This window comes from Trachypithecus francoisi, unplaced genomic scaffold (assembly GCF_009764315.1).
Source record: "Trachypithecus francoisi isolate TF-2019V2 unplaced genomic scaffold, Tfra_2.0 Lachesis_group11, whole genome shotgun sequence".
Lineage (NCBI taxonomy): Eukaryota > Metazoa > Chordata > Mammalia > Primates > Cercopithecidae > Trachypithecus > Trachypithecus francoisi.
Window position 1 is genome coordinate 127,100,741 of NW_022681456.1, and position 72,089 is coordinate 127,172,829.

General features: G+C 46.3%; 1 protein-coding gene across 1 annotated transcript; it reads right to left on the reverse strand.

Annotated features, from left to right (window-relative positions):
* Positions 1–16,466: 16,466 nt before the first annotated feature.
* Positions 16,467–57,811, reverse strand: KCNA6 (potassium voltage-gated channel subfamily A member 6). Its single transcript, XM_033223128.1, has 2 exons — positions 52,189–57,811; positions 16,467–16,826 (listed from the first exon to the last, which is right to left on the reverse strand). The coding sequence occupies exon 1, from the start codon at positions 56,950–56,952 to the stop codon at positions 55,360–55,362; it is 1,593 nt and encodes a 530-aa protein (XP_033079019.1). The 5' UTR covers positions 56,953–57,811; the 3' UTR covers positions 16,467–16,826; positions 52,189–55,359.
* Positions 57,812–72,089: the final 14,278 nt, after the last annotated feature.

Sequence of the window (72,089 nt, forward strand, 5' to 3'; positions counted from 1 at the left end):
GGAACAAAGTGGTTTTTAGGGACTGAAACGCAAGTCCCTGCCAGATCACTTGTTAGAGATTAAGCTGTTTCCAAAGCTGTGGTTCGGGGAAAGAGGCCTTAATGAGAGAGGACAAGGCAAGGACGCCACGAACAGGTTAGGTGGCAGGTTCCCGCTCAGCGAATGCCGTGGCTGCTATGCTGCCCTCTGTGGCGGTCAGAATAGGCATGTCCCCAGAAGACAGCAGCTGACAGGGTGTGCGGCAGCACTCACAAGAGTTCATGATCCGGCCGGGCGCGGTGGCTCAAGCCTGTAATCCCAGCACTTTGGGAGGCCGAGACGGGCGGATCACAAGGTCAGGAGATCGAGACCATCCTGGCTAACACGGTGAAACCCCGTCTCTACTAAAAAATATAAAAAAAATTAGCCGGGCGAGGTGGCGGGCGCCTGTAGTCCCAGCTACTCGGGAGGCTGAGGCAGGAGAATGGCGTGAACCCGGGAGGCGGAGCTTGCAGTGAGCTGAGATCCAGCCACAGCACTCTAGCCTGGGCGACAGAGCAAGACTCCGTCTCAAAAAAAAAAAAAAAAAAGAGTTCATGATCCATACTTGTTTGCAAGTTCAGGGCAGCTAAAATACCCTCTCAGTCATTTTGTCTTCTTAGCCTCAAAATCTGCTTTCCTGTATTTTTCTCCCTTAGGAATTCCTCTGCCTTCCCCACCGCAAGGGAGCTCATCCTGACCTATGCCACAACATTCAGGGTTGACAGCAACCTGCAAGCTGGCCAGTCCAAACCCCAGGCCTGCCTCCCCTTCCCTCCATGACACTCCTGGGCAGGGAATATCTAGGTCCCGCCAGCTCAGCCCTCCCTTCCTGGCATCTTGCCGAGCTCCTTTTCCTCTCTCCTGAGCTTACTCTATCTGCAAAGCCAGGATAGCGACCTGTGTTTCTTCTCATACCACTGTGGGTCACCGTCACATGAAGGGCTTAATGTGGATGTGCTTTAAGGAAAGGGAGGAAAACCAAGCAACTTAGAAAATAAGCCAGCCCCCCTCCCTGCCAAGCCTTGGTTCTCGACGGTGTCTGTGCACATCAAGATTGCAGCGATGTGCGGGGGCCTCGGGCACGCAGTGTTGCAGTATTTTCTGAAAGGCTTTGCTCACTCTCTTCAGTACTTTTCCTCTTCTCACACCCTGCAGCCTGTAGAGAAATAGCCCTGGTTCCCCCTAGTGGCAGAAGCTCATAGCGCCAACCTGGGACGCTTCCCACAATCGTGGTAATTAGCCAGTAGTTTAGTTACAACCACACTCTCATTAACTAACAGCGGGAGAAGAGACTGTCCCTGTTTCCTTGGAGACCTAGCAGTGCGTGCTTCTATTGCATTGACTGTTCCCTATAAGCTCAAGAGCCCCCAGGTTGTTATCTGCATAGTGTTTACCGCACTGGATGGAGACCAAGACCTGGTAACACTGTGTTCCAGGCTGGTGCTACTCAAAGTGTGGTCCTTGACCTACGCAACGGCATCACCTGGGAGCTTGATAGAAATGCAAATTCTCAGAGCCTACCGAGTCAGTAACTCGGGGGTTCAGAGCCCAGGAATTTTGACAAGTTCTCCAGCTGATTCTGATCCACAGTGAAGAATGAGGACTGACCTAGACCAAGCATGCCCTGGTATCTTGTTCCTATTAATAACCAGAAATGGTTGGGCATGGTGGGTCACGTCTGTTATCCCAGCCATTTGGGAGGCTGAGGCGGGCGGATCTCCTGAGGTGAGAGTTCGAGACCAGCCTGACCAACATGGAGAAACCCCATTTATACTAAAACTACAAAATTAGCTGGGCGTGGTGGCACATGCCTGTAATCCCAGCTACTCAGGAGGCTGAGGCAGGAGGATTGCTTGAACCCGGGAGGCGGAGGTTGTGGTGAGCCGAGATTGCGCCATTGTACTCCAGCCTGGGCAACAAGAGACTCCTTTAACAAAAAAAAAAAAAAAAAGAGAGAGGGAGAGACTTTTCCTGTTAAAGGACTAAACAAAAAGAAATGGAAAGAGACTTCTTCCTTGTTCCAAGCAATATGTATCCAATATAATTCCAATCAATAACATTTATGTATTGATTAGAATGAAAAATGCCTTCTTCCAGGTTTGTCTCTAAGGAGATTCCCCTATTCCTCCCATTGTCATCCACTTTGTCATCTAAACCCACCTTGGAAGGGAGTCACTGAAGCATCTCCAAGAGATGAAGCAGGACTTGGAAATTAAGAGCAGCGAGGACTCTGTCACCAGCAGGGGAGGTGGCCTCACAGAGCCCCATGAGCTGGCACTGGCCAGCACAAAGTAAGCAGCACCAAAAACGAAAAAAAGAAACCAGACAGCAGGCAAGTGACTGTTGACACAGGAAATGTAAACCTTAGCCCTGTGCTTGCACTTTTCCAGCCTAGTGCTGTGAAATGCATCAATTACTATCAACACTAATTGAGCTCAGAAGGGCTCAGCACCATTTTGATGAACTGACTGATTCTAAGAGGCCAATCTCATTTTATTTTAACAGGCTTTTTTTTTTTTAAAGCTGCTTGCTTACGTGGGAGATGGGGGCCACTCTTAATACGCTTCAAACTGCGGAAAGAAGCAAGTTGGTGACAAATGACCCATAACACAGCAGGAAAAACTGAACATACCGCTGTCCATTGCAGGAGGAAACTTGGAGATCACCTAAATCAGCTTCCCGCTTGCCAGAGGGGGAAACCGAGGTGTCTGGAGCTGTGAGGTTTGGAAATTGCTGCAGCCTCTGTTGCTTAAACTCCACATTATAAAGACAAGGCGGCGCACTTCCTGGTTCTTCATCATCAACCCTTCCCGCGCGCGAACTTTTCCCGCCCGCGGGTAGATTACCTCCCGCGTCCACCGAGCATGCGTCCAGTGACGTCTCTCATTATTCCCCTCCCCTCCTGCTCTGAGCCCTCCCTCTTACCTGGCAGCATATATAAGGCATTACACCGCCGCCATTAAACGAGACTTGATCAGAATACTGTCTTGTCTCCATTTCTTGTGTCTCTTGTCTCTCATAATTCCCACCCCCTCCTTCAAGGTCTGTGTTAATGATCCCGCTGGACGGGACATGTGGCGCCCAAACGCGGGGCTTGGATGCGAGGGAACTGCGTGAGGAAGAGGGCGCATAGAAAGGCCGGCGACTAAAGTGAAAGAAAAGTTCTGATCGTCGTGGGAGCCTGCTGCGTCGGGATAGAGGGTAAGTTACGCGCCCGAAATGGGACAAGAATTAAGCCAACATCAAATCTACGTAGGACAATTAAAAGAGGCTTTAAAGACACGGGGAGTAAAGGTTAAAAGTGGTGACTTATTTAGATTTTTTGATTTCGTGAAAGATACCTGCCCTTGGTTCCCACAGGAAGGAACCATTGATATAAAAAGATGGCGGAGGGTGGGAGACGCCTTTCAAGATTATTATAATACCTTTGGGCCGGAAAAAGTTCCTGTAACCGCCTTTTCTTACTGGCATTTAATCAAAGATCTTATAGACATAAAGGGGGCCGATCCACAAGTAATGGCTGCAGTCGCCCAGACTGAGGAGATTTTAAAGGTCAGCTCTCAGACTGACCTTGGGAGCCCCCCACCAGACAAAGAAGTAGATCTTATTTCCCTTGAAAGTGATGACGAGGGGGCCAAGGCTCCTTCTGTAAAAGACAAAGTGATGCTAGACGAGAAAAGGCCCAAAAAATACCCAATTTTGCAAACCGCACAAAAAGACAAAAGTAACGACAATCCTGACATTTCAGATGTAAATTGGGACGAATTAGAGGAAGAGGCAACTAGTATCATAATCCTAACTGGCCTCCCTTTTTCTCTCGCGCCCACCTCCCTATAATGGGACACGTGGCTTCTGCGCCCACGTAATGGCAGTAGTTAATCCAAAAGAGGAACTCAAAGAAAATCGCTCAGCTAGAAGAACAAATTAAGCTAGAAGAGTTACATCAGTCATTAATTACTAGGTTACAAAAATTAAAAACAGGAAATGAGAGCGTAACCAATACAGAGAATATGGGAGGCTTCCCTCGCCCACCTCAGCGGCCCGGACAACATGTCCCAAAAGGAAGATTTTCTACTAGCCGAGATAGAGAAGAATCCTCCCCTAAAGATATCTTCCCGGTAACTGAAACAATAGATGGACAGGGTCAGGCCTGGAGACATCATAATGGATTTGATTTCACTGTCATAAAAGAATTAAAAACTGCTGTTTCTCAATATGGAGCTACTGCTCCATACACTCTTGCTATAGTAGAATCTGTGGCCGATAATTGGCTCACTCCAACAGATTGGAACACACTAGTCAGAGCCGTCCTCTCAGGAGGAGATCACTTGATATGGAAATCGGAGTTTTTTGAAAATTGCAGAGATACAGCCAAAAGAAATCAACAAGCAGGGAATGGTTGGGACTTTGATATGTTAACTGGCTCGGGTAATTATACCGACACTGACGCTCAGATGCAATACGACCCCGGATTATTTTCACAAATCCAGGCGGCCGCTACAAAAGCCTGGAGGAAACTCCCTGTTAAGGGAGACCCAGGAGCTTCGCTCACTGGAGTCAAGCAGGGACCTGATGAGCCGTTTGCAGATTTTGTACACAGGCTCATAACAACAGCAGGAAGGATTTTTGGTAATGCCGAGGCGGGTGTAGATTATGTTAAACAATTGGCTTATGAAAATGCCAATCCAGCCTGTCAAGCGGCAATTCGACCTTATAGAAAGAAAACAGATTTAACTGGATATATCCGTCTATGCTCAGACATTGGGCCCTCTTATCAACAGGGTTTAGCAATGGCCGCAGCTTTCAGTGGACAAACTGTAAAAGACTTCCTTAACAATAAGAACAAAGAAAAAGGGCGGTGTTTTAAGTGTGGCAGAAGGGGACATTTCGCAAAAGATTGCCGCGGAGATTCAAATAAATACCCCGAAGTAAAGGTCCCAGGCCTTTGCCCAAGGTGCAAAAGAGGAAAACACTGGGCTAATGAGTGCAAATCTAAAACTGACAGTCAGGGAAATCCTTTACCACCCCCACAGGGAAACGGAATGAGGGGCCAGCCCCAGGCCCCGAAACAAGCTGATGGGGCGATCAGTTTTGTTCCGGCCAGCAGCAACAATCCATTTCAAAGCTTAGTAGAGCAACCCCAGGAAGTGCGGGACTGGACCTCTGTTCCACCTCCCACACAGTATTAACGCCTGAGATGGGGGCACAAGCTTTAAGCACTGGGATATATGGGCTTTGCCTCCTGATACCTTTGGATTAATATTGGGAAGGAGTAGTGTCACTATGAAGGGTCTACAAGTTTTTCCAGGGATAATCGATAACGATTATACTGGAGAAATTAAAATAATGGCCAAGGCTGTTGATAATATTATTACTGTCCCTCAAGGGGATAGAATAGCTCAGTTAGTCCTACTACCTCTAATTAAAACAACTAATAAAGTCCAGCATTTTAACAGAGCAAAGGGAGGTTTTGGATCTTCGAACATATATTGGGTACAGCCAATCACCAATCAAAAGCCCTCCCTGAGCTTGTGGCTAGATGGTAAGCCGTTTACAGGTTTAATAGATATGGGGGCTGATGTAACCATCATCACACAAGAAGACTGGCCCTCTCACTGGCCTACCAGAGACTTCAACTAACTTAAGAGGAATTGGACAAAGCAATAATTCCAGACAAAGCTCCAAGTACCTTACTTGGAAAGACAAAGAAAATAATCAGGCCTCATTAAACCGTTTGTTATCCCCAAATTACCTGTTAATCTTTGGGGCCGAGACCTACTCTCCAGATGAAAATCATAATGTGCAGCCCTAACGATATAGTTACTGCACAAATGCTAGCCCAGGGTATAGCCCCGAAAAAGACTAGGAAAAAGAGAAAATGGTATTCTACAGCCTATTCCAACTTTAGGACAATCTGACACAAAGGGTTTTGGAAATTTTTAGCGTTGGCCACTGACATGCCTGCACCCCAAAGGTGCGCTGACCCCATAACATGGAAGTCAGATGAGCCCATTTGGGTTGATCAGTGGCCATTAACCCATGAGAAACTTGCTGCCGCCCAGCAGTTAGTGCAGGAACAATTAGAGGCAGGGCACATTACAGAAAGTAACTCTCCCTGGAACACACCCACATTTGTCATAAAAAAGAAGTCCGGAAGATGGAGACTCTTACAAGATTTAAGAGCTGTAAATGCTACTATGGTCCTTATGGGAGCTTTACAGCCCGGACTACCCTCCCCGGTAGCAATCCCTCAAGGATATTTTAAAATTATCATAGATCTTAAAGATTGCTTTTTTATAATTCCCCTTCATCCTGCCGACCAAAAACGATTTGCCTTTAGCTTGCCATCTATAAATTTTAAAGAACCAATGAAGCGATATCAATGGAAGGTGTTACCTCAAGGCATGGCCAACAGCCCTACCTTGTGCCAAAAATATGTAGCTACAGCCCTACACTTAGTCAGAAAGACATGGAACAAATATATATTATACATTATATGGATGACATCCTCATAGCAGGAAAGATAGGAAAGCAAGTATTACAGTGTTATGCTCAACTCAAACAAGAACTAAATACGGCAGGGTTACAAATAGCTCCAGAAAAGGTACAACTACAAGACCCCTATACATATTTGGGTTTCCAAATGTACGGCCCAAGAATTAATAATCAAGGGCAGTTATCCGTAAAGATAAATTACAAACCCTTAATGATTTTCAAAAACTCCTCGGGGACATAAATTGGCTTAGACCATACTTAAAACTTACCACGGGAGACTTAAAACCTTTATTTGACACCCTAAGGGGAGACCCAAACCCTAATTCTCTTAGGATTTTATCGAAAGAAGCTCTTTTATCACTTAATAAGGTAGAGACAGCCATTGCAGAACAATTTGTTACTTGCATAGACTATTCACAGCCATTAACCTTTTTAATATTTAACACAACACTGACACCTACTGGCTTGTTTTGGCAAAATGACCCTATTATGTGGGTCCACTTGCCTTCATCTCCCAAAAAGGTATTGCTACCCTATTATGATGCCATAGCCAATCTAATTATCTTGGGTAGAGACAATAGCAAAAAATATTTTGGAATTGAACCTTTCACAATCATACAACCTTATTCTAAGCCACAAATCCATTGGTTAATGCAAAATACGGAAACATGGCCGATTGCTTGTGCCTCTTATGCTGGTAGTTTAGATAACCATTACCCGCCAAATAAGCTTATTCAATTTTGTAAACTACATGCTTTTATCTTTCCTCGTGTTATTAGTAAAACACCTTTAGATAATGCCTTATTAATATTTACTGATGGGTCATCCACAGGAACAGCTGCATATACCTTTGCCGATACCACCGTTAAATTCAATACCAACCATACTGCAGCTCAACTAGTAGAATTACAAGCTCTAATTGCAGTACTGTCAAACTTCCTTAATCAGGCTCTTAATATTTACACCGACAGTGCCTACTTAGCTCACTCAATACCCTTGCTTGAGACCGCAGCACAAATCAAACATGTGTCAGACACAGCCAACTTATTTTTACAATGCCAACAATTATATGTAGCAGATCAACCCCTTTCTTTCTTGGACATATTAGAGCTCACTCTGGACTGCCAGGACCCCTATCCCAAGGCACCAAATGGCTGACTTGGCAACCAAAACAGTAGCTGTAACTACAAATACAAACCTAGATCAGGCACTGACTGCTCACGCCCTACACCATCTTAATGCTCGAACTCTAAGATTAATGTTTAAAATAACTAGAGAACAAGCTAGACAAATAGTTAAGCAATGCCAGACATGTATAACCTACCTACCAGTCCCTCACTTAGGAGTAAACCCCAGAGGACTAGTTCCTAATATGATCTGGCAAATGGATGTCACCCATTATTCAGAATTTGGCAATTTAAAATATATTCATGCATGTATAGATACGTTTAGTGGATTTATACTAGCCACCCTACAAACAGGAGAAGCTACCAAACATGTCATAGCTCATCTACTACACTGTTTCTCTATAACTGGAAAGCCTAAACAACTAAAAACAGACAATGGTCCTGGCTATACATCCAAAGCCTTCCAAGACTTTTGTCTTAAATTACTAATGAAACACACTACTGGTATCCCATATAATCCTCAAGGACAAGGAATAGTTGAAAGAGCTCACCTATCCTTAAAAACTACCATTGATAAGATAAAAAAGGGGGAATGGTACCCTACTAAGGGCACCCCTAGAAATATTCTTAATCACTCACTCTTTATTTTGAATTTTTTAAATCTAGACGATTTTAACAAATCAGCAGCTGATCGATTTTGGCATTCTGACTCCAAAAAACAATTTGCCATGGTCAAATGGAGAGACCCATTAGACAACACATGGCATGGTCCTGACCCAGTGTTAATCTGGGGCAGAGGCTCAGTTTGTGTTTTTTCCCAAGCTCATGATGCAGCCAGATGGCTACCGGAACGACTGGTAAGACAGGTACCTAACAATAGTCAATCCAGGGAGTAATTTTCTCCCTGAGAATACTCTTCCTCTATTACAGAGATGAACTCCAACTACAGATTCCTCTGGACCCTAGTGCTGACCTACAAGGCATTCCAGGTTCATGCCGGCTTCGGCGATCCACGTGAAGCCCTCACAATAATACAACAACGGCATGGTAAGCCCTGTGATTGTGCTGGGTGATATTTCGCCAGCCCACCTAATTCTTATATAACAACAGTATCTTGCTCCTCTTACACAGCATACCTACCGCTTAACTCCCTTAAGTGGAGGTGTGTATCTACCCCAAGAATATCTAGTGGAGGGAACAACATAACCTGCCCTTGCACTACATTTATAGATTCTATACACAGCTCCTGCTTCACCGCTTATCAAAAATGTACCTCTGGCGGTAAAACATACTATACGGCTATCTTAACCAGAACTAGAACCCCTGCTATAGGGGCCAGCAATGTCCCTACAGTTTTAGGAAATACCAATAACCTTATATCGGCTGGCTGTACTGGAACTATAGGACAGCCTGTCTGTTGGAATGTTCACCCCCCTCTTCATATCTCTGATGGAGGAGGACCACAAGACAAGGCCCGAGAAATTACGGTACACAAAAAACTTGAGGAGTTACAAAGGTATCTGTACCCGGAAATTCACTACCACCCCTTGGCCCTGCCCAAAACTCGTGGGAAAGAAAAAGTCGATGCCCAGACCTTTGACCTCCTCACTGTTACACATAGTCTACTCAATAATTCCAACTCTGGACTAGCCAGTGATTGCTGGCTATGCTTACCATTAGGGGATCCTGTTCCTCTTGCCATACCCAGTAATGACTCAAGATATATATCCAATACTTCCTGTACAATCATTCCCCCCCTTCGAGTACAGCCCCTCGAATTCTCTAACTCCTCGTGCATCTACTCTCCGTTTCTCAATAATTCCTACGACATTGACGTAGGCATAGCTGAGTTCACTAATTGCTCTATTATCACTAATGTTTTCCACTCGCTGTGTGCCCCAAACAGTTCAGTTTTCATATGTGGCAACAATAGAGCATATACATATTTGCCCACAAATTGGACAGGACTTTGTATCCTAGCCGCCCTTCTGCCAGATATAGACATTATTCCTGGAGATGAGCCTGTACCTATTCCGGCCATAGATCATTTTTTAGGAAGAAACAAGAGGGCAATACAATTTATCCCCCTACTTGTAGGATTGGGCATAACCACTGCTGTAACAATGGGGGCTACTAGTCTAGGGGTTTCTGTTACTCAATACACCAAATTATCTCGCCAATTAATCTCAGATATACAGGCCGTCTCAAGCACTATACAGGATCTACAAGATCAAGTAGACTCCCTGGCCGAAGTAGTACTCCAGAATAGGAGAGGCCTAGATTTATTAACCGCAGAACAGGGAGGTATCTGTTTAGCTTTACAGGAAAAGTGCTGTTTTTACGCCAACAAGTCCGGGATCGTCAGAGACAAAATCAAACGACTACAAGAAGACTTAGAAAAACGATGAAAAGAGATGATTGATAACCCACTCTGGACTGGTTTCCATGGACTCCTCCCTTATATCTTACCATTATTGGGCCCCCTGATTTGTTTGTTACTCTTACTTTCTTTGGGACCTATGATCTTCAATAAGCTCATGACATTTATTAAGCAACAGATCGAGGCTATCCAAGCCAAACCCATCCAGGTCCATTATCATCGCCTAGAACAGGAAGATTACGGTGGTCCACACTTAAGCTTGCTATAAACCACCTTCCCTGTGCGCTGAACTGGACAGCCAATGATGGGTAAGAGAGTGTCATCTCTCACTAACCTAAGACAGGAGGGCCGTCATAGCTATTGCCTAATCCCATGACGGGTACCAGTGAAGAGATGTGTCACTCCAACCTAAGACAGGCGCAGTTCCCGAGGGGCTATCTTCTAGTTACTAATAATATAAAAAAGGAGGACCTGTCCGGTGCTGTGAGGTTTGGAAATTGCTGCAGCCTCTGTTGCTTAAATTCCACATTATAAAGACAAGATGGCGCACTTCCTGGTTCTTCATCATCAACCCTTCCCGCGCCCGCGAACTTTTCCCGCCCGCGGGTAGATTACCTCCCGCGTCCGGATATATCTAAGTCTACCGAGCATGCGTCCAGTGACGTCTCTCATTATTCCCCTCCCCTCCTGCTCTGAGCCCTCCCTCTTACCTGGCAGCATATATAAGGCATTACACCGCCGCCATTAAACAAGACTTGATCAGAATACTGTCTTGTCTCCATTTCTTGTGTCTCTTGTCTCTCATAATTCCCACCCCCTCCTTCAAGGTCTGTGTTAATGATCCCGCTGGACGGGACACCGAGGCCCTGAGTGGAAGACTGACACCAGAGGCAAAAGGGTTGCCTACAAGGTCACCTTTCCATGTCACCCCTCCTCACTCCAGGTCCAGTGATCAGGTAGGTGTTCAAAATAATTCGGCCTGATTCTTAGCCTGGTCAGATTCCAGAAAATCTGTAAGCAAGTGGTACTTAATTTGACCTGGAAAATCATTTTTCCAAAAGACACCTGATCTCTTTGTTGTGTTATATCCTGGTCCCTACAGATAATTTCCCTCCACAGAGCAAACTGAGCTAAAGTTCCCAGGGCATCCAGCCTCTGCGTGGAGTTTCCAGGAACATTTCCTGCTGCTTCCTCTATGACCTCTTCCTGGAAGTTGCAGGCACCCATAAGCAAGGACTCCCTAAGATGCCCACTTGCTTTCACAGGTCAGGAGATCGGGAGCCTTTGAGGCCTCGGCTCCCCTACATCCACTTGGAATCCCCGAGCAGTCACTTCTGCACCCAATACCTCCAAGAGAGTGGGGCAGAAGGGCAGGTGATTGCCCCTTAACTGGCCATCCAGCCACATCTGGACGGCTGGCCGCGCCTCTGCCAAAGGGGAAGAGACTCCGGCAGCCCCAGAGGAAGGCAGTGCTGACTCCCCAGCCCTGAGTAGATTCATACCACAGGCTGCGTTGGTCCTTCCCTGAGAGCTCTTCCAACAAGCATGGCTTACCTAAGGGCGGTACTGAGTGTCTAGGGAGAAATATTAAATACAAGTGGTGATGTCTCCCTCTAATGGACAGTCGTCAGAATGCGAATGTGTCTCGGAATCTTCAAGGAAAGCAGGAAGGGCTGGGCTGGAAGCTCCAGGGCGGATGTGTGCGGCTCAAAGATTCTCATGCATGGACCTCAGGTCACACACACAGCTTCTAGAGGAAGTTGTTTGCTTGCTTGCTTGTTTGTTTCATCATGTCCAGCACGTGGAGGTCTTGGCCATAAAGACAATCGCTCTCCATGTCTGACTGTAGCCTCACCGGCAGCCACAGGCAGGCTTGAAGCCAGAGCTCCCGGAGTGCTGCTCCCCTACCTTGGAAGCCACTTTCAGCCCCGCCTCACCGTGAACCAACCAGTCTCTCTTCCCTGAAGCTTGCTTTCCTCCATTTGCTAGGGGGTGTGGTGTGCAGGTCCACCAGCTGACCTCCCATCTCTAAAACGTTCTGACACACGAGGACTCCATAGAGATGACTGAATGAGTTCATGGCTCCTTGTTCATCTAAGAGGCAGCCAGCAGGACTGTTCATGGCCTTCTACACTTGGAGGGAGCCCGGCAGCCACACACACTTTCATGAACGTCACCACACTTTGCTGTCGCGATGACCATCGGATTCACCTTATCCTCACCTCTCCCACTTCGCCCCAGCCACCGGGTAGGCTTTGTGTTCTGAGATTGAGCTAAGAGAGAGAGGTCCTTCTCTGTAGCCCACAAAGCCAAAGACTCCAGGCCCAGGGTTCAATCAGGGCTGCTGGCTTGGCCTAGGAGCACCATGAAAATGAAGCTGAGGGATTCCAGGCTTCCTCAGCGGAAAGAGAAAGTCTACGTGACCCGTCCCATAATAGTGATGATAATAATGATGATGGTTAACACTTATGCATGCTTCCTGCCGGGCAGGTGACAGGAAGCACTATACTTACAACAACTCATTTAATCATCACAGCAACCCTATGTCACAGGTCATCCCAAAACCTGCCACTCTTGCCTGGACCCAGAATCACTGTAAAAAGAGCCAGAGTCACCTGGCATTTATAACTTCCTGCCACAGAGTACGGATGCTTCATAGGTGTGGAATTTACATGGATCTCCCTAGACAAGAGGACAGGGCTTCCATTTTCCAGCACGGACTTAGAAATCGGTTCACCCTTGGTTATTCTCGTGACAGTTACTAATCTCAGAATTACTAAGTGGGAAGAGACACTGGAGATGATCTGGTCCATTTCCCCATTTCCCAGGTGAGCTAAGTAGGGAATGAAGATGTGCAGTGCTGATGTGAATCCCACGGTGAGATCGTGGCAGGGCTGTGGCTAGCTCCCAAGTCTCTACGCTTCAGCCCAAAGCTTTTCCACTCTCCCAGGCTGTGGCCGCCATGTACTCGAGGGAATGAACAGCCCTGAGGTCTCCCCTTCAATGACCCAGGAAGCCCCATGGTCATCAGTCAGCCCAACTGAGCTCTGGAAGCAGAATCTTTCGAATATCAGCCTACAGCACCCAAGAATGTCCTGGCAAATTGGTTCTCTGTTACCTCACCCTGAAAATAAAGACAAGAGTCACCCCTGGAGCAACGCATTCCAAAGACAAGCAGACAGCAGACAGCAGGGACAGCTGGAGGGCAGCCTGGGCCATCAGCCCTCCTGCTCGCATCATGGTGGGTGGCCATTCTCCATCATATGTCCACTCTGGAAGAGACCACCCTGGCCCCTGCTTAGGAGCTGTGATGGACGTGTTCTCGGCCTCCCACTGGTTTTTCTTCTTTTCTCCAGAATGGTTTCAGGTCCTTCTGCTGAGGCACTCCACACACCCAGCTTTCCCTTCCCCACCACCTCTATCCCAGAGTATCTGGTCTCTTGCTTCCCATTTTGGAGTAGCTTCCAGCAGATGTCACTTGCCAGCTGGAGTCAGTGCCAGTTATATCCCCAACATTCCTAGGAGTGGCTAGGTGGAAGGACCACCTTCCAGATAGTCTGTCTCTATTGCTCTGTCGCCATAGACTTGGTGGCATTTCCCTGGCCCAAGGGCACTTTAGGGTTCTCTAGCTACTTTCTTGTGGGTGCTCTGTCACATGGTCAGCCAAGAAGCAGACCTGGCCTGCTCTAGTGTGAGTGTGGAGAGTGGGAATGTGAAGAAGGTAGTGAATAAAATTGGGGGGTGGGTGTGTGAAGGGCAGGAAGGGTGAGAGACTAAGAATGAATCACAGATGCTCAGATGCCTCCCACCCCGACATGGGGTCAGGAAGACAAGCAGAGAGGGCAAGGACAGTGTCCCCTCTCACTGGTTTCCTCGAGAGAAAGGTGGAAGCTGGGACATGGAGTCCAGCCCCGCTAGACCTGCTCTGAAACGTGGAGGAGCGTCGGCCGGCATCACAGCCTGCTTCACCGGCTAGGGTGGCCCCGCAGACCAGCCTCTGGGAGCTGTGGGAGGGGTGGCAACCAGCCTCAAGCAGCAGCCAGGGAGGGGGGTCCGGCCTCCAGGGCCCAGTTGCTGGTTCAGCTGCCTTTCTCTTCTTCCACTCACCACTCAAGTTCACCACCGCGGAGTCCTCCTGGCCTTCGGTTTCTCTCACGCCCACTCCACATCCAGTTCCTTCTGTTGGCACACTCTGCAAAATGATCCAGATCTGTCCGTGTCTCACCACCTCCACTGCAACAACCTAGTTCAAACCATCCGAAGCTCTCTGCTGGATTATTCAAACGGCCTCCTCACGGGTAACTCTGTTACAATTTACCTCCGGTCATTTCCTGTCTCTGCTCAAAACCCTGGAAGAATGGCTTCCCCTGCACCTCAGAGTACCAGCAAAGTCCTGCAAGGCCCTGGCTGATGGGCCCCACTCTCCACCACTCAGCTGTCCCCGGTCCCACCTCCTGCTCTCCTGGTGGTTCACTGTCCCCCGCATGCCACAGTGCCCTCCTTGCTGTTCCTGGAACACGCCAGCCACACACCCACCTCAGGGCCTTTGCACTTAAACCTCCTCCGAGAACATTTCTAACCCCGGCACCGCACACCTACCTGGCTCCCTTTGGCCTCATTCTGCTCTTTATGCAAACATTACCTTGTAAGTCATACTTCTGTGTCTCCCTGCTTTAAGCTGCTGTCCACCCCCGACCCCGACACACACACACACGCGCGCGCACACTCCTGCTATATTCTCTGCATTCTCTAGCCCCCCTGCTTGATTTTCCTCTGTTGCCTATACTCACCTAGCATACAACATATTTTAGTTATTTATTGTATTGTGCACCTTTCTCCCCAACCAGAACCCAGCCTTCGTAGGGGCATGGGCTCTTGCTGCTTTTATTCATTTCATTCACCTAGAAAAGTGCTCAGTACATAGTAGGCACTCAATGAACGTTTGCTGAATGATGAGCAAATCAATGTTTCATTCACCTGGAAAAGTGCTCAGTACATAGTAGGCACTCAATAAACGCCTGCTGAATGATGAACAAATCAATGTTAGACACAGTTTGGGAAACAGACCTTCACAGGAGGTGTCAGAATCGTTGGGTTTATTTAGTAGGAAATTGGGTAGAGTTCATCTAGTAGAGCTATTGGATTTATTTAGAGAAGCCTGGCAGAGAAAAGGTGTGTGTGTGTGTGTGCGCGCGCGTGCGCATGTGTGTGTGTTTTCAGGGATGTTTGACAACCACCTCCACTTGTAGTAAACAATGTGTGGGTCCCTGATTATTTGTAGGTAAGTGTTTTAACTGTATGTATTAACCAGACTCCTTCACTTATTTCCTCACTCGTTCATTCACCACACATTGTATGAGTGACAATTCTCTATCAGGTTCTCTGCTAGACACATGGCTAAGGCCACGGTCTCTGCTGTCCAGACTTCTGCAGCATGGCCAGGAAGCCCCAGCACCCAGGACAATGTGGGAGGGCGTAGCATTAAAGCAACTTGGAGCCCCAGCAACAACTCGTTAGGAAAGAAAATTCCACGCAAGAAAATCATCCTGATCCTTCATTTTGTCAGGAAGAGGAAGTGAATTTGAATGAGTGACTAGCAGCGGGAATGTCCCCCACCAGAGATCCCGGAAGAGTACAGGACTTGTTTGATTGTTGAGAAGTAACGTTACCTCCCTCCACTGAGGACAGGCCAAGAGAGAACAGCTGTCAGCTACAAGAACAACATGGGTGACTAGGAAGAATGTCCTTACTGCATCTGGGAGACCCCGCACACAGCATCATCTGGCCCCCGGGAAGTCCACGTGAAAAAAATAACTCAGGCCGGGCGCAGTGGCTCAAGCCTGTAATCCCAGCACTTTGGGAGGCCGAGACGGGCGGATCACGAGGTCAGGAGATCGAGACCATCCTGGCTAACACGGTGAAACCCCGTCTCTACTAAAAAATACAAAAAAACTAGCCGGGCGAGGTAGCGGGCGCCTGTAGTTCCAGCTACTCGGGAGGCTGAGGCAGGAGAATGGCGGGAACCCGGGAGGCAGAGCTTGCAGTGAGCTGAGATCCGGCCACTGCACTCCAGCCCGGGCGACAGAGCGAGACTCCGTCTCAAAAAAAAAAAAAAAAGAAAAGAAAAAAATAACTCAACCCTTTTTATTTGCTCAGTCATGTGTATATCAGAGGCAGGTAACTCTAAGATCATGGGTTATGCATCTTACTTTCTCGCAGAATGTCCCGTGTGTGGGCCAGGTCACGGCAGAGGGTGCTCAAGCCCTCTGTGGTCACAGATCTGGTGATCTGTGAGTGGCCATCACATCCTCCTGTGTAGTGAGGATGCCCAGCAAGCTGCAGGTGCTCTGAATTTCGGATCCCTGCCTACTCTTGCGGAGACCACTTGGCTTGTCTGCCTAACTTGGCCGTCGATATTTTCTCACGGCATAATGTACAGCCCCTGAGATTTTGCCATGTTTATTTGCCATATTCTTCCACAGCCACCCTTGTCCTGAGTGGGTCTGCCACATAACCATGCACGTCCCGGAATCCCCTGACCACCCCATAGCTGGTCTCTTTGCCCACCAGCTTTCACCCTGTTCCTACAGCTTCACCCCGACATTCTGGGCCCCATCTCTAGGGACAGCGGGTCTGGTCTCAGCTTTTTCTGGCTTGGTTGCTGCTTGTGGGAGGCCTCCAGAGGGGTATCAGGCCAGATCACCCAGGCAGGGGGTCTCGTCTTCTGAAGAAGTTGAGGGTTCAGCTGCTGTCAGAATTCTATGCGTAGATGTCCTTGCTTGCACCACCTGCCAGCATTTTTCCTGCCAGGGAGGAACCAGAACAAAAGGACGTGTAGTTAGCGATATAAGGGTGTGTCACAGGAGGGATGGAACTGAGAAACGTAGAAACAAGAGTGTGCTTCCTCACCCCGCTAGCATTTGCCTAGTGATCTCCTACCGGGTCCCCAGCCTTAGGCGCTCTGGTCTGTTCAAACTGTACCTCCCACTGCCACCCAGCGAACTCCGGCAACTAATCAGTGACTGTGAGCTTGTGCAACCTGAAGCCATTTCTGCCCGTGTTGTCCTTAATACTGCTGTCATTAATTCTCCACCTTTAATGGTCCCCGAGTCCCTCTAGAGTCCAGTCCAACCCGTGTGCCTGACTTCCAGGCCCCAGAAAGCACAGTCTCATCTGATCTATCCAGCTGCTCTCGCTGCTCCCTGACACCTCCTACCGTCCACATGGTCGAAGGGTCCCCTCTCGGACCCTCAGCCTGGACCAACATCAGGCGTGTTCCTCTCTCCCTGAAAGAGTTCCTGCCACCGCCTGGCTCCTCCTTACCCAACCCCTACACTGCCAGAATGTTCTCGAGTCTCCTTCCCACAATGCTGAGTCCAGTCCCTCTAGGCCCAGCTGAGCTCCTACAGCCAAGAGCCGCTTTGTTTGGGAAGTCCACGTAAAAAAATCACTCCACCCTTGATATTTGCCCACTCATGTGTATATCAGAGGCAGATAACTCCCAGGCAGACCAGTCCCCTGCATGACTGATCTCTCTGCTGCCTTTACCGTCTGGCCCACACTCTATTGCAAAGCCTGTGAGACATGCTGCCACAAGTCCTGTGTTTAACATCCGCCTCTACCGTGGCCTGGGCAAAGTTAAACTCCTCGCTTGTCATCCCTGACACAATGCATGTGTCTCTGTGACTACCGGAAAGTACTCCAAGAGCAAGCCAGAGTCGCCAAACCAGCAACCATTGTCATTTCTTTTTTTTTTTTTCTTTTTCTTTTTTTTTTTTGAGACGGAGTTTCGCTCTGTCGCCCAGGATGGACTGCAGTGGCCGGATCTCAGCTCACTGCAAGCTCCGCCTCCCAGGTTCCCGCCATTCTCCTGCCTCAGCCTCCCGAGTAGCTGGGACCACAGGCGCCCGCCACCTCGCCCGGCTAGTTTTTTGTATTTTTAGTAGAGACGGGGTTTCACCGTGTTAGCCAGGATGGTCTCGATCTCCTGACCTCGTGATCTGCCCCTCTCGGCCTCCCAAAGTGCTGGGATTACAGGCTTGAGCCACCGCGCCCGGCCACCATTGTCATTTCTGTTTCTGCATGTGAAACAGGAGAAACAACAACAAGGTGTTTGTGATCTGCTTTGCAAAAGGTAAATACGGTTTCCATAAACTCCAGTTGGTATCATGATTGCCCCCAGGCAATGGACTTCTGCAGAAGGAAAAGACTTCACATTTGTAATTTAAATCACTTGGGAGCAAGCCCAAAGGTCCATGACATGGAGTAACTTGTAATCTTACTCAAGCACAAATTTAACTATAAAGCCTGGTGTTCAGGACAGCAGTTTGCCTGGTGACTGTCACTGACTCTCTGGCGTCAGACTCACTAGGACATTGTCCAGGGGCTTCCCACTGGTTTCATCAGGGTGCAATAGCTCTTGCAAAGTGGTGAGAAAAAAAAAAAAGAGCAAAAATCTCTGTGTGCAATTCCAGTGGCCATCAGGTGAAAGGTAACCACCTTAGCAAAGGGTCAAAGTTTTCTTCGGTTGTTTCAAAGGGAAATGAACGCACATCTGATGGAGGAAAAGCCTGTACAAGCACTTCTGCATTCATAAATGTGGAGTTGTGTCAGGTGCCTGAACACAAGTTCTAAAGGCTAAGGGTCATTAGACTCAATTCTGCTATGAATGTAAATTAAACAGCAGGAGCGTTCTCCCTGGACTGTTCTATGGCTCCACCTACTGTATGTTCTTAGGGAATGCACCGTAATTTTTATATGAGCCCAAAGAAAACATCACTGGAGAAGTCCATCTGATCTAGAGTTTAAAATGGTTGATTAAAAAGTTGGCATCAGCCCAACCAACAAGGAGAAACCCCGTCTCTACTAAAAATACAAAATTAGCCAGGCGTGGTGGCGCATGCCTGTAATCCCAGCTACTCGGGAGGCTGAGGCAGGAGAATTGCTTGAACCCAGAAGGCGAAGGTCGCGGTGAGCCGAGATCACATCACTGCACTCCAGCCTGGGCAACAAGAGCAGAACTCCGTCTCAAAAAAAAAAGTTGGATTTTTTTTTTTTTTTTTGGCTCCCTCCTGAAACCCTACAAAAATAACAGCAGAGGAAGTTTTTACAGAGAAGAGAGGAGGTAAATTACACAGACAAAGAAATCAGAATAGTGGATGAAAATATTAAAAGCCAATTTGCAGACGATGGAAAGCCCCTGGAGAAATAGCATTTTACTTGGGAGGGGGCAAGATTTAAAGCCTGAGTCCCTGCTGATGCCAATGAAATACAACCTGATTTACCCCCAGGAACCTATAAAGGCTCAGGAGTTGAGGGTGTCAGGTGCCACAGAAGCAGGGTTGAGGGGCAGAGCTAAAAACTGGTTGCAGTTAGACACACCTTTTCAGGTCTCCTTTGCAACCTCACAAAGCCAAGCACCTACTCATCCTACCGCCTTGTCAAAAGATGTGAAATTTATTCTGGAGAAACTATACTGGAAGGGCCTAGACTCAAGGAAAGGTGGCATCGTATAAGGCTTTGGAGGAACCGTACCGAAGGCAAGGAGTTAAGTGTGAGGGGAAATCCCACATGTTGAATGGTGAGACACTTGGCCACTTCCCTTGCTCTGCTCCCAGGGTAATATCAAATGGCCAAGTTGGGGAATATTTTCATGGAAAAACCGAAGGATTCCAAGCAAAAAAAAAAAGGCCTGTAGACACTGGAGGCCCCCAGTGAGACAGCCTGATCCCAGTTTCATCACTCTGCAGTCAGCTCACCACTCCACAAGCTCCAAAGACACAGAGATTCCAGTAAGCTTCTTAGTACTTCACTCGTGAAAATGAACAGAGATCCTCAAATTACAAACATCTGAGGAAAAGCCTCTGAAAGGTCAAAACCAAAGATGGAAACTCAGAGAAAACAGAAAATTCCAGAAGCAAGAAAAAACTTCAGATATATTAAAAATCCTCAGATAAATAAGATGAACTATTTTATCCATGAAATAAGAAGAGGCTGCTATTATAAAAAGGAACCACCCAAAAAGAAGAAAATAATTCTTTGGAAATTAAAAATATGACAGCCAAAATCAAAATTTCAATAGAAGAGCTAGAAAACAAAGTTGAGGAACTCTCCCAGAAAGCAGAATGGAAAAGAATAGAGAAGAAATAAGGAAATTTGAGAACCAGCCCAGGGGATCCAAAGTCTAATAACAGAGTTATAGGAAAAGAGAACAGGCAAAAACAGAGAACATTATTAAAGAAATAGTTTTTTAAATGTTCAAGAATTGAAAACATGCATTGCCAGACTCAGAGTGCCCACTGAATACCCAAGAAAATGGATAAAGATAGACCTACATCGAGGTATAGCATCATGAAATTTGGAAATTAAGATATCAGATTTTACCAGAAACATCATTAGAAACTAGAAGACAATGGAGGTGGTTTTCAACCTGAAATGCCATCCTCATCAAAGCAACTACTTGCAGCACAGAGGCGGAGGGAAATATTTGGACAGTAGTAAAGGGGTGTTCCAGGACAAAGGTGAAGCAACAGGCCTAGGCCATCCTGAAGCAGGGGGACACAGTGGCCCCGGAAGTCAAGATGAAGGTGAGAGAGAGCCTGGTGCATTTGCATGTAAGAGGAGATTTACGTTTCTGGTGGGAAGTTTCCTGAACCCTACTCTCCATTTGGGTATCAGTGATAGGTATATAGAATACCAAAGAAAAAAGAAGATATTCAGTAACTCCAGAAGAAAGCAAAAAGCAGTACAAGAAAGGAAACAGAATGACAACACTGCACATTATGTGGCTCGAGGAGGAATACTATTGACACCATCATAATAAAGGAGGATGAACGCTGTACTAGTAAATATGTTATTTATATTACAGTGGGTTGAGATGGGTGTGTGTCTATATTGTGGAGAGTAACGGTGGGTGGTGTAAGAAAGCTCAATCCTTATCTTCCATAGTTGGAAGTCAATTTTCCTAAGACTTAAAAAATAAAAATTAAAAAGCAATATAAGTGTGTTACAGGTCTAGCATTCCTAATCCCAAACTCCAAAATCCAAAATCCAAAATGCTCCAAAATCTGAAACTTGTTGAGTGCCAACATGAAGGAGTGACACCTTTGCTTTCTGGTAGTTAAATGTACACAAACTTTGTGTCACGCACAAAGTTATTGAAAAATTACCTTCAGGCTATGTATACAAAGTGTATATGAAACATAAATGAATTTTGGTTTAGATTTGGGTACTATCCCCAAGATACCTCATTATGTATATGCAAATATTCCACACACAAAAAAAACTCTAAAATTGGAAACATGTCTGGTCCAGGTACGTGAGATAAAGGATTCGCAACCTGTACCGAGAAATCCAGTGACAAATGTAGAAGAAACAGCTAAAGAATTCCAAGAAATTGTTTCTGAAGGATGCAACATAGGGACAAGGAAGGGTAGGGCAGGGGATTGTTACTGTTGTTATAAGCCTTATTGAAATAGTTTACCTTTTTACCCTTAGGCTAATATTTTAATTTAAAAGAAAAGAAATGACACATGAAAATGGCCCCAAACCGAGTCTCTAGACTGAAGAACCTGAGTTCTGAGGCTGCCAGATTTAGCAAAAACAAGCAAAAAGGACACTAGTTACATTTAAATTTTATATAGTGAGTCATCTTTCAGTACAAGTATGTCCCAAACATTGTAAAAATTACTCCTGGTTTATCTAAAATTCAAATTTAACGGGCATCCTCTGTTTTTTCTAGGAACCCTATGCCTAATATCCAACACATTCACAACAATGCACTTAACCATGATTGCAGAGCATCCATAAAGAGCAAATCTTAACAACCTGCAGAGGGAGACAAGTTCATGTACAAAGAAATCAGAGAAGCCTTGACTTCTTGCAGCAAGGGTGGAGGTTAGGAAGCAGCAGAGCAATGCTTTCAAACTTCTAAGAAATCATGATACCCATTCTGGAATTTCACGTCCATCCAGTTATTAATAAAGTTTAAGAACTGGATAAAGGCATTTTGAGGCATGAAAGCTCAAAACTCTACTTCCCATTTACCCTTTCTTACCCTACTGAAGGGTGTGTCCAATCCAGAGAAGAAATAAACCAAGAAAGAAGAAACATATAGTCCAGAAAAACGAAGACCCAATGTAGAAGGGAAGGAAAAGAATTCCCAGGACACCAGCTGTCCAGGACAGAGAGAAAGCAGGCAAGACAGTGGGGGAGGGAAGGCTCCAGAATGGAAGGCTCCAGGGGGAAAGGAACCAAATGGTCCACAGCCTGATGCATCTGATCCCATGGAAAACCATGTTCAGAGGGCTTTTTCCAACTCCGTTGGCAAATCTGGAAAGAATTATAAACAGAAACACTGAAAATTAAGCAGGTGAAGAAAATGAGGTAATTATTAACAAAATGTTCACAAGACATTAAATTAACATTATAATATACTGCTTCACAATGCAGAAAATAGTCTTTGATAGTGATAGTGACAGACACACTGAACACTGATTTAACCAAAAAATTATGGCGGAGGTAGAGAAAGTGGTAGAGGACATATGGCTTCACGTACAAAGGCAAGAGGTAATGCCCATCACGCAGAGTCACAGTCCTTACGGCAGCCCAAAGGCCATATGCAATCTGTGTCACCCTGGCTTACCCCACCCAAATTACTCTCCTCCTCATTCACCTTCCTGCAGCAGTAAAGGCCCCTTTGCTGTTCTGTTCCTCAGCTACCCTATGTCCTCCCACCTCAGGGCCTTTGCACTTGCTGTTCCCTTTGCTTAACCTGCCTCTTCCCCCATTATCCACAGGGTCCAGTCTTCCCATCCTTCAGGTTCTGTGCTCAGATGCCGTCTTCTCAGTAAGCCTACCCCTTCTCCCACTCTGTTATTTAACACTGTACTTCTTCCCTGACATTCCCTACATTACCTCTGCTGTCGTTTACTTTTCTCCACATTATTTATAATCATCTCTACAAAGGGCACCACCTCATTATAACAAGATGGTTATAGTAATATTTTATGTAAACATTTGTTTATTTTCCCTACTGGAATGAAAGCACCATGAGGACAGGGAATTCTGTTTGCTACATGTATCCATAATTTGTTTGCTGATGCATCCATGGTTAGAACAGAGTGACTGGCACATAGTAGGTGCTTTAGAAATATTTGTTAAATGAAAAAGTAAATCAAGAAAGAGTCACATCTACATTTACTGAGGAAAAATAAAGGTCAATCCCAGAAAACAAACTTAAAATAATTGAAAGTGGTCCCTCTATGGACTGGCTTCATGGTAAGGGAGAGAGAGACATGGGCAAGCTGGTATTCCCTGGAAGCCTTATACTATTGATATGGTTTTGGATCTGTGTCTCTACCCAAACTTTATGTCAAATGTAATCTCCAATATTAGAGGTGGGTCCTGGTGGGAGGTGACTGGGTAATGGGGATGGATTTCTCATGAATGGTTTAGCACCATGCCCTTAGTGCTGTCCTTGAGATAGCGAGTGAGTTCTCATGATACCTTGTTGTTTAAAAGTATATGGCACTGCCCACCTTGCCCTCTTGCTTCTGGTTTCGCCATGTGAACTGCCTGTTCCCACTTTGCCTTCTACCATGAGTAAAAGCTCCCTGAAGCCTCCCCAGAAGCAGATGCCTCCATGCTTCCTGTACAACCTGCAGAACTGTGAGTCAATTAAACCTCTTTTCTTATAAATTATCCACTCTCAGGTATTTCCTGATAGCAACGCGAGAATGGCCTAACATAACTATTGTTTGTCTTTTCAAACTGTGTGCATATATTACTTTAATAAAAAGTAAAGAATCTTTAAAAACATGATTACTGTTTTGCCCTCCACCCAAATCATTTTTCATTCCAATACCAAAATGAAGTGACTATCGAATTATCTACTATTTTGTATTATTAATGCCTGGAAGTCATCCTCTTCCTCCCTTTCTGTCTATCCCACCACCTCCAATTGATTCCCAAGTACCAAAGCTTTCACCTTCCCAAAGTTCTCAAACCCATTCACCTTTTTCCATCTCCATCACTACTGCCCTAGTCCCATCTTCCACCTGGCCATGGACACAAGTTTTATCATTGGTCCACCTGCATCCATCCAGTCCCTCCAATCCATTACACTGTGGCCAGACCCACAAATCCGATCGTATTACCCCATCTGATATGGTTACGCTGCGTCGCCACTCAGATCTCATGTTGAATTGTAATCCTCAATGTTGGGGCAGGACCTGGTGGGAGGTGATTGGATCACAGGGGTGGATTTCCCCCTTGCAGTTCTCATGATAGTGAGTGAGTTCTCATAAGATCTGGTTGTTTGAAAGTGTGGAGCACTGCCCCTTTTGCGCTCTCTCTCTCTCCTGCCGCCACGTGAAGACATGGTTGCTTCTCATTCACCTTCCCACCATGACTGCAAGTTTCCGGAAGCCTCTCTGGTCCTGTTTCCTGTAGAGCCTGTGGAACTGTGAGTCAATTAAACCTCTGTTCTTCGCAAATTACCCAGTCTCAGGTAGCTCTTTATAGCAGAGTGAGAACTACCAAACCATTTCACCACCCCACCACTTGAAACCCACCTGAGGCATTCATCCTGTGGCTCCAAGGCTGAAGACAAAACTCGTAACCTGTGGACCTAGCTCCAAGCTCAGCGTGCTCATACTTACCATGTTCCTCTCATCATGGCGCCTTTGGATATACGATTGTCCCCTCTCCCTGGAATGTGGTTTCTACCTCCTCTGACTATTTAACTCCTGTTATCATTCAAATATCAGCTAAAATGTCATTGAGTTAAATGTCCCTAATTTGGACTTTCATAGCAGTTTTGTGGGTATCAGTTCCCAGTAACATGTGCACAGTTGCAATTTTACATTTGGGCTTAATGGATTAACATCTCCTTCCACTCCTCCTCCTCGTCAGCACACATACACACACACACACACACACACACACACTTAAGCTCCATAAAAAGAAGAAATCTTTTGTTTCATGTATCACTATATCTCCAGTGCCTAGAAGACAGGAGGACCTCAATACATACATGCTGAAAAATTTGTATGATACACTATGCTTTCCTATGGCAACAACCAGTATGTATTGCTTTGGTTTAATTAACATTTATTCATCTGTCTCATCTCTACCCTAAAATTCTACAACTTGAAGATTGCATGTTTTTTCTTTGAATGCCCTGTTTCCCTCTCTCCTCTCTGTATTACCAGTCCCCATTTTTAGATCTAAAATTTAAATTTCTGGAAAGGAAATGTACTGACCGAAAGGGTGCAAAAGATCATGTGTTGCATGGGTTTCTACGCCGACAAGCCAACATGGTACAAAACCCTCCTTCACACTTTAGGCCTTTTAGACATAATCATTGATGGCATATTTGCAGCACTTCATACATGATCTTTAAATACGTTACCTTCCTTTGCACTTCAATACATACTCAATTGGCTGAATTCCACTGAACATCTGATAGAACACTTTAGGCAAATCTAATGATTTTCATCTTGCCTCAAGTCTATTAAGTTTTAACACCTATGCTTTGTGCTGCAGATGTCTCTAGTTTCTTCTCACTCTTATACAATAAGGACAGAAAACTGCCAAAAGTAAGATTAAATAAATCTTATTAAATCTTTATTATTTATCTTATAATCTTAATAAATTGCCAATTTATTGTGCATACAGCATTATTATACAGAAAAGATGGTGATACTGGCTGGCTGATGGGGCCGCCATAAGAATGCTCATCTGTCACCTAATACACACGATTCTAAATTCAGCATAAGATGGGGGCATTAGGGGACTCTAAATTTGAATGTCAAATGTTGAGCATCGCTTGTTTATACTCCTTGTGCAATGAGGTACTGCCTGATAATCCAATATTAATGTCACCCTTTGCTGAGTAAAATGAGTTTAAATTCATTCCTTCTTTTTCTTCCTGCTTATCAGGACTATATGATCAACCAAATATTCTTTAAAGTTCCTTCTAAGGAGTAAGACTACCAGGCTGTCTTCCTTAAATAAGCTCCCCTTCAGACAAAAGCTACAATCAACACGGGCAGTCCTAAATTTTTCTGTTCGCAATAAAATACAATTGAGAATCTTCCTTGTGTGCACTAAAAACACCCAATCCTCTGCCTCCAGTTAGTCTCGGGCAATAGCTAGCTATTGAGGGACACATCCCTAAGTGGGCTGCACTCCCCAGAGCTTGGGCTACGCCACATCAGCAGGGAATTCTGGGACCAGAATCTGAACCATCCTTCTTGCTGACCCAGTGCGTACCACTGACCAATCTCAGTCTTGTTGGAGTTAGGCTCAACAGATGTTTCCCAAGCATTCTGCCATTTCTGTGACTGATGTGGAACATGTCATCCCTTAAAACCTCGAGCTTGGTAAAATTTTCTGCTTCCCTCAGATTTGTCACCAGAGCCCTGTGCATTCATTCCCAGGAGGTAAAGAAGTGGCATGCAACAAGCTAGGGCTACAGCCACTCTGGCTGGTGTGAGATGGTATCTCATTGTGGGTTTGACTTGCATTTCTCTAATGATGAGTGATATTGAGCTTTTTTCATATGCTTGTTGACCGCGTGCATGCCTTCTTTAGAAAAGTGTCTGTTCAGGTCTCTTGCCCACTTTTTAGTGGGGTTGTTACCTACAGGAAAATTATCCAGACACTCTCAAGGGTCACTTTATCTTTAAGAGAATATCTATCATAATTATCAATGAAATGCAAACAAAATACCATTTTAGGCCCAAATCAACTGCTTCCTTCTACAACTAGAATATTCAGGAATGACATAAACACTTTCACACAGAGCTTACGATTTTTCCCTGTTTGCCTCATTATAACTTTTCATGATGGAAGTTTTTTCTCTTCCAAAAAAAAAGTACACACTCATTATGAATAATTCATCGACTTCAGAAAACTATAAAAAAGAAACAAAAATTGTGCATGTCCCTTCTACCCAGAAAAAAACAAGCACTTTGCCTTTGGAGTCACATAAACTTGGTCTTAGGCCAGTTGCTCGGTGGCCTCCTCTGATAAATGGAAATTATAATTGAAGCTACTCCACAATGGGAGGATTTAAGATAATGTTGATATAAGGCACAGTGTTCTGTAACTACTAGCCATGACTATTATTATTAATATACATCCAATCTTTTTTCTATGCGTGTATACATATATGTCAATGGGCACGTTTTCTGTTGCCACAAGGTGGCTTTTGTTTCCTGAATAGTTATTTAGAAAATACATTGCTGGCCGGGCGCGGTGGCTCAAGCCTGTCATCCCAGCACTTTGGGAGGCCGAGACGGGCGGATCACGAGGTCAGGAGATCGAGACCATCCTGGCTAACACGGTGAAACCCCGTCTCTACTAAAAAAAAACAAAAAATTAGCCGGGCGTGGTGGCGGGCGCCTGTAGTCCCAGCTACTCCGGAGGCTGAGCCAGGAGAATGGCGTGAAGCTGGGAGGCGGAGCTTGCAGTGAGCCGAGATCGCGCCACTGCACTCCAGCCTGGGCGACAGAGCAAGACTCCTTCTCAAAAAACAAAAAAAAGAAAATACATTGCTTTGATAAATAAATACAGTTGACTTTGAACAACTTGGGAATTAGGGTTGACGACTCCCGAGCAGTTGAAACTTTGCATATAACTTTTGACTCCCCCAAAACTTAACTACTAATAACCTCCTGTTGACCAGAAGCCTTGCTGATGACACAAAAAGTCATTTAACACATATTTTGTATGTTATATGTATTATGTAGTATATTTTTACAATAAAGTAAGCTAGAGAAAAGAAAATGTTAGGAAAATAATAAGGAAGAGAAAATAGAGTTACTGGTTATTAAGTGGAAGTGTATCATCGTAAAGGTCTTCAACCTCATTGTCTTCACACCGAGTAGGCTGAGGAGAAGTAGGAAGACGAAGGGTTGGTCTTGCTGTTCCAGGGGTGGCAGAAGCCGAAAAAAATCCATGCATAAGTGGGCTCATGCTGTTTAAACCCATGTTGTTTACAGGTCAACTGCATTCAATTTATTAAGATTATAAATCTTTAAACCAAGTCTTCCTTAAGCTTTTGAGTTCAATGCACAAATTTTATTATTCTATGCATAAGCAGAGTTTGCCTGCTTTTTTATGTATATTATGCCTGAACTCCTGAGAGCCTTTGAAAGCAATCAGAACAGGAGAACATCTTTAAGGGTATGTATTATGGACCAATGTTTGTGTTTCCCCAAAACTCATATGCTGAAGCCCTACATCTCAGGATGCCCATAAGGACCTCTAAGTAAGTAGTCAAGGTTACATGAAGTAATAAGGGTGGGGTCCTAGTCCCATGGGATTGGTGACCTCATAAAAAGGGGAGAGACACTGGAGCTCTTTCTCACTCTATGCACAGAGGAAAGGCCATGTGCATCCTCAGTAAGAAGGCAGTCATCTGCAAGCCAGGAAGAGAGCCCTCACCAGAAACCAATTTGCTGACAGCTTGATGATGGATTTCTAGCTACCACAGCAGTTAAAAAATAAGTCTCTGTTATGGAAGCCTCCAAGTGTATGGCATTTAGTTATGGCAGATAGGTTATGTGCTCTGTTCAAAATCAGGCAGCAGATCAACAGCAAATAGACATAATGAAGTTTCTCATTTTTCAGAGGCAACTGAGTAAACTGGACCATCATATCCCATTTCATGTAGGCTACACTTGAAAAGCAATAAGACATCAAGAAAAGCAGCTGTCTTCAGTCGCTGCTCTGCAAATAGTATCACTCTGTAAACTCACTGGTAGCCCCCAGTGTGTATAAGGTGCCATGCTGCCACCTCCCAGTATCAAAGGCAGGGAGCACGGCTCCTAGACAAGCCAGGAGCCACAGATGCTGCAGGGTTTGTTTCTGAATAAACCAATGAATACATCAAACATCTCCACTCAACTTGATTCCCAGGCAGCTCTGAAATTTTTATGGAGGACATTCCAAGAACAAAAGAGACACTGTTCCTTACCACCCCCTCCAAGCAGTCTGAGGAAGGAGTTCTTAGGCTCCTGGAGAGGGTCAAGGGGATGCCATTGTGGCCACGGCCACAAGAGGTGGAACTTATGGGACCCTGCAGCCGAGGCCAGTCAGATGATGATAACCACCCCATCCCTCCCCACCTTATGCCCTCTTAGTGGGTGTGCTTATTTTCTACTCTCTCAGAGCAGAACACTTGGAGAGCTGTCTCCGCAGCCTAGCGCAGCAGCACCCAAATACAAAGGTTCTCTTCAAACTGTCTCTGAGCTGCAGAGCCCACACTCAGGCCGTCTATCCATGCACTCCCAGCAGATGCTCAGTAAGTGACTGTAGCCTCTTCTGCTTGGGTTTCCATAAAAGCCTCCCATAGGTGGAGCAACGAGGAGTGCGTGGAGAGCAGTCCATACCCACACAGGTTGCATTGTCCACAGAGGATATTAAAACAATAATACTGGCCAAAAGTTGACCGCTTTTTATTTCCGTATGTGTCTCTGAGTAGAAAAAAATGCCAACTTCTTCCTCTGCTCTCACACCACAACCATTAGCACAGATTTCTGTGATAAAATCTTTGGGGATTCTTCCCCACCAACAGGCAAGCAATTGCAGCAGACACCGGCCGATGTCCTCCAATTCCATTCTGATGCTGTCTACCTGGAGACAGCATCAGATCCCATAGGTTGAGGGCTCAGCCCCACAAGACTGCCCCCAACTTCCAGTGCCAGTCACAAGCCCCAGGTTGCTTTGCCTGTGCTTCCGAGGGACTGGTTTTATACACTGGAGTTGCCATGACCCCCTCCTTGGGTTTGCTTAATTTGCTAGAGTGGTTCACAGAACTCAGGAAACTTACTTACATTTATGGGTTTGTTACAAAGGATAGTGATGAAGAGATGCACAGGGCAAGGTATGGAGAAGGGGCACAGAGCTTCTATGCCCTCTCAGGGTGTGCCACCTTCTAGGAACCTCAATGTGTTCAGCTATCCAGAAGCTCTTTGAAACCAGTCCTTTTTGGAGTTTTTATGGAGGCTTCATTACATGGGCATGAGTGATTTAACCACTGGCCATTGATGATTGCCTTGACCTTCAGCCCCTCACCCCTTGGCAGGGCAGGATTGCAAGTTCTAGCCCTATAATCCTGCCTTGGTCCTTTCAGTGACCAGCCACTGTCCTGAAGCTATCCAGGGGCTGCCAGCCATCAGCAAACTCGGTGACATACAAAAAGACATCACTTTGGAGATCCCTATGCCAGGAAACAGGATGAAGACCAAATATATATTCCACAATATCACAGTTAGCAATTATAAGCAATGTCAATGACAAAATATTTCTCCTGGGTGAGCCGCCTGGGCATGTCTCCCTGCAACTGGCTATATCAGACACTGCTCCCACTGGGTCCCCTCCATGCTAGTCTCTCCCACTGCCATCTTGCTTCAGCCAGAGGCATCATTCCTAAATGTGACCTGAGCATGTCACTTTGATCTAAAACTCCTGCTTGCTCCCATGGCCTTCAGAATGAATCCCACTTCTAAGCAGCTTCATGACTCTTCACGATCTTGAATCCAACTTATTTTTCTAGCCTTTCCTGCACCCTTTCTCTTACTCCATATAACCCAGGCTCCTGGGTCCTTGAACACAGCATCCCATTCTTGAGCCCCATGCCATTTCTCTTATTAAGAATTTTATTTTCAACAATGAAAATTCCAAGTCATCTTCCAAGGCCCTGCTGAAGTGTTAATTCCTCTGAGAAACCCTCCCTGACCCCCTCCAGTGCCAAGGAAGAATTTGTTGCTCTTCCTCACTTACCCAGACCACCCGTTACCTGCCTTCACAGTATCACTTACTTCAGAGTCCACCTGATCTACTCGCTGCGGGCAGAGTCCAATTAACAAGAGTGAGATCTGGTATAAAGACAGTGACTTTTGGCCAGGTGTGGTGGCTCGTGCCTGTAATCCCAGCACTTTGGGAGGCCAAGGCAGGTGGATCACCTGAGGTCGGAGTTCATGACCAGCCTGGCCAACATGGTGAAAGTCCGTCTCTACTAAAAATACAAAAAAAAAAAAAAAAAATAGCCAGGCATGGTGGGAGGCACTTGTAATCCCAGTTACTTGGGAGGGGGCTGAGGCAGGAGAATACTTGAACCCAGGAGGTGGAGGTTGCAGTAAGTCAAGGTTGTGCCATTGCACTCAAGCCAGGTAACAAGAGTGAAACTCCATCTCAAAAAAAAAAAAAAGAGAGAGTGACTTTTTATTCCATAGCTACCTTAGAGGAAGAAGTATAGGCTTCCTGCTTTAAGGGCACCACTTTGCCTTTGGAACAGCAAGAAGGTTCTTTTTAAAGGGGGCCTAGCATGAATGACAGGCAGGAGAGGAAGCCAGCAGGTGGGGGTACACATATTGGCTTTGGTGCCTTATCAATCAGACAGCTGAGTTGATGTCTTTGTGGGCAGAACTAGGTTGTTAAAGGCAGTCAAAACTCTCCAGGTGGGAGAGAGTTTCATAATAGGCAACTTTGGGTTGGAGATTGACTGTTGTCCCATGAGGAAGTCTCCTGGTGGGAGAATTCCACATAGATAGATGAAATTGCCCTGTAGGGAGTGTCTGCAGAAGGGGAGGTAAAGGTTAGAATTATATTTCCAAAGGGCTAAGTAGGAAATGGGGAACAGGGGGAAATGGAGAAAAAAAGGAAAGAAAAAATAATTTAGAAATATCATTCTCTTTTTCTTAGAAAAATTGGAGTACTCAGTTATACTTGCATTTATTAATTTCCCCCCATAGACTCCAAGAATGCTAAATTCCTAATCCCAGTAGTTGAACCCAATACATTGGTTAGGCTACATTTTACCAGTTAACACAACTATTGTGCCTTAAGTCAGTCCTCATACCCAGTTCACTTTTCAGTCCCTGACCCCTTGGGTCAGACCAGGCACCTTTCCTTTCTGTCCATATGATTCTCACTCCATGAAATCAGCTGGGCAAGAGGGCTTAGAACCACTTCTGGGTCTTGTTCTCTCACCCTCCTGAAAGTTGCCTCTAAAAGAGCTTGTCACAGATTTTGGCTCCAAGGTAGATGAGAGTAAGAGACCCCACTTTGGCCTGCAGTTCCAGTTGTGGGTTTCAACTCAGTCTTTTACTGGAGAACCCTGTATTGCAGGTAGCTGGGTCCTGCTTTGGATACTAATAAAGTGGTGCCTTGCTGCCTGCATTTGTCTTTACTGTCAGAACCCACTGGTGGTAAGGCATAGATAGCAGGGCGAGATCTGGGCCCTCATGTAAGCCCTAAAAGTCTGCGCTAAACTCCCAAACCCCTACCTCTACCATTTACCATCACTGTACTACAGTCAGCTGTTTATTCGTATCTGCCATCTAGATGTGACCTTCTTAGACTATTAAAGTTTTACTCACCTTTAATTCTCTGGTGCCTCACACATATAGGCTTACTATAAATGTCTATTTAAAAAAAAAAAAGTGGGTACAAGACACCATGTAAGTTTCTTCTTCCACACCCTACTAGTTCCCAACCCAGCTGTCACCCCCACCACTGCTGCCTTTGTGCTCTCAGAACCCCAATTTTGTTCAGGTTTCTGGAAGCCAACACTTCAAAGAAGACAGACTGGCTGGGCATGGTGGCTCATGCCTATAATCCCAGCACTTTGGGAGGCCAAAGTGGGAGGATTGCTTGAGCCCAGGAGTTTCAGATCAACCTGGGAAACATAGCAAGACCCTGTCTCTACAAAAAATAAAAATAAAAATTTATTAGCCAGACGTGGTGGGTGTGCCTGTAGTCCCAGCTATTCAGGAGGCCGAGGTGAGAGGATCACTTGGGCCTGAGACATCAAGGCTACAGAGAGTCATGATCATGCCACTGCACTCCAGCCTGGGTGACAGAACAAGACCCTGTCAAAAAAATTTTTAATTAAAAAAAGAAGACGACGAAGAAGGAAAAGGACAAGAAGAAGAAGACAAGTCCCTCCCAGCCTAGGGACGACTCTAAGTTAATCACGGTAATCCTAGCCTTTGGTCTATTCTTGTTAGGACAGCCCTGCCCTAACCACAGCCTAAGGAAAGGCTCATAAGAGACAGCTGGGGAGGTTTTCATCATCCTTAGGCTCAACCCTTCCTGCCTGCACACACTGTCATGTGAGGACATGACGCTTGGAACTGCTGCTGCCATCTGTGAGCATGAGGCAAAAATCCAAGCAAGTCCTAAAAACAGATTTCTTCAAGCCCTAACATCATTGGCCATGGCAGACCCACTACAAAAAAAAATGCTTCCAGTGCTCCACCTGCCCTTGGCAATGTGATCTTGAAGTTCCTCCCATCAAGAGACAGAGTCTATTTCCTCATTACTGAGTCTTAGTCAACAGCACTGCAGCAGAAGTGATGGCACCAACTCCAAATCTCGTCTCAAGGGGGAAATTCCAGGATGCCCTGCTAGAAATATGGGAGCAACATAGGCCGGATACTGAGGCTCCCTGGCCAACAGTCACACAACCCCCAGCAGCACCACCTGATCAACCTAGAGATGACCACAGATGCATGAGGAAACACAGGTGAGAACAGAAGAGCTGCCCAGCTGAGCCCAGCCAAAATTGCTGACCTGCTTGAATTGGGAGCTACAAAGTAATGGTGGTGTTTCAAACTCTTCAGTTTTGAATTGGTTAGCTACGGAGCAATAGCTAACTGACACATTGCCAATCCTGAAGCTGTCCTTCCTCAAGACTCCATTTCAAATGAGATAAAAAAGGTTCTCTTTTTTTTTAATGCCACTGTTATATGCAACCTATAGTTCCCCGATAATGTGCGCTGAGGAATAAAAAAGATGAAACAGGGCCCTGCCTTCAAAAAAATGGCAGCCCAACTGTACTTAAGACGTATTTTCAACTAGGTTGTTGACCCCTAGAGGTGAGGGTTTGGTGGTACATGTATCTCTAGAAAGGACTCTTACAGTTTAAAAATGTACAGCAACACAAGGTAACTTCTGCTGAGTGCAAAAGGAGGGGTCCAGTCCACATAAATACTTCATGAAGAAAGCTGGATATGAGCTAGGTGGTCTTGGAAGGAGATTTAGGATTTAGAGTGATGAGCACAGAGGGAAGGTTGAGAGAGGCAGGACCCTCTCTGGGTCTAGAAAGATGGATATTCCGTAGGGATTTGTTCTGAAGACAGGTGAGTGACTAGGAATTGAATTCAGATGTGGTGATTTAGGGCATGAAGCACATAACAAGGACAAAACAGTGCCTCAATGCAGGCCTGCAAATGTTCATTCTATGAGGTGAAGAATGAACAGAGGAGCCAAAGGTACCAGTCAATGTCCTCTGCAGCCACCCTCAAAAGAGTATCAAGAAGCATATTGTCTCAGGAGTATCAGGCCACTGCCCCATAACCTCAGATGTGACCAGGCCTAAAGGATCTCCTTCTACCTGTGCGTCCCTGTACCTCTCACTTTATCTTACCCAGTGGGCACACTGCCACTGGGGTGGGCTCACAGAGCAAGCTTTTAGTCAATGCTGGGGTGTAGGCTGAACAAACTTCACAAGGCTAGAAAAAAAGTAATAGAGAGGTACTTGTTTTTTTCAGGTTGCCAGAGTCTCACAGTTCCCTCTCTGTCTGAGTTTTCCCAAGCCTACAAGGGATGGTCGTGGGCTGACAGATGACACCCAGGCTCTCTGCAGAGCATTTCTCTCAGGGTCTGAAGAAAAGGAAAAGAAAGGCCCCTGTTCTCTGGTCCCAACCACAAACATGAAGGCACTAATAATTCCACAACTATGCCAGCTTCAGAATCAGAGCACTAGGAAGGAGGGAGCTATTACTCATTTTGACCGGGAAGCCTTGTTTTATTTAGCAATGAGTATTTGCTAAGTACATCTTCTACTCAATAGAACACCCTCACCATGTCTCTGTGAGGAGACCAGGTTGATCCCTATTTTATACTGGAGGAACACAAGGTGTGTGAGAAATGCACCCAAGATCTCAACACTAGTGACTAGGAGAGCCGGGGTTTGAGCCCAGATCAGTCTGATACTGAGACCTGTGCTCTCTCCGTATAGAGTACATAACAACTATCCTTTCTTCCAAGTCTGAACTGAATGGAAGCTCTCATAAGAGATTATTTTCAGAAGCTTTGTGTCTTAGCCAAGGGAGTAAGTGAATGAATTAACACACTGGACTCCAAAACCCAGCTCTGTTATAAAGTAGTCATAGTCGCCGTGTGGCCTTGTACCAATCAAGTCATCACTCAGGACCCCAATTCCTTTGGCATTTACAAAAGGAGAAAGCGGAGCTGGAGGATTCATCAGACCCCGTCCAGCTCCCATGGCTGGGAGGTTTTCTACCTCTTTCATAGAGAGGCTAGCCCAGACTGAACCGGAACCTTTTCTTCCTGACTAACGGTTTTTAGGAAAGAAGCTCATGTTGGCTGGCTCTCAGGCTCAACCCTGGTCCAAACCACCGTCAGCAGGATGGGGTCAAGCAGTACCAACTTGGCTGGCTGTTTGTGGGTGATAAGAGGTTATTGTGAAGGACTCTTGGACCCTCTGATAGCTGCCTGACAATGTCCAGCCAGAACAATAAAGACCTACCAAGCCAGCCGTTCTGGGTCACATGCAACTTCCAGAACCACTTTGTGCATCTGCACCAAGGCTCCCTTTGTTTTGAGAAAGGACAGCTCGTCGGTCCCATATTCCTCCGCAGTTCTTCCAAATCCTCTCACCTGGTAGGAAAGCCACCTGGGGTTGTTGTATAAGAGGAGGAGGCACAGTGGGGACCAGCTTTGTTGGCAGACAGCTTACTTTTCCTGAAAGTCAGTGCTGAACCGTCAAAAGTCACTGAGGACCCTGCTGACTCCCCTACACCAACTCACAAAACCAACAACCCACGGTGGGCAGGGCCTGAGAGAGGAAAGTCAAGGATATCCTGCAAGAGTCTGCTAGGGGGTGGTTTCGTCCCCTTTGCAAGGCTGCTGAATAGGTAGGGAGGTAAAGGGAATGGAGAGAATCAGCATTTGGAACTCTTCCCTGGGTGCAGTGCCACTGCCTGCATTGCCTGCAAGGCAAACCCCGCCTTCTCCCGCCGCCTCCCACTCCACCCAAGCAGCCCAGGGACAGAGGCTGCAGGATTCTGACACAGGAAGTCTGCAGTCACTGGGAGCCTCTCCAAGATTCAGCCTGTGTGAAGGAAAAGGTTTGGACAAGGAGAGGGTCAGTAAAGAGAAACTGAAGTCCTCGGTTTGAATCGGGAGAGATTTTGAGCCTGCAGTTGGTTGCGGGGTGGAGGATGGCGGAAGGGGCAGATGCCCTTACCTGGTTCTGTTTCTCTTTCACTGGTCACCTTGTTAAGCTCCCTTTGGCCAGGTGTCCGGAGTGGGACTCACCACTGCAGGGGCTCCAGCCCCACACAGCCGCCTCCCAGGAAGGACTCAGGTGGGCTTTCAGGTTATCGGGGGTGGGATGCAGGGGTGAGAGAAGCTTTGGTGGTGGATGTGAGAATTTGGGATGGGGGTGTGAGGCTGTAGCTGGGGGCAGCAGTGTTTGGGATGGGACTTTCCTGGCTCCTGCCATGCACCATGCACAGTGCTTTCTGCAGGATGGTATCCAAGGGGCTGGAGCTGGGGGGCAGCATGTCTGTGTCCTCAGACCACAGTGGAGGATGTGGACTGTCCAGGCTCCAAGCTGTCCATCCCTCAGTGCCATGACCTAACTGTTAAGTGGGATGGAGCATGGGAGGGAAACGCAACTGCACCTTTCAGAGAGAGGCCCTCTGAGCAGGAAGAGTGGCTGCAGTAGAAAGGATGTGGCTGAGAAGGGGAAGAAAGAGCCTCCCGAGCATCAGCACTAGGAGAGGCAACTGATTTCATCCTGAGACTCTCAGGGGAGAGGAGGCTTCCCCTTCCCAAAAGAACTGGCAGGACTGGCCATGAGCCAAGTAGAGAACAGCTGCTGCTGTCTGAGGGAGAGGCTGTGCAGCCTTAGGCAATTCAATCACCCTCTCTCAGCCAAGGGCAATATAATAATGCCTGCTATACTAACCTTAGTGAATTGTTGTGATGTTCAATGGTGAAAGAGAGTTGTAAAATGTGAAGTGCAATGAAAGGTATAGGTGTGATATTATCACCAGAACTTCTTAGGCTGGAGGTACCCAACGATGGCTGCACACAAGAACCTCTAGAGACTTTTTTTGTTAACCCTGCACTTGGAAACCACCCTAGATCAGTTATTCAAATTAGGGCAGGCAGTCAGCAGAAGGATAGGCAGTGGTACTTTTTTCAAAAGAATCTGGCGATGCCGATATCCTCTGAAGGTTGAGACCTGCTACCTAAAACTTCCCCAAACTCCCTGAAGATGATCACTCCGAGCACATGTTTTTTAAAAAAGCGTATTCTCAGGCTTCTCCCAGATCTACTGAATCAAAATTTCAAGAGGCCCTGGCAATCTCTATATTTAGCAAGCACTCAGAGCAATGTGGACATGGTATGCCAGTGAAAAGTGTGTCGATTCACTCCTTTTCTGCTGGATAATCATATCCAGCAATGCTTCTGGACAGCACAGGCAAATCAGCTCAAGGAGGGGAAGCACCCTCCTCAGACAGTAAGTACAGACATGCTTTGGGGGGATGGGGCTATAGTAGACAGTTAAATCCCATCCCATTCCTGCTCCACCGAGGGGACACTCCGATTATGAAATGACACATTCCCCAGCCAAAGTGCCTGGGCACCTAAGACAAAAAGGAAACGACGATGAGTTATCCGTAACTAACAGCGTCAATTACGAGCGCTTTATTGTTGTGTCAATAGATTGTTCAGGCTTTCTTGCTTCACACTCTGCTGACTCTGTTCCCTTCATAAAATTATACAAACACATGCATACCCATGCACACGCACTCACAAACACAGAGACCCCAAGCTCGTCAAACACACAAATGGGAGGACGAAGAGGATGACAGGAGCTGGTGAACGCTTGTCAGGTCACTGCATTACTCCATTCTAGCATTATTTGCAGGATTCCATGCTACATTCGTGATGTTCCCGGGTAACAGGACCCCAGGGATTCTTCATTTTAGCTCTTTCATCCCACAGAGACAATACTAGCTTAGCAGATGAGAGCACGACTCTGGAGCCAGACTGCCTAGGCTGAAATCCTGCCACCCTGCTTACTGGCTGTGTGTGACTCTGGGAAAGCTAATTCTGTGAAACGGAGACAATAATGGGGCAACTGGGATGATTAAATGCGTTGGTACACATAAGCCCTTAGAGACATGCCTGGCACACAAGATGCTACGTGAGTGTCTGCTGCTATCACTGATTGTTGTTTCCGTTGTTGTTGTTCTACTATAGGTGAGAAAGGTGATACCTAGAAAATTAGTTGCTCACTTTGTTCACATCTCTTGACGCTTTTAGGAGTATAGCCAAGGAAGGAGTCATAAATGTGAACAAATATCTACGCTACAAGTGTTTGTTGTAGCACTGTTCACTAGAAGCAACCCGAATGTCCAATAGGAAGTGGGTTACCGAAAGAAGGCTGCATCTCTATGACGGCTATGTAGTTACTGCATGAGAAAACGAGAGACATAATGTGAAGCTTTTCAAATGAAATACTGAATGATCTCTATAGATATACAGATACCAACAGACAAAGTTAGTCTGGAGGAAAAATACAACAAAGTTCCAACACTCAGTGTCCTGGTGGTGGGGTTATGGGATTTTTATTTTCTTCCTTACACTTTTCTAAATTCGGGTAATTTTCTATTATGAGCAGATATTCCTTTTAGAGTCTGAAAATAAAGAGTTCAATTGAAGTAACTTGCTCAAGGTCAAATAGCACATTAGGAGTCCACACAGGCTTCCTATCCCTGTCCAGGGATTGGGCGGCTTCGTGAGGCTGCACTAAGAGTAGGAAGGAAAGCTGAGAGGGATGAGAATGATGAACGCACACCAAAAAGCAGCAGGACCTTGGTGGAGCTGTGCAGGGGTAGGCCCCAGCTCGGAAGCTTCCCAGGGCAGAGCTGTGAGGGCAGAGCTAGACACTTGTCCAGGGACTTTTCTATCCCAGAGCTACTGTGTGGCACAGGGAGGTGACCCAGGCACTACAACCCAATGCCCGCCCTTGGGGCTGCTCACTGCTGTCTCCCAGAAATGGAAGAAGCCAGCTTCTACTTTGTCTAAGGATTCCAAAGAGTAGCACCAACCTTTCTTTCCTTTGTCCTTTCTACAGACTCCTTCCTCTAGTATGGAGTCTGAGACCCAGGGAATACTGGTTCGCATCCCTGCTGGGCCGCACTCCCCTGCTTCTCCTTAATATAGAAACGTCTTTTCCTGCCCAGCATTTTCCCCATCATAATGCCAAGGTGCTTGACACAGCCAAAACCAAGGAATGTTTATTTTGCAACGCCGAAATAAAGAAGGATCTGGAATCACTTAATAACTAGGATAGACTTCATCTAAGAAAAATAGAAAGAAAGGAGGCAGGAAGGAGGAAGGAAGGACGAGGGAAGGAAGGAAGGAAGGAAGGAGGGAGGAGGAGGGAGGGAAGGAAGAAGGAAGGGGAGGGAGGGAGAAAAAGAAGGAAGGAAGGAAAAAAGGAGGAAGGAAGGGAGGAAAAAAGGAGGAAGGAAGGAAGAGAGAGGGGAGGAGGGAGGAAAAAAGGGAGGGAAGGAAGGAAAGAGAGAGGGAGGAGGGAGGAGAGGAGGGAGGAAAAAAGGGAGGGAAGGAAGGAAAGAGAGAGGGAGGAGGGAGGAGAGGAGGAAAGGAAGGAGGGAAGAAGGAATAGAGGCAGAAAGAAAGGAAAAGGAAGACATTTATCATTCCTTGATAGCAGATAAAAATTATTGTATCTCTTTCAAAACTTTGCTACATCCTGCTCAGCATATTTTTAAATGTAAGTTCAGATCTTTGTAAAATAATAGACTGGAGTATATGAGTTCTGAAATTCAGTGATTCTACATCAAGTTGAAAACCTAGTAACTCCAACTCTCTTTTTCAAAGATCACTCCAATGACAAAAGTCAAGCAATAAAGTCTGTCAAGTTTTCAGGGAGCCAGCTGCACATCTGATTAATACACTTGGGTATCCGCAGAATTTTCAAGCAGAAACCCAGTCGTCGAATCCAATGACTTCACTTTACAGTGAAGACTCTGGTGGGAGAATAATACTAATGGCTACCACTTGCTGAGGGCCAGGCAGGTGACATGCGCAGGGTCACACAGCAGGTTAGTGACAGACCCAGAATTGGATGCAATCCTCACCCACCCCACAGTCCACTTCTGACTTTTAGTGGCTTTAATACCAGACACTTTTCCTCATGGCTCAAGATGTACAGAAAAGGAATTGGTACAAAGGCAACAACAGGACAAGAGCAATTACATCCTTTCTGCTTTTGCCTCTGAGCACAGAAGGGACACCACGGAAGAAGGAATTTCAGCCTGGGCCAGTTGGTGAGAAGCAGACAGCAAGCCTCAGGGCTTGCTGGATGAGAAGAGGGTCAGAGGTAAGAGCCCTCAGCAGCACCAAAACAACAAAACAAAATAAAACAAACAAACAAACAAAAACATGTAGCAGAAAACACCTTTCCAGGGGACTGAAATCCAAGCACCAGAGGAACCAGGTCCAACTGTGGTGTGTCAGCACCAAAAACACTTAGGGAGAAAGGGCAAATGTCACACTTGAAAACAGTGTTTACGAAGATGGAAAAGAATACATACAAGTCACTGCTGGTATTTGCATCTTTCTCAGATCGTGAGAAAGATTTCATAAATAGGATAGTTAGTAAAGGTTATCATGAATGTTTTCATCAATAGGTTTTCGTTAGAAAAGTGATTGTAAAAAAAATCCATGTTACAATTTTTGATTTGGTTAACAACGTGCATACGAATTGGCTGTTACACTGTAAGGCGTGCAGACGTCCTCATTCCCCTGGCAGAGTGCATCAGATCTGTGGACATTTCCTAGCAAGGTAGCCCTAAACCTAACAAGACCAACTCTTACTGTTATTTTCTCAAAGACTTCTATTTAAGAAGACTTATGAGGACTACAGGGAAGAGGATGTCTTTTATCACATTATTCAGAGCATTATCAAAACACCATTTCTGCTTCTGCACAACTCACGAGGGGCGTGAAGAACTTTAAGAAGCTTGGTAAGAAGCCACAAAATGGTCCAACTCCAACAACCTTTCATGGCTGAGGCTCCATGCACTCAAATCCATTGCAACAAGCTTCAGATCTCTTCGAGTTTTTCAAAATGTATTTGTTGGATGAGTTTTGGGGGTATGTGAGCAGACATTACTATAAAACGGGGAAGGAGATTCTGTGGTAAAAAAATTGTTTTAAAACTAAAAAGTTGAAAAACACTGGGTTAAAGAAGTGAAATAGGTTTACTGCCGCAGGACTTCTCAGAGCCTTTAATTTTATGTTCGTATGCATTGTACATCTCCAAGAGGCAGCATTTCTGAAACACAGTGCCTGGGGATTCTTTCTCCATGGAAAGTTGTGTAGGACTGATGCTCTGCAGATCACATTTGAGGAACTCTGGCATGAGTTATTCTAGGTAATATGGTCACTTGAGTATCCATGTCAGCAGAAGACAAAACAGGAGGAAGGAAATTTAAAGTGCAGCAGGAGATGTGTAACTGAGAAATGAGGAAAACATCCTGACAAAGGATGTGCTCAAACCCAAGTAGCTTGAAGGAGTCTGTATTATGGATTCTCTTTCTCTGGGTATTTTTCAGAATAAGCCCGGGATAATCTAGAAATTTTTCTAATGCACAGCAAGGCAATGAATTCCACGACTTTTAGAATTCTCTTCCTGCTCAATTATTCCATGTCATCTGTCCTTATTCTCTATTGATATATTAAGTGAGTTCAGCTGACTGGCTTGCAAATTAAATACATCCCTGAAATGCTGAAGGTAAAGCCAATGCATCCTCTGTAAGTTCAGTCTGTTTTCCACTGATTTGTATTATAATTGCAAAGAAAAGTGTTGACCTCACGCATCGGGGAGAAAGCATCCTACGCGCACCCTTGTGCATTTCTTCCCGCTCATTCTCCCGCTGATGGCAGCCCACAGGTCAGACAAGTGAATAGCTGAGTCATGCGAGCCTTCCACACTCAGTCCTTCAATCTCTCTGTGGATTCTCAAGTTTTCTGGAAGTTCTCGCTGATCTCAGGGTTCTCAATGGGTAAGACACCTCATTGCTTATGTTCTTTCTTTAGGAATTTAACAAAATTCCTGGATATTCTCTGCTGCTGGCTTTTTTAGCAAGGAAACAGTTTCACTCTAAGAGGGTAGGAAGCCCCTTTACATGAGTTGCCTCTGTTTTGACCAAGTGTTTGGTGATTGAATAGCTGAATCATGGTCACTATTGGATCAGAAAGTCCAAATCTACGAAACAAAAGAAATATGTCTACATAGGTAGACATATTTCCCAAAAGACTGATTTAGGAGAGCTGTGAGTGGTTTTAACTGTACCTAACGTTTGGATAAGAGGCCTTGCCTATGCCTCAGTACTCTGTCAAAGTGGGCAAATAAGAAATAGACCATGATATAATAACTTTTACTGAATGCTTACCACATACCAGGCCTGTTAGCATTACCTGCTTTAATTCCACCGATTCACTGGCCACCATGTGGGATGTCTATTAATGGCCCAGTTTTACAGAGGAGAAAAGCAAGGCTCAGTGAGATTCTGAATTCTCCCCGGGTCACACAGGTAGACACTAGTGGGGAACAGCACTGGGAGTTGACTCCCTCAGGATGGACAGATATCACCCTCTTCCTACACTGTTCACAGATAGACTAAGAGGCTCAGAACCATGTCCTCATGTCTCCTGTCCTGCCTCACCTGACACAGCTACAGGTGTGGGAAATGCAGTGTTGCCCACCTGCAAATGCATCACTTATAGTCTGCATGCAGTAAGAAAAAGAGAGATTATGATAGAATTTCTTGGAATTCCCCATTTAATCTTATTTTATTATTTATTTATTTGAGACAGAGTCTCACTCTGTCACCCAGGCTGGAGTGCAGTGGCACGATCTCAGCTCACTGCAACCTCCACCTCCCTGGTTCAAGCAATTTGCATGCCTCTACCTCCCAAGTAGCCGAGATTAGAGAAATCTGCCACCACACCCAGCTAATTTTTGTATTTTTAGTAGAGATGGAGTTTCACCCTGTTGGCCAGGCTCATCTCGAACTCCGGATGTCAACCGATTCGCCCGCCTCGGCCTCCCAAAGTGCTGGGATTACAGGCATGAGCCGCTGCACCCAGCTGGAGTTCCCATTTTTGAACATATATTTTAAAAAATATCTCCTACTTCCTACAATGAAAATAAAAACGCTTTTTTTCCTTTCAAGTCTGATCAGCAATCCTCATCATTTCCAATGCCACAGCATCCCTCTTCCTTCCACGGGAGGAAGGAATCACGATCGCATGAAGTACATTATAAGCTAGTTTACATTCATTTCTCCACCGACTACATGCTCTCTTTTTTTTTTGTTGTTGTTTTTTGTTTTTTGTTTTCTTTTTTTGAGACAGAGTCTCGCTCTGTCGCCCAGACTGGAGTGCAGTGGCCGGATCTCAGCTCACTGCAAGCTCCGCCTCCCAGGTTCACGCCATTCTCCTGCCTCAGCCTCCCAAGTAGCTGGGACTACAGGCGCCTGCCACCTCGCCCGGCTAGTTTTTTTTTTTTTTGTATTTTTTAGTAGAGACGGGGTTTCACCGTGTTAGCCAGGATGGTCTCGATCTCGTGACCTTGTGATCCACCCGTCTCGGCCTCCCAAAGTGCTGGGATTACAGGCTTGAGCCACCGCACCCAGCCACATGCTCTCTTTTAAGTGTAACTATATTGTGTAGATTTTTTAATGTGAAAGGGCCCACTTCTATTAAAAAGCGCCTCTGATAGGAAAATAATTATATTATACACGCACAAAACAACATCAACAACTTTTTGGAAATGCATCTGTTGGAAAACGTGAAGCCTACAAGCATTCAAATGTAAGGCTCATGATGGATTTTATTTAACCCCAACCTGATTGAACATTTCCTGCCCTCCTGGAAAGGGCAGATATAAAGCTTTAAAAAAGGAAAAGCTTTCTTATCTCCCTCCCAAGGAAATAATGTTAGACATGGTTCCAAATCTACGGTCATTTACCTTTTGACCAAAAAGCTTCAAAGACAGGAGATTCCACCTGAGAGCTGAAACCAGCTGGAGATAACCCAGGAGAGGCAAGATCGAATCTGGGATGGCCATGGGCCTCATGACATCGCAGAAGCAACCAGACAGATGCATAGCCCGTGGCTAGGTGGCCAGTGGTTATCAGGAAAGCCACACGATGCCACTCATCAATCCCTGCTCTGACGCCCACTCGGTCCCAGCCAGCGGGAGTAGAGTAGTGCTCCACAGTCTGAGATCACAGAAACAGGAAGCGGTTCTCTAATTGGACACGTCTCCGAACGCGGAAATTTGCCTGATTTCTCATTTTCATCATTTCGGTTGGGAGTTCCGAATCACATCACACATTCCCCTGCCTGCTTACCTGGACACAGAACATGGCATGCTCTTGTTACTCTCCAGTGCCTTCTTCTCCGTGCAGCCTCACAGTTCTGTCTCTCATGGATAGCTGGAATCGGCTCCTCCCGGCAAGCAGCCTTCATTTCTGCTCTCATTTCTGTTTTTTCCAGCAAACTCACATATTCCCATCTCCATCTGACCTGCTACTTCTAAGTCAGATAATTGATTCTGAGCCACTAGATGAAGTCACACAGGAAGGCTCTGAGTATGGCCGCAAGCACCAGTATCCCCAGGGGTTACCAGGTGACATAAGCCAGATATCGTTTTCCCTAAACATGATACTCTTTCCATCTTTCTTTTTCTAAGCTTTGGTAGAAATGTACATAGAGAGAAATATCTCCCACCTACGAAAAAACATGGCTAGGGGCACAATTAAAACTGACAGACGGGCTGGGGGCGGTGGTTCACACCTGTAATCCCAACACTTTGGGAGGCCAAGGCGGGTGGATCACTTCAGGTCAGGAGTTTGAGACCAGCCTGGCCAACATGGTGAAACCCACTCTCTACTAAAAATACAAAAAATTAGTCAGGCCTGGTGGCGGGCACTAATTCCGGCTACTCAGGAGACGGAGATAGGAGAATCACTTGAACCTGGGAGATGGAGGGTGCAGTGAGCCAAGACCACGCCATTGCACTCCAGCCTGGGAAACAAGAGCGAAACTCCATCTTAAAAAAAAAAAATGACAGACGGCCCAGCCTCAGCAGCAGAGACTAAGAAGTGATGGGCACTGGGCAAAGAGGACCCACGTCCTTCTGCAGGGGGCCACTGTCCCTCAGCTTTTGCTGATGGGGGGTGGAAAGCAAACGTGCGGGATCAACAAGCCCAGACCTTTGCTTTGAAGAGAAACCAGAAAGTCAGATGTGTGTGAAATATTCCAACAGCCCTTAATGCTGCGTCCTATGCGGCTCACAAACCACAAGTGACAACTGAGGACCTCTTACAAGGTAATCTGCCCAGTTTTAGGGCAGGTGCTCTGTGATTGCAATTCGGAATTGCTGGAGGCATGTAAAACCATAAACCAGGAGATTGCAGATGCAGAAAAAAGAAAAACAAAACACACACACACACACACACACACACTTTCAAGTGAGTAGCGAGTCTGGTTGGGAGGGTGTGCCTGGGCGCCTGAGGGTGCATACGTATGCTGTCCTGGGTGAACGCGATCCTTCCCCTGAAGCACAGACAGCAGTCTTCTGCAGGGAACACAGCTATTTTCCCCACCATATCGGAATTTTTTTCTCTTTCCACCAATGCCAAATTGCCTTAAAGCAGCTGAGGAGTGCCTGGCTGATTTATGCCTCAACAAGCAGGGCTTCTGGATACGTTCTTCTTTCTGACCCTGGTCCTGTGATTTGTAAAAGAGTTCTGTAACTGACAGTAACTTCTCTTTCTCTATCAGGGCAACAAAGTGCAGGGAAGAGTCTAGAAGCTGCTTCCTGCCTCCCAAGGCATCAGAAGTCAACGCTCCTGGGTAAGATGCTGACCTTCTGCATCCCTTCCTTCCTCTATAAAATACAGAAGACTCAGATAACCCCTTGCTTTCCTGATTTCCAATCTATGACAGTTTTATTCTATCCAGTCACTAAATTAAACAGAAAAAATAAAGCCTTAAGAGGTTAAAGAATCCCTTAATCAGTGAGATGAGAAGCCCAGAGCCTGTACATGAGCCTCTCTTTGTCCGGCGCTAAATACCTTTGGTCTGCACTCGTCCTCAGTCATTAGTCCTTCCTTAAAAATCCAGAAGCTGGTCATCTGGTTCTGGGCTTCTGTAGCTAGGACCACTGCCTCTGTGCCCTGGAAACTCAGGGGAGGGAAAGATACAACTAAAAATCACTTAATTCCATTTTCACTGGACAGCTCTGCTAGGGAGTTTGGTTGGACAGAAAATGAATAGTTATTTTTATGTGTGTGTGTGTGTGTTTAGATAATCCTTACAGTTCCATTTCCCATGGGAAAATATGCTGGAGTTGGAGTCAGAAAATTTGGGTCCCAGGCACAACCCTGCCCCTAATTTCCTGTGTGATCTTGGGCAAATTATTTCACTTCTCTGCATCAGTCTCCTTCTTCGTAAAGAGGCATTCACTGCCTCCTCCTCAACACCACCCTCTGCAATGCTCCAGGGCTTGAGGGAAGGGTTAAGCGAGAATTCTCATTCTAGTTTGGCTGGAAACAAACTTTGTTAAAATATACACATATTACCAGTATATCCATCCTATTCTTCCAAGATATATTCAGATTATATTTCTGTATATTAAATCACATCGTAAGTGCAATTATTTAAAGAAATTCTGCTGTGAATCCTCTAGGCAAAGAGCCTTCTGGTAAAAAATAGCTAGCTATCCTGAGTCTATTTTTTATGTCATATTTCATTTAAATGTTTGTTTCAGAGAACAAAACTGCAGTCAGCAGGGACACTGCCTTTCTCTGACATGCAGGTAGTTTCGGCCCCACTCTCAGGTGGGTGTTTGGTGTCTCCGAGGGTCCCTCTGCTGATTGATTGGCAGTGGGAAGAGCCATGCTTTGCTAAGAGTTTATTTCCTGCTAAACTCTGTAACTGGCTGTCTCTTCTGAATCTCACAGCAACTGTGTAAGACAAGTGATGTTAGCTTCTTTATTTTGCAGATGACGAAACTGAAGCTCGGAGAGGTTAAATGAGGTACAGCTAATAAACAGTGATTCAGACCAATTCTCCAACTCCAAAGGCAGGCAAGCCAGCATGCTCAGAATCCTCAAACATGAGGGCAGCCACGTCGCCTTGCCCTGGGATGGGACCTTTGTAAGAAGCCGTAGTGGCTATGGCAGTGAGATGAGGGTGAAGGCAGCAATCTGGCCCATGCCAAGACCCCTAACAAGAGACGTCATAAATGCTCTTTAGGAAGAGTGAAGGCCAGTGGAGACCCACAAGGGCAGGAGAGTTGGATTCTTCCAACTCCAGGGACTCCTGTCTCCTCCACCTTAAAGGAGGACAGGAAAGCAGAAACACACTCAAGGGAGATTCAGGGGTACCCCCACCTGCAAAGGGGGCCGTGAAGGTGACTGGGGAACAGAATGCATGCTGAGGATGAGGACCAGGACAGTGGAAGTTTGAAAGCCACTGGAACAGTGTAGGAAAACTCTGGGCCAGGGTCTGGCTTGTGGGTTCTGTCCCTCCTGCTAACTATAAGACCCTGCATTCGTCTCAAGGAAGAGGGCATGAGCACATGTGTGAGGAAAACTCAAGTGGAGTGTCAACCACTGACCACTGAGAATGTTAAAATGGGAGAGGGAGATCAGTGGCAGTACTGAGGAAGGGCTCCACAGAAGTTCCACATATATACGCTACACACATACAGAATATATAGCACCATATGTGTGTGTGTATATATGTGGGTATATGTATAAGCGTGTATATATGAGTCTGTGCATACATGTGTGTATATATGTGTTCGTGTGTGCACATGTGTGTATACATGTGCATGTGTACATTTATGTGTATATATACGTGTGTGTATATGTGGTTTTGTGTGCATATATGTGTGTATATGTGTTGATGTATGTATATATATTTATGTGTGTATATATGTATGTGTGTATATGCATATGTGTGTGTGTGCACATTCAGAGACCCATAGGAAACAAAAGCACAGGACACCTGCTGCTGTTCCATCAGAGACAAGCTGGCATGTAAACAGAAGTCTATATACACATTTGGGAGCTATGGCTTCATTCTCTCTTCTTGCCCAATAACAGTTAGACCCTCACTGCGTTCCATTCAGTTCCATCTCCCCTGAAGAGTATTAAACACACATTACTGTGTGCCCTTAAGTACCTCACAACTCCTCTGAGTTTCAATTTTCTTATCTGCCAAAGAAAAAAACAAAGCCTAGCCTGCCACCTCATTTCATTGCTGTAGGATGATAACAGCTGACACTGTACATTTAAACACTGTACATATATTAATTATTTTAATCTTCAAAACAACCCTATCAGATTGGTACGATTATTAGCCTCCATTTGACAGAGAAGGAAACTGAGGCCACAGAACTGTTCCATAACTTGCCCAGTGTCACCCAGCAAAGGAGAGATTTGAGCCGCGACAATCTGGTTCCAGCAACTATGCTCTTAACCCCTTTGTTAAATAGCATGATGTCTGAAAGCACGGAACGTGTTTGAAAATGTTCTGTAAATGAATGGTGCCATTCTTATTCTTGCTAGGACTGTTCCCACTGGGGATGATGCAACGCAGGGTCAGGATTCCCTGGGTGGGGATAAATCCTGCAGCCTCAGATCTGCAGCCCTGCTAGCCAGGTACCACGCTTCCAGTGGTAAGTCCTCCCCGCCCCTCCCAGCTGCAGGACTGTCTTCCTATGTTCTTTTTCAAAGCAGTGTCTCTGCTGCCAAGAGCAGGTTTGTCTGTCTCCTGGAGACAGCGGTTGTCAAGCCCTGAGAGAACAGCAAGCATGTCAAAAATAGCAGCGCCAGCAGACTGTGTGGCTGCAATTTCCTTTTGAAATGTCGGCTTTGCTCTCACCAAAGAGCCAGGGTCTGTCTGCGCTCCTTGCAGCCTACAGCAGAAGCTGCTTAAGATTCCAAAATGTTTTCTAGAAGGAGGTAAAGTGTATCTGCTGAGGCTCGTGACCGAGGAATGAGGAACTCTCTTTAGAGTAACAATGAAGAGGTTGGAGTTGGGTTTAAAAAAAGAAATGTAATAAATCCCGGCAGGGCTAGTCCCCAAACAGGTCAAGTGATAGCCAAGGTAAGACCAGTGTGAATGATACTTCCTGTAGGGTAGGAACTTTTCCTCTTTTGTTCTGAAAACTAGGGAGTCACTCTCCTGTTGTTACTGTGCACCTTCAAACACAGCCGCTGCGTTGATACCCCTTCAAAGGCGGTGGCTGATAGGTTTCCACTCCCCCTTTAGGGTACCAGGGGAAGCCAGAGGGTGAGGACCAAGAAGATCAAGAGGCAGGGTGAACTACTTTCTCAAGTTCAGAGCAAAGGGATGTGAAAAACATGACCATCTCTAACCGCACAGAGACCTCAAGCCCAGCACAGAAAAGTGGTTCATCAGGAGACCTGGCAAGATGCGAGGCTAACAGCCCATCTGTCTTTCTTCCCTGCGGCCTGTGTCTGGGAAGATCCCTCTCCCTGCCAACTGCCAAGCTCCAGACCTTATTCTGCCATGAGCTATCTGTGCAACCCGAGGCAAAATATGAAGTGAGATGGAGAGAGGAACTCCTACCACCTAGTAAACGGATTTCTTTTCCTCCCCTAAGTGACCGTGACAAGGTAGGATTGGAGTCCATTTTCCTCCCCACTTCCTTCCCACAGTAGTAACACACAGTCAAAACCCACGTGAGCCAGGATGGCAGCTCCAGCTAGATTGTCCTGGAAGGACCACGCTCTCTGGGAATCTATCTTGGAATGGATGTCGAGTTGCTGGCAGATAGAAATTCTGCTGCAAGCAAGGGCTCAGCCAGTGGAGAGGAGAAATGACAAGCCGTGGGACTGGCTGGTGCATCTGAGGAAAGCACCACGGGAAGGGAAGGGAGGGCCCGGTGGGCAAAAGGTGAAGAAGGCCCAGAGGAGATCAGAGTCTGGGAGAGAATCATTGAAAGGTTCAGTAAGACAAATGAAGGCCGTTACCGCCCACTTCTTTTGTTTACCCAAAGCACCAAAGACTGCTGGGACCTCATCATAGGGCTGTTAAGCATCAATAACAACTGTAGGGGGAGTGTGGGGAGGGAGCTAGGAAAAATGAAACCTTTATGTACCCACAAAAAAAAAAATTTCAAAAAATTCAAAAATAAAATAATAACCATAGTAGATACATAAATAAAACCTTGGGCCCTATGCAACCTCTTAAGGAATTCTGAGTTTACAGCTGCAGGGATTTGGTGGGGCTTTTGGTTTGTGGGAACTTTTCTTGGAGTTTTTTTCTTTTTGCCAGCACACTGTAAGTTCCTTGGGCAAGCCCAAGGCCATAGTCCTATATAATGAATAATGTTCAACATATATATCATAGCTCAATGCATGCTAATTATGCCCTGCACTTACCCAAAAAACTGGCATGACTCATCTTTAGAGGAAAAAAGAAAAAAGCATGTAACTCTCGTAACAATTTGATGTCAAAACGAAACGCGCGCACACACACACACACACACACACACACACACCAGTTCGTGATATTGTGCATGAATAGCAAGGATCAACTGCATGTAAGCTCTAAAGTGTCCCCATGTGGCAGAAGAAAAAAAACTGTCATTCTATTCTAGATATTGTCTGGTCCATTTTTAGACACGCCAAACTTCTAGATTTATAGGACCAAACTGTTCTTCCAGCCCAGATGGAAAACTCCCAGATTATTAGACTCATTGCTTTCTTTTTTTCACAATTCAATGATTTGGGGGTGCAATTTTTAGAGTTATATGATTATTACCACAATCCTGTTTTAGAGCATTTCTGTTACCCCCCACAAGTTACCTGGGGCCAATTGTAATAGCACAACCTTCCACCCCTGGGGGCCCCTCAGGTTGTCCTGATGTCCTGCTGCAGGTGGGACTTAGCCCATGCTCTAAGACTTCTAGCAAGGAGTCCATCAATTCTCCTGGCAGACTGCCTGGTGAATCTTAATCCTCCTTATCAGGATTCCCTGCACCTTGTACCACTGAGATTTATGTCCTTTCCTTTTGTTCTGCCTTCAGTACCCGAGAGAGACAGCCAGATACTAACAAAACCTTCAAGTGAATTAAGGGCAGTTCTAAAGTCATCCCCGATGTAAGGCTTTTTCCAGGCTAACTCCAACCTTATGCCTGCCTCCTAAGCCCTCTTTTCTCTGTTTATTTGACATTTCTACCGTTCCTCTGTCTTTGACCTCTCTGCCAGCCTCCTAAGCTTGGAGACCCTGAGGTGGTCCAGGGCTACTCAGGAGAGGATTTGTCTGAGACTTCTCAGGGTCATTCTCTCCCTCCCAGCCTGCCTTCTCTCATTTATGCTTGCAGGTTCAGGAAATTTCTGGGAGACATTTTTCTGAGCCCACAGCAGTCTCATCTTGCTTGGTAGGTTCAGGACTTGCCCCTACAGAGGTAAGCATGGTAGGAAAGAATGGCAGAGTGAGAAGTCAGGAAAGAGTGGAATACTCCTGCTGCAGACAGACCTTCGCAAGCACAGCTGTCCTAGATTTCAATGTGCAACCTCGCCGTCAACACTCTAGGTGCTCCCAGTCACTGAAAAGGTGGAGAGAGGGAGAAAGATGGGCAGGAAGACACACATAGAAGGAAGAGGACGGTAAAACAACAGAGGGGGAAAACCAGAAGGAAGAAAACTAGAGAAAGGAGAAAAAAGGCAGAGACAGTAAGAATGAAAAGAGGGAAAGGGAAAAATGCACAGAAAAAGAGATAATTTTTTAAAGGGGCCAGCAGCATCAAGGGGACAGAAACAGAGAAAAAGAAAACTGAAGTCAATTGAGTCAAAGAAAAATACACAGAAAGAGCGAGTTAGCCCCTGAGGGAAGGGGAATGAAAACCTTGCATCTCTCCAGATGCACGCTTCCCCACCTTCTCTCTCTCTCCCCACCCCGTTCTAATTTTGCCTGCAGGACTGAGCCAAAAACAAAATTCCCCTCCAGTAGAACCTACCTCACCTGCAAAGACGGCGAGCTGTCCCTCCTCGCTCCGTGGGGACGAATATCCCGCATCTCAGGCTGAGGCTGGCAGTTCCAGGAAGTCCTCTGGGAGCTCTTTCCAGCTTGAGTCAGGTGTAGTGATGGCTTGGACCCTTCCTGTGAATCACCACCCCAGCTGTCCAGGCAACACAGAGTGCATATTCTCTTGGTGCTCAGGGCACAAAATCCAAATAAAGAGACTTAAGGTCAGAGAGGGATCACTTGACAAAATTCTTCACAGAAACTTGGTCGAGCTACAGCCTCTCCGTTTTTCTTCGATGTCTTAAGAAGAAAGATATTTGAGATTCCTCCCAGGAGCTAGACAGACTGTTCCCGGGGAGGAAGAAGTTGCAATTCTCTGCCTCTCGTGGAGCTGGGAAGAGCCTGCCTCTGTGGAGACGGGAACTCCATGATCCCTAAGACTGTGATCTCACCTGGTGAGGCCCAGCCTGGCTGCCACTCCAAGGAGAAGTTGTCCCCTCTAAGGGCTCCCCTCGACAGCTTGAAAAAATTAACACTGACGTTGGTTTAACTGGTTGCTTAACATTCAAATTTCTGAAGAATCAGGAGTAAGATGAGGCAGCTGCAATGACTGGGTGGGGAAACTAGGAAGAAAAGTCCAGACAGGAAGCTTTGAGGCCCTGCTTCCTCTACATTTTCCAAAAGTCCCGCATCCCTGTCCTGGCACTCCCAGCCCCTAAGCCACTATGTGGGAGGTGCTCCCATTTGAGAAGCTGGGAAGATGTAGTCCCCTGGTCTCCCTTGATGCCCAAAGCAGAAGATAGAGAGAACAGTCTGGAAGGTTGCTACGGCAACCAGAGTCCCTGGTGAGCTGGGCTCTCCACAAACCCTTTCAAGCGTGCTCTGACTTGAAAAGAAAATGTTTTCTCAGGGATGGTGATGAGGGTGATTACATACACATATACAGAGATACATGCATACATGTCCCAACTTTTACCCTCGCCTGGGAGATTCCCTTCTGCCTCTGGAATGGGCTTTTCTCTTCTTTCCCCAAATAGCCAGCAGTGACGGGAGAGATTTGGAAAACTAGCACTTTCTGACCTCAGAGCAGGTTTGTGCATCATTAACATCTCTATCTTCTGCTGTGTTTCAGGTTTGGAGAAGCCAAGCTCCTAGTCAAGGTGACCTCCAGCCATGGAAGGATCCCCCTGAACATATCTAAAGAAAACCCTCCTTTCTGAAGGGTAAGAAGAAAGGCTGAGGGGCTCAGTCCAAGAGGCCAAGGATTTAGGCCAAGGGATTTAGGGAGCCAATGGTCCATAATGGCCTATTCTTAGGCTTTGGATCCAAGGCAGGAACTCTGGGGGAAGGCCTTGCCTATGGGAGTATGGAGAGAACTAAAAATCAAATCCATGACTAAGATTCACACATTTGCATAGCAATGTCCCCAGCTTCCCAGACATTCCCCATGAGGTAGGGCGGGGAAGACAGTAATGTTCCCATTTAATGGGTGGGTAAACTGAGGCACAAAAAGGGACTGTGGACCCAAGTTACCCTGTAAAGTTATGGCAAGGTCGAGATTTAGATCTGGCAGTCACAGAAGCAACACTGCCTCTCAAGCAAACCCTCATAAGGCTGTCCTCTCGTAAGCTGCTCTTCAAGAAAATAATTTTTAAAAAAAATTATCATCAAAGAGTCTGAAAGCAGAGATATAAAATTAAAAACATGTTAACAGTCCTTTCAGTTTCAGAACTGCACCCAAAAGATCTCAGAACAGTACATCACAGTTTGTCAAAGGCAAAACAAATGGCAACGTTACTGAGAGAGGAAAGAGGGTAGGTGGGCCAGTGGATAGATGGCAGTGGCCTCACAATGGAAGAAAATGGCTTAGATCAAGTGGGAATGCCACCACGTCACCTTACCAGTGAGAGCAGACCAAATGCAGCTCCAACGGGCAGAGCAGGCAAATGTTTGCTTGACTCAGCAAAAAAACCTCTTAGAGTGAGGCTGTTGGCAAAGGAATAACACTTGCTCCTTATTCTAAACCACATGTTTCATGCCCATAAAATGGGAAGAAACCCATGTGCCGCCATCCAATGTGTGCTTTTACCTGTCTAGGGCTTTAAGCTGGAGTTTGCTTGAGGAAGCCTTCAACAGCAATCCTAAATCAAATTCCCAGGAAGCAAGGTAGAGGGCTAGAGAAAATTTGGGGGAAATGAGGGAGAAAGGGCTGCCATCTGCAACAGGATTCCTCTCCCCTTTGAGAAAACAGTATCTGTTTAAGTGGCACCTTGCTTCAGACTGTGGTCAAGCCAGTTGCTTGACTCTATTCAGACATTCCTCCTGGTTCTGTGGTTCCCTTTCTCCAGTTCTTCTGCTCAGGAAGGCACTTGCACAAAAAGAGTATTTGGCTCTGAGAAGGAACCTTCCTGGAAGCTAGAGAGTCAGGGGATCAGAGTGGGGAGGACTAAATGTAGATCAAACACCAGTGCCTCTTGTGCTGGGCCACGCTTTGAAAAATCCATGGCCCCTTTGGTCCTGGACTAACCCCCGTGTCCTCCAAGTGGTAAAGTTTGATTGTATTTTCTTTAATTCCAGCCAAGTTTAGAAATGAATAACCCATTTTGAGGCTGTGCAAATGAAGACTTTACCAAGGGTCATCTGCAGGATGACCAGCTGGTGTTACAGGGCACCGGAATAACAGCAAGTTGAGTACTGCTTCTATCCTCCAGCTTCTTCCAGTTACCAAGCTGCCTGAAGCTAGGAAGCGCACATGACCCAAAGCAAAGAACACTAAGGAGGGAGTGAAGACTTAGGTATGGCTGGTTTCCATCCTGTTGACATTGCTGTTCCTAGAGATATTGTAAGTCCCAGACATGAAAAATCAGTCTTGAGGGAAGGTCAGACATAAATGTATATCTCATCCATATGACAGAAGATGGGCATGATTGGGTGGCACCGCTGGAATTTTTAAAATGTCGCTTAGATGGATTAACCTTGAATGCTTAAGCAACAATGGATTAAGCAACAAGGTTGATAGTCCAGGTATTTGGTCCTGGATGCCAGGTAGTGGGTGAAGGGGAGAGAGTCAAGAAGTCAACTGAAGCTAGAGTGAGTAGTGAAAATGAGAAGGAAGCCTAAGAGACTGTTAGCTCAGTGCTCCCCTCCTGCAGGCCCTGCCTTCACTGGTCAGACCTCTGTGAGCATTCTTTTCTCTGCATAGGCCCGATGTGGTGTAGGAAGGTAGCTGGGTCTTCGTTCCCGGTTAGCCTCGGGGAAGTCAGGCTTGCCAAGTCCATTGTCAGTTGCCTTCAGGTCCGGCGCAGGCTGCCCACAAGTGACGTGGGTATACTGGCCTTGCTCCTCCTGCTCCGTCTCCCGGTGGTAGAAGTAGTTGAAGTTGGAGACGATGACGGGTACAGGCAGGGCAATGGTGAGGACCCCAGCGATGGCACACAGTGAGCCCACGATCTTACCCCCCACAGTCATGGGGTACATGTCCCCGTAACCTACCGTGGTCATTGTAACCACTGCCCACCAGAAAGCATCCGGGATGCTGGGAAAGAGCGAATCGTCATCGTCAGCCTCTGCGAAGTACACAGCACTGGAGAAGAGGATGACCCCGATGAAGAGGAAGAAGATGAGCAGCCCCAGCTCCCTCATGGAGGCCTGCAAGGTCTTGCCCAGGATCTGCAGCCCCTTGGAGTGGCGGGAGAGCTTGAAGATGCGGAACACCCGGACCAGGCGGATGACTCTGAGGATGGCCAGGGACATGGCCTGCTGCCCATTCTGGCTGCTTCCTCCACTGGCTGGCTGCTGCTCCTGCTGCTGCACCAGCTCGGTGCCCAGGGTGATGAAGTAGGGGAAGATAGCCACCAAGTCAATGATATTCATGATGTTCCGGAAGAAGGCCGGCTTGCTGGGGCAGGCGGAGAAGCGCACCAAGAGCTCAAAAGTGAACCAGACAATGCACAGGGTCTCCACCAGAAAGAAAGGGTCTGTAAAGAAGGAGCCCCCCAGAGTACTGAGTGAGGAAGAGCCCCCGGTCCCCATTTCCCCAGGGGTGATGCCATGATGAAATGTGTAGGAATCGTCTTCATCCTCCTCTTCCTCCTGACTCCCCCTGGAAACTGAGGAGACTCGACTCACACCACCACCATTGCTTCCACCTCGACCATCTACACGGAACTGGGGTAAGGTCTCCAGGCAAAAGATGACTATGGAGATGAGAATGACCAACACGGAGACAATGGCGATACCCCTGGCGGGCCCAGAGCTCTCTGGGTACTCGAAGAGCAGCCACACCTGGCGCTGGAAGGGCTGGGAGGGCAGCGGCTTCTCGTCCTCGCCACCTTCGGGCAGGCAGCCCTCGTCCTCCCGGAAGGCCGCCAGGGCCTCGTCCCCCAGCTGGTAGAAGCGGATCTCCTCCAGGAAAATGTCCAGGGGCACGTTGACCGGCCGCCGCAGGCGGCCCCCAGACTGGTAGTAGTAGAGGATGGCGTCGAAGCTGGGCCGGTTGCGGTCAAAGAAGTACTCGTTCCTCAGGGGGTCGAAGAAGCGGACTCGGCGGCCAGGGTCTCCCAGCAGCGTGTCGGGAAACAGCGACAGGGTGCGCAATTGTGTCTCAAAGCGCAGCCCGGAGATATTGATCACCAGCCGCTCGCTACTACAGCAGCCCCCGCCCCCGCCGGCCTCCGGGAAGTCTCCCGCATCCTGTTGCTCCCCCTCCGGCCCACGGACCTCCCCCGGCGCCGCCAGCGTAAGGGATTTCTCCGATCTCATGCCCCCACGGAGGTGCGCTCCCCGCCACTAGGACGGCGCCCACGACACAACCTCTGGAGCGCGGCACCCGCTCCCCGGCTCCCGGCTGCGCCCTCTTTAGGGTGGGGCTCGTGCTCCTCCCGGTTCGCGGTCTGACCTGGCGGTTGGGTCCGTGAGCCCTAAAGCCCTGGTCCCTGCAAGGCTGGGTCTGGGGAGGTGACCTAAGCGCTGGGGATTTGGTTCTGCGCTTCCCGTTACCCGCGCCCCGGTGCTAGAGCTTACTGGGATGCCCGGAACCGCACACGGGCGCGTGTGAAACTGGCTGCCCGAAAAGACGAGTGGCTTCGCCCCTGCGGTGCCTGAGACCCGGCTCCCGGACGCAGGGGTCCGCCCTCCAGCCGGGCTAGCTCTTCCCAGTTCCCACTGCGCTCCTCCAGCCGCTCCGGACCCCCGGCTGCCGCTGGTACCGAAGCGCCTGATGCGCCTCCCTCCGGCTCGGCAAAGACTCCTGGCGGGGCTCGGCCTCCGCCCTGCGTCCACCGCGGGGCTGGGTCCGGCCAAGGTCGCGGTTCCGGCCGCCACAGCCGCCACCTCCTCCCTAGGAGCCGCGCCGCAGGCCTCGCAGAGGGCCTTGGGCTGCCCCGGCGCCCGAGCGCGGGGACCCACCTCCCCACGGCTCAAGGCTTCGCTGCCGCCGCCGCAGCTGCAGCGGCTCGGCTCTCCGCTCTGCCCTTCCTTCCCAACACACACTCTCCAAGTGACGTGGCAGGCCCCGCCTGCTGCCCCCTCCCACCCCACTCCCACATCACACCCCTCGCCCAGCCAGGGGTTGCCGCGAGCCAGGGCGCCATGGAAATAGACGCACACTTGCCTCACCAGTGAGCTTTCCCGCGCTCTCCTGGCACGCCTCTCGCTTTCACACGTTCACATTCGCGCCCCCCTCCACAAGCGCCGGCACCCTCATACCACACCCCCTCCACCCCCGCAATCGGCTTTTCTCATTTCGGTTTACCGAGTTGACCTGCGCAGTGTATTTCATCAATAAGAAGACACACCCCGCCCCACCACACAATACGGAGCACTGTGCACCCACTCATCCAGAAATCTAAAGAAAACATTAAATCATACATTCTTCTGTCTTTAGGAAGACCCGTTTGCCAACCTCTCCAATATCCACAGGAAAAAAAAAAAATAAAGTATTTTTGAGATGCCTTGAGAGCTTCCAATTTAAATTTCAATATAATTATCCCTCTACCTTTGCAAGCCTGGGAGGGTGAGGCTGCAACTCTCCTAGAATTGCAAAGGGATGGTAAAGAAAGGGTGGCAAGTGGATCAATGCCTTTCCCATCAGAAGTTTTCCAGGGGAGTCCTGAGAGCCTGAGGCAACAACCCCAGTGAGGAAGGACCCGGAAGATGGAAGCACCTCAGAGATACCTCAGCCCAGGAAACTGCATCCTGGGGATCCTTTGCTCCTAGCCACCCCGGAGGATGCATCTGGAATTTCTGCTTATTGGGTAGCCAAAAAAGGGGAGAAGAGGGTGAATGGAAAAGGGGTAAGAGTGATTATTGAAAAAACAATAGCTACATTTACTGGGCATTGAATATGTGCCAGTCACATTCTAGGTGCTTTCCCAGAAAGATGTCCTCTGCTCGTAAGCCATGTTACAACGAAGACCCCTTTGGCAGTATTTGAGTAGGGCAAAGTTTGTTGTTAGGGACCAGTTGACTCTCCCTAACTCTCCGGTAAGAAGGGGATAAGAATGGTTTTCCATCCATTTCTGTCTTTCTTCACCAGACCAGACAAGTTGGGGTCTGGTAGAGGAAGACTCAACTGATGGTTTCAGACTGACACTTCCAGGTAGGTTTACATTTGCTTCTCTGTGCCTTGGTTTCCTCTTTTCTGGCTGGCTGTAGCCAAAATGAATTGGCTAACAACTACAAAGTGTTTTTGTGTAGTTTCTGGTGCATATTAGATGATTAGTACACATTCATTGAGTTTAATGATGAGAATGACACATAAAGGTGCTCTGAAACCACAGGTTGCATCTGAGAGTTCTTTGTGTTGCACGGAGTATTTTAAAACCACAGTGGTTCTCAGCAGCATTCACTCTCAGAGGGCTGGAGGAAGGAGAGAACCAAGGCTTCTAGATGTGTCGGGAAGGGGTCACATGTTGAGTGGGTAAGAAAGATGCTAGCCTTTGAATTCACTGCATACTCATTCTCCAGTCTTGCTCCTCACCAGTTGAGCCAGGCAACAACAGCCTCTGCTCCCTTTCTGTGCTTGCACAGCTGATTTCTGGCACCAACGCCCTGTGGGCTTTTTTGATCCCCCAGGATAGAAATCAAAAGAGATCACAGCATACAGGAGCAAAGAGAAAGATTTTTATGAAACTTATGGACATAAGGGACCAAACGACAAGAAAGGAAGTGGGTTGCTCTCCAAAGTCAAGGCATGGGTTCCCTTTGCGGGGGTCTGCAGTAAGGGGAAGTCAGGGCATATAGAGATGAGCTTTTTCTGGCACATGTGTGGTGGTTTAAGATGCTGCTTCACACAACAGATATCTCATTGGCACCTTAAATCTCCACCTGCGGGCATGATTTTTAGTACTAAAATAAGGAAAAGTTCACGATGAGGTGAAAGTTAAGCCTAGCTAGGCATACAGGACCTCGGGAAGATCCCTAGTTCTCTACAGCAAGGGATTAATTAATTTGTGGTTAATAGCTTCTTGGGCTTTTGATGTTGACTGGCTTGGAGTTACAGTTTGAGTAAGGGACTTCTGTTCTTTTTTCTCCAAACCACATCACAACAGGAAAGCAGCCAGCTTGCGCATCTCATGCTTACCCATCTCATTTCCACTCCCTTCTCTCACCTTGCTTGTCTCGGTGAAGGGAGAGAAAGCAAGTACACAGAGTCATCCAGCGGAGTTTTCTCACTTACAGGCTATGTAATTAAGCCATTTAGACTCCATGCAAAAGTTGCTCTGTTTCAAAACTGTTTTGAAAGAAAAGAAAAGGAAACCAACAACATACAACATACAATACAAAAGATACTCTTTACCCTCATCCAGTTATCTGTCATTATTTTCTGAGTCGTAAATTGACTAACCCATGATTCTTTTTGTTTTTGTTTTCAAATTTATAATGAACGATTCCTTTGCAGGTTTTTTTTCATCATTGCCATTTGTATTCACGAGACTGTCAACTAGGTCAGTAATTCTTCAAAACTAATCCTGGCAAAGCCTGGGAAGGAAACTCCATTCTGCAGAAGGGTACACACCCTGAGAAGGTGTTGAGAAACTCCATTTGAGTGCCCTTCGGGTGAAGCCTGGCTGGGCTGCCTGCCACCCTGCAGGCGGAGTTGATGTTCCGTGATTACCTTCCATCAAGCATGAGGTTGTGTCCCAAGAGGGGTTTCACTGTGCCCGGGGAGGTTCCCCTGAGAAGGAAAAGCCATTGGCAAATGCATGAAGCAGAGTTCTGTTTTTAGTTCTTTTGTGAAATAGACTCATTTCTTAGCTTAAGAAAAACCCTATGCCTAGATCATTCCCCCCAAGCATGTGTTAAGGATGAGTACAATCACGCCTTCAGAAGTGCCAGTTCCCAGGTGAAGGAAGACACAACTCCATCCATAGATGCTGCCAAGTGGCTCCCAATGTCAGGTAATTTTTCCCCAGCATTCACCAAGCACCAATTTCATGCCCCACAGATTGTGGTGTTATTTTTTGTTGTTGTATCCAGATTCAGATGTTTGCCACGGTCATAGCGATCATTAATTTATTTAAAAAGTATTTATTGAGCAGCTACTGGGTGCCAGCATGGTGCCAGGTTCTGAGGATTTAGCAGTGATCTATACAAAATATCTGCTTTGATAAGCATACATTTTCACATAAGAAATAAATTACATTATAGACAGAAAATTTTAACAGTAAACAATAAGGAAGATATTTCCATATTGCGGTAAATGCCTTGAGGAGGATAAATGGGATGCTATGTCAGAAATGAACTTGGGGACTCAACTTTGCAAGGGTAGCTGGAAAAGTTCCCTCTGAAGAGGTAATATTTCAACTGACAATCCAAAGAGGAGAATGGAGCCTGGCACGGTGGCTCACGCCTCTAATCCCAGCACTTTGGGAGGCTGAGGCAGGTGGATCTCCTGAGGCTAGGAGTTCAAGACCAGCCTGACCAACATGGTGAAACTCCGTCTCTACTGAAAATACAAAAATTATCTGGGCATGGTGGAGGGCGCCTGTAGTCCCAGTTACTCGGGAGGTTGAGGCAGAAGAATCGCTTTAACCTGGGAGATAGAGGTTGCAGTGAGCCAATATGGCACCACTGCACTCCAGCCTGGGTGACAGAGGGAGACTCTGTCTCAAAAATAAATAAATAAGAGAACGGTGTCACAGTGCCAAAAGCAGGGAAGAGCATTCTGGACTGACAAGTGCAAAAGCCCTGAGCTAGAAAGGTCATGGGTGTTCAAGGTCAAAAAGAAGGCCATGTGCTGGGAGGAGAATGGACAAGGGAAAGGGAGGTGCAAGATAAGATTGAAGAACTAGCAAGGGTACCATCTTGTAGGGTAAGGTGCTCAGTTTTTATCTTAAGGGCAGTATGAAGCCAATGATGGTTTTCAAGCAGAGTAGAGACGTGATGTGATTTACTTAGAGGCTGTGAGGAGAATGAATTATGAACAGGTAGAAGAAGAAATAGAAAGACCAGGAAATTGCAGTCATCTGGGGAAAAGATAATGGTGACTTAGGCCAGAGAAAGGCAGAATGGGTAGAGTGGGTAGAGATAGAGTGGAGAGGAGGTGAGGAGAACTGAGGAGGTATGTTTAGATGATAGAATTAGCAGGAATTGATCATCACTAGAACATGAGAAATAAGGCACCAATGCCAACCTCAAGCAACTAGGCGGGTAGGTGTTGCCTTTTACTGAGAAAGAGAAGACAAGAGGTTAAACAAGCTGGGATGCGTCAAGACCTCACCTTTAGATGTATTAAACTGGAGAAGGAAATTATACATGCAAATGAAGACATCAAGGAAGCAGTTATTTATTTAGGTCTGGAATCTGAAAAAGAAATTTACGATTTATGAATTTAAAACATCTAGAAATATATAAATTCATGGCACTAAGGTCTTCTGCAGAAACAGAATATGGACAATGAAGAGAAATGACCAAGACCAAGTCCTTCACAGCAGTCTTCAATCTACTGGTCAAGGTCAGGAGGAAGGGCAGCCAGCAGAGGAGGCTGAGGGGTTGTCAGTGAGGTCAAAGGAAAGCCAAGAGATAGAGAGGTCCCGGAAACCAACAACCGGGACTGGATCCCAGGGACCCCGTCCTCCTGGGCCCACGCTGGCCTTCCAGTGGAACACATGATCTACAACAGGTCAGGAGTACATGGGGGGCATCCATGGGAAGAACCACCTAAGAATGGATGTATGTGCCCAACAAGATGAGCACAGACAATGTGAAGCATCGTGTGATAACCATTTATATTCTGACCTCTGCCCTAGGTTCCAAAATGTACCTATTCCATTTATGTATTTATGGTACATAAATGACCATAAATGATCTATCTTCCAGGCTTCTTTACATTTTTATTTTGCTGTGTGTGCGCGTGTGTGTGTGTGCATGCACGTGTGTGCATGTGTGCTGCTTGTGTGCGTGTGTGTGTGTGCGTGTGCGTGCATGTGTGGGTGTGCGTGTGTGCACTTGTCATCACTCTGGTAATAGGATCCCTGAAGTTGTCCTCTTTCTCTATGTAACCTCTCGAAATGGTTCTCCTCATGGTCCTGTCACCCACAGGCCCCTGCTGTGAGGACAGGGTGGCAGGTAGTCAGCTTCCTTAACTCTCATTGACAAAACACAACACTTGTGCACAAGCACAGACACACCCTCCCTAGGATGACCCACCCCACTCTTGAGCTTTCCACTGTGGAATCCAAACCACTCAGAGCCAGCGAGAAGCAGGGGTGATGAGTCTGACTCCGTGTCCCTCCTCTCACCATCTCACTCTGGGCAAGGCTCTGCTCTCGAGCTTCAGTTCTTCAGGGTGTTCCAAGTGGAAGCCCCTCCGTCCAAACACAGTGTTCTGCCCGGCCCAATCCCCTTCTTCTGGGTCCCTCGTTCACCCCTTACGCCAGGGCCTGGGTCATGTTTACTCCTTCTCTTAACCTTCTCCTACTTTTTCTGCTGGAGAGAGAAGACAGCATTGAATACTGGGGAAGGAAGGGAGAAAAATGGACAGCTGGATAACTCTATACTTTGCAGTCAATTTTTGCTATTTTCCTTTTGTTCCCCTCCCTCTACACACACACACACACACCCCCCCCAAAAATTTGGTCATCTGAGAGTTACATTAAAAAGAAGTCAGCTATCTTGAACTTCGAGGGTTAATTTCCTGCAGTAGCAGCCACTGGTTCCACAAACTAATTGATGTACCCTGCCAACACTGATAACACAACACTTTGACCTGAAGTTCCCTTCTACTCATTTAGTCTCTGGATGCACTGTGGCCATTTCCCTCCTCCCGGGCTTCCCCTGCGGCCAAGTGGATGGAGTCAGGGGGACAAATGCAAACACATGTGCTATACAAAAGCACTATTTATAATTAGCTGCTTAGTCCAATTTTTAGTGAGGATGATGACATCAATTACAAAGTAGTGATGGTGATGATGATGTTCCGTAATTCAGTAGAGAAAAATCTAACAGCTTTCACTTGAGTGAGGCTGTATATTAGAAAAGAAATGCATTAGACATCTGTGCCACACCAATCAACAGCCTCAGGAAATTACTATCCATGCCAAGAAACAAATCTACAACAAACTCCTCGCCCTTCTGGGGGATCCCAAGAGAGCTTGTTAGTATCCTAAGTTTGCAGCCTGCATCTTCATCCAATTCCCTTCCTGTGATAGTCATTAATGCTGTTTTCCAAATGTCTCCAGCTCTCTACTTTTCAGGAACATGGAGAATTTTACTATCTCACTCACTTGTGGCTGTGTGGCCCCAGGCAAGTAGTTCTGGACAGTGAGTTATAATCAGAAGTGACGTATGTCACTTCTGAACCAAAATATTTAATTCCTCATGGGAAAGCCCCCAGAGCTTTCTTCACACCCACCACAATGACCAGCTTTGTTCAGGATGGTGGCTGCTCTGTCAGGGTGAGCTGTGTTACAGGGTGAGGAGGCAGGAAGCTTGTCCCTCAGCTGAAGCAATAGTAGCATGAGTGAGAAACAAATCCTTTTTGCTCTAATCCTCTGGTACTCAGGGATTGATTCGTTCCCATAGCAGAATCAAGTCTATCCAAACTGAAGTAAGAAGCTGCTAAAAGTAAAAACTTAAAACCTGTGACATGGCCAAGGCGCGGTGGCTCACACCTGTAATCCCAGCACTTTGGGAGGCCATGGCAGGTGGATCACAAGGTCAAGAGATCGAGACCATCCCAGCCAACATGGTGAAACCCCATTTCTAAAAATACAAAAATTAGCTGGGTGTGGTGGTGCGCACTTGTAGTCCCAGCTACTCAGGGGGCTGAGTCAGGAGACTTGCTTGAACCTGGGAGGTTTGTGAGTCGAGATTGTGCCACTGTACTCCGACCTGGCCACAGAGCAAGACTCCATCAAAAAAAAAAAACACAAACTTGTGACACTGGTTCTGTGGCCGGATGACAGGTATTGAAGAAACTTTATAGGAGGCTATTACAGGCAATCCATGTTACAAATGGAAAAATATTCTCAAAACTGTCACCTGTGATAACTTAGAAGGCAGATTATATCCCTAAAAACGTGCATATCTAGGAAGAGGGTTGAAAAACCGCTTGTTATATTGTATGGTGGCCACTGTTGGCTGCATCTGACAATGTAGTACAAGATATTTGTGAGTTCGGAAAAGATTGGGCCAGTTAGCAAGCAGAGATGAAATGGACAGGAGAGAGTCCAGAAATGTGGGGATTTTCAGGGTAGACAGAGGCAGCTGCTTCTCATTCCCCAAAGAAGTAAACAAAACTTAAAAGACCTTCATACAAGAAAGACTGATGAGTACTTCAGCTCATGCCATGGAACAAATCAAGCATAGGGCGGTCATGTCCGTTGTCAGTTCCTCTGAATGGAATAAGTCATTGTAGGGCAAAAGTGTAGTTGAAGTTATGGCTTCAAAAAGTCACTCAAACAGGGCAAACTGGCTCAGGTAAGAGCGAAAGAAAAATCAAGACTAAAGCTGTAACATCCCACAAATAATATATAGACCCAAATTATTGCTGTTAGGTTCACGTTGAGAAGAACCATGGCTCCCACAGGCAAAATACATTTACTTATTCCCTAAGGAAGATAACCCCAAAGTCCTCCCGAGTCCTGGTATCAAGCTGAAATGCTAGGTTCTCTAGCAGTGCATAGTAGTTTTTATATTAAGGAGCAACGTGTGCCAGTCTCTACATCAGTTTTGAATATGGATTTCTGCAATTCTGAGACTTAGAAACCCAAAAGACAAATTATCTGCCTCTATCCCATAGCACGACATACAATGGCTCATTTAGAATAGGATAACAACTGTAACCATAGGTGTGGTTATTGGCTATTGGTACAGAGGTCTGCCTGAAACACACAGGAAAAAGTCTAAGTTTTTTTTTTTTTTTTTTTTTTTTTTAGTCATAGATCTGTCTTTATTTGAAGCTCTGTCATTTTTTTCTTCTTTTTTTTTATTATACTTTAAGTTCTAGGGTACATGTGCACAACGTGCAGACTTGTTACATATGTATACTTGTGCCATGTTGGTGTGCTGCACCCATCAACTCGTCAGCACCCATCAACTTGTCATTTACATCAGGTATAACTCCCAATGCAATCCCTCCCCCCTCCCCCCTCCCCACAATAGGCCCCGGTGTGTGATGTTCCCCTTCCCGTGTCCAAGTGATCTCATTGTTCAATTCCTACCTTTGAGAGAACATGCGGTGTTTGGTTTTCTGTTCTTGCGATAGTTTGCTGAGAATGATGGTTTCCAGCTGCATCCATGTCCCTACAAAGGACACGAACTCATCCTTTTTTATGGCTGCATGGTATTCCATGGTGTATATGTGCCACATTTTCTTAATCCAGTCTGTCCGACAGTCATCCTACCAAAGGAACCATCACCCGAAAGAAACCATTCATGACTTTTCAAAATGTAAAGTACCGTTGGGCCCCTAAATTATCACAGACAAGGAGCCGGCCAAGAAAGCAGTTCAATATCATCTGCAATTCCCATCTCTGATAGGAGCAAGGAGGGCAACAGAAAGAAGACCCTCCAGAGGGAGAATCCATAGGCAGAGAACGGAGGGCTGGGATCTCCTCCCAGGCAGCCAAGTGAGGGTCGAATTCTGTTTCACAGGATTTCAGAGTCATTATGGACCAGTGACTACTGTGCTTCCACAATCTTCCCCCTTTCTGAATGGGAATATTGATTGCAGTTATCCTACTTCAAATGCATCGTTTCTTGTCTTGTGGGAGAGAAACGATTACTTATCTTTTTGGAGCCTAAGTCTCAGAAAGGAAAGGATCCACATTCACAACTATGGAGACGAGAACATGCCGCTCCCTAATGTGAAAACTGCCCTGTTACACACCACAAGAGACCCTAGCATTTCAGCTTGATACCAGGACTGGGCCGGACTTTTAGGCTGTCTTCCTTAGGTAGTAAGTAAGTGTATTTTGCCTGGGGGAGACAAATATTTTGTGACCCTAATAGCAGGCAATGGTAGTCACTGCTGCTATTTGACAAACATTTCCAGTCTGTTCACCTCCTAGGTACATGATAAGATTGTGTCCTTCTTGGTTTTCACGTGGTTGGGTGAGAGTCATGTGACTAGTTCTAGCTGATAAGTTGTGCCATGTGTCATATCGGGCCTGCAGCACTTAATTGCCAATGCTCTCTTCCTCTGCCGTAATGATCCATAGCACTTCAGAAGGTAGCAACCCCATCAGCCTACAAGTCAGATTGAAAGACATAGAGCACACTTTGGGAGGCCGAGATGGGTGGATCACGAGGTCAGGAGATCAAGACCATCCTGGCTAACACGGTGAAACCCCGTCTCTACTAAAAATACAAAAAAAAAAAAACTAGCTGGGCGAGGTGGCGGGCGCCTGTAGTCCCAGCTACTCGGGAGGCTGAGACAGGAGAATGGCAGAAACCCGGGAGGCGGAGCTTGCAGTGAGCTGAGATCCGGCCACTGCACTCCAGTCCGGGAGACAGAGCGAGACTCCGCCTCAAAAAAAAAAAAAAAAAAAAAAGAAAGACATAGAGCAGAACCCTAAGAGTGCCAGTGATGGCTAGGTAGTCTGAGCAACAGATAATCCTTTGCTATAACCCACTAAGCTTTGTGGGCTGTCTATTACTGCAGCATAACCCTGTCTCTCCCGACCAATATGCCTACTTGCATTCCTGCTTGGAAGATAAATACAATACAGAGATCATTAATATTCTATTTTCTATGCCTATAAGAAAAGAATTAAACATGGATCATGAAATTAATTTCAAAAGCCTAACTTTGGCCAACTTTTTCATTCTTACTATTGCTTACTTCTCCTCCCACCACAGTTTTCTATAGAGATCTTCACTTTGTTTACATTAAACTGGTCTGGATTTTTACTCCTCCTTGTCCATTTTCTGACCTAACTTTGCCACTGAAATGATAGCAACCTGTTGTCTAACTCTGGTGTCCTATCTGCATCTCCAGTGGGGTCATGGGCAGTAGCTAAGTCTTTATGACAAAATGTTGTAACTTTCTTCTGTTTATTAACTTTTCAATAAATATTGACTAAAGATAGTAATATCCAATGATAAGCATTTTGTGAATGCATACTGCATTCCAAGCACTTTGCTAAGAGGTATGAGGTAAAGCTTTTCCTAGCCTCCTTTTAAAAATGAGAAAGCAGAAGGACGGGAAGTTTAATTTACCAGCTCACGGAGCCAGTGGGTACCTGAGCAGACTTCAAATGCAACCATTCTACAAAAAAAAAAAAATTGTTTTAAGTTATCCAGGCATGGTGGCACACGCCTGTAGTCCCACTTTGGGAAACTGAGGCAGGAGGATGATTTGAACCAAGGAGGTGGAGGCTACAGTGGGGCTATGATCATGCCACTGTACTCTAGCCTTCAAAAAATACACTCAGTCTTGAGTCCAGAGCCCATGTGGGGAGCTCTCTTTCTTCATCTTCCTAAAGTGTATTCTACACAATTCTAGTTCTCACCACGTTAATAGGTATGTGCACAGGCAAGGCACTCCACCCTGTAGCCTTGTGCTTAGGATTCCAAACTGCCACAATCTGGGTTCCACTCCTGATCAAAGAACCACCTGCCTAGAGATGTAAATTCTTTAACTCAGAAGAAAAAGAAATTCATTTGATAAAAAATGGATTTGATATTTGTAAACACCCACCCCAATTAAAGGAGTTTAGGAATCTTACACTTTGTCTCAGAGAGCTTCACAATAGACATTAGAATAGTAAAACCTCTGATTCATCCCTTAACATTATTTAACCCGATGTTTCCCAAATGTATTTAACCACAAATCCCTATTTCTCACCAAGCCTCACATTCGGAGGCACTTTGTATTATAGGACATAATATCATAGAAATCAAGCACTAGGAGGAATGGTGAACATCATCTCAACCAACTGCATGATTTTGCTGATGCCAGAATCAGAGTATGAAGTGAGCAAATTACTTTTCCATAGTATTAATGGCTACAATGACTGAAATATAGATCTCTTAATTCCCTGTTCAGCAGGATTACTCTACCTCAAAGGTTATAAAACGCAAATTCTCCCAGGACAAAGTGGCAGGTCAGAGAGAATCACAAGTTTCTCATAGACTCCAAGGATCCTGAGGACAAAGACCCTGTTACTATGCCTTCTCCCCCTGGCCTAGCACAATATCCTTCACAGAGCAGGTGCCCAATAAATGTAAATTAATGAGTAACAATGAGGGACAGAAGAAGGATCAAGCAACCAAGAAGAAGAGACAAAGGACCAGGTGGCTTATGTGCAGAGAGCACTGGTTACTAAGCAGGTGACATAAGGAATGACACAGGTCCAAAAGGATCTCCCTTCAGCTGCAACACCATCCCTCTCAAGGCGCTGATGGAGTAAAAGCAAATTCTATGCAGCTGTGCATGTGTGCTGAGTGAGAGAGAGAGAGTATGTGTGTACAGGGGAGGAGGTGTGTATGGCGTGATGGAAGGAGAGCTGGACAAGACACACAAAGCCACATTTAATTGTAGGAATTGCCCCAAATAGCAGGCACGAAGGGAAGGAATACCAAATGCCAGTCCACGGAAGAACAAAAATGCCATGACTTTCAGGGCATGTTCTGTAAAAATGGGGAAAATATTTTCCTGTCTCTTCTACCCCTGGAAGGAAGCATAAGTTCTTTGAATATGATTCCCAAGAGATTGATCTTAAACCTCTGGCACAGTTAACGAAATTGTAGTTTTAAAATTCATATCTGTTGCTTATTTTGGTAGATGTGGAATCCGTGGGGTAAAAAGGTATTTTTAGTTCTGAAAACAAACTAAAGGACTTTATGGTTCAGAAAGGTCAAGATTAAGATATGGTTCGTGATGGAGACCTTAAGGCAAAGGAAGTTAAATTGCTTTGCATCGAAAAAAAAATGATTTTCAGTTTTCTCCCAGAGTCAGAAATTTGGAAAAGCCTATGGTTGCAAAAGAGAAGGAATTAGAGAAGACTAAATATCTGTTGACTAGGACAGGTCCCCAAAAGAGGACGGGTAGACAAGGTCTCAAAGACATTACTTGTAAGGCAATTATTCCTGGTGGGGTGCGGAGACTGGAACAGGGATGTCTGGGGTCCACTTTTAGGCTGTTGTCTATTCTGGGCTCAGATTCCCCTCCGGTGTGGGAGAAGGAAAGGAAGTTGCTTCAGGGAAGGGCGAGAGGGGAGGTTAGGGAAGATCCTAACAGAAAAAGAAGATCCCGCTAGGTCCACTGGGTCACCTTTCCCCCTTTGATGCAATTAGACGGGATCCGTGTGGTGAGCTGGACAGGCTGGTTGCCCGTTTCCAGCAAAAGCGTTCATGTCACCCCTGCGAGCACATTCCAGGCAGAGCGCCACTGCCCCTTGCCTGGTGGGTCTATGTTGTATGTATTTGGGCCTCTAAGAGTCTGTTTCCCTTCCTGAGGAGCAAAGGGTGTGATTTTAATGTTCTGGTTCTCCTGCTTTACAGATGTAATGAAATAGCTGGAGCTAAATAATGCAAAACTCCTGGTCCACTGATGGTAACTTCTCTCTTTTTTTAACTACAGTCTCTAATTCACTCAAAGGAACAAATTATGTTTTATGGCCTTTTATAAAATATTCATCCCCTCCTCCTCCAGCACTCTCAGTGGTTCAGGAAGCCTGGAAATGGCCCTGTGTATGGAGGATTTCATTTCCTCCCAGATGCAATTTGCAGAGGCTGCCAGGCTTCTGATAACAGAGAGGGGTGATGCTGCTGCAATGGGCTGAGAGCAAGGACTCCGCATAGACCTCCCGGGACGTTTGGGGATTGGGGCCAGGAGCAATGTGAGGCGAGTGAGCGAGTGAAGGGGACCTGTTTTGCCCTTTTTGGATCATGTCCATTTCATCCATTTCATCGTGTAGGTGAAAGCCTGGCCCAAGCCCTTCACAGTCCGCCTTCTCCCGTGCATCCTCCTCTCTGATAGTTGGGTGTTGTTTCCAGCCAAACCCGGGTTTAGGAAACAGCTCAGCAGCCAGAGTCCAGGGAAGGGAGGATCAGTTTGTGGAGGGTGGGGTGGGAGAGGTTTCAGGGAGGATGAGGTGATGGCTGCTCTGAAGAGAAGGGAGATCCTCAAATGTACTCCCACTTCCTGTTCCTTTACATTTTCCATCCAAATGACCAAGGGACACAGGAATGTAACAACATGAATAATGATCTTCCTTTTTGGGTGTTTTACAGTTTACAAGGAATGTCCACATCTGGAGCCTTGAACACTAACATTGGAGTCAAAAGCCTGACTTGCGGGCCTGGCCGGGCTGCTGATTCACCTGTGTCACCTTGTTTTCCTGGGCCTCAGTTTCCCTTCTTGCACAGAGAGGGGCTTAGACCAGAGGACCAAGGTCCAATTTAAGTTTTAATCCTAGTTCTATAAGCCTCAGAGCCTGGACGGGTGCTCCAAATTCTAGGCTTATGACATTTCTGAGGGTCTCTGGGCATCTGTCTACTGATTGGTAGAAAGAACCACATTTTACGAAGAACAACAGTGGCAGTAACTCCCTGATGACAGCAGTTTTCCCCTAATTCCTGTCTGGCCTGATACCGCAACAGCAGACATCACAACCAGGCTCTTCCTCCAGGCCAGGAGTGGGCTTTATGCACCCCTCCCCACCGAGCCGGGCCTGATTCTCAGAGAGGGCGCGGGGGAGGAAATGTGCTACCAGCTGCGTTCTACACAGCAGCAGAGGCATAGAGAGGGAGGACGCAAACACACTCATCATTTCGGTGCTATTTCCCCTCATTTCCCTCTATTCTAAAGTATTCCTGTACCATTCTATATTGGGAAGTGCCATTTCTGAGGATAAGATGAAGGATGGCAGAAGCTGAAGGATCTTATACTAACAGCCAAAATATGGAGAGGTAAAAATTACAGTGGAGGACATTGCAACTGATTTGTCATCTAAAAATCTCAAAGTACTCTGTATCTCCCATTTATTCCCAGGACCTATTAATCAGAAAAGCTTGTATCAATTCATGCAGGCCTTTTATATTATCCTAGTATGTAGGTAAGAATCTGTGAGCCCTGACCACCTCAGGCTTTATTAACTGCAACATACACGGGATTCTCCACCCATTTCAGAGATGACTTGAGCAATATTTGTGCATGTGGAGAGAATAAAAAGAAGTCTCCTTGAGAGGACTGCCTCTCCTACCCTCACTCTTTCTTGTCATAATTGCCTTCTTTCTTTGGACCATACCTATGGCAGACTTGAGAACAATCTGTTCATTTATTTGATAAATATGTATTAAGCATCTTCTGTGTACCAGGTACAGTGTTGGGCACCGGGTATAGAGTGGGGAACAAAAGAGTCATGCCCTCTGTCCTCAAGGATTGTCTATCTAGTCATATGTACACACACACGCATACATACATTCATATCACCCCTTCCACGATGTGA

Excerpts from the sequence above, each read along its gene's own strand:
- KCNA6 (XM_033223128.1), bottom strand. The coding sequence starts at position 56,952 with ATGAGATCGGAGAAATCCCTTACGCTGGCGGCGCCGGGGGAGGTCCGT.